Below are 71,093 nucleotides of genomic sequence, written 5' to 3'. Positions count from 1 at the left end.
ATGGAAGGGCAAGGCTGACCCAAGGATGTGGAAGCCTGGGGCTCCGGAATAGAGCCAGGGGTTAGCTAGCAAACCACTCAGACTCTGGGCTCAACTTTAAGATGTTTATTCAGCACCACAAGATTTGTTTTAATGTAGTAGGAACTGAAACTGGCCTATTTTCAAAAAATGTTAACTTTTTCCCGGTCTTTACTAGACTGGGCTTTCATGAGCTTGTTTTGTTTTTGAATGGTGCGCAGATTATACTTGTGTTATCTGTGTATTGCTCCTCCTTGTCCATCTCTTCCTCCCCTCCCTCCTCTTCCTCTCACTCCTCCTCTTCCTCCTCAGCGGCCTCTCCTAGTTATATGGTTGAGAGGTCAGATTTCATGATGGAATGGCAAGTCTACATAGACATCACGTACCAGAGGTATAGACATCATGTCCCAGAGGTGTGCTGTGGAGCTACCTGGTGCAGGCACTGCCCCTTCGATCTTACCAGTATCTGATGGAGGAACCGTCCCATGATCAGATGTGCCCTCTCTGCTCAGGCCACTTGTCTCCTGATGTGGGCAGTTGTCAGGGGCACTTACAGGGATGTTGCTCTTTTTCAGTGTACTAGAAGGCCCTGCGGAAAGGTTGCCTGCAGGTGTCTGTGTGTTGGGAATCCCCTGTTGGGAATTCATGCCATCTTTCTTGGCCTTATGTTTCAGAGGGGAACGTCTGGGAGGTAAAATCCTCATCCATTTTTGGATGTGGCCCTGCTCTTGTGAATGGAGATTGTGCCTAGCTCACCACAGCCACATTAGTCGATTTGTTCCTGACAGCATTCCCCAGGAGCTCTGGCTTGTCCCTCTGGAAGTTGAAGTAGCCATAGATGTAAAACAAAATGGATTAGGCTAGCCAATTTGAAACACAGCTGTACTGACCACATGACATCCTACTGGTCTTTTTTGTGATGCAGAGAATGACAGAAGTGGCTGGTGAAAGGTGTGCTGTGCTGTGGCAGGACCCCAGTAAAGAGAAATGACTCATGTGTAAGGTGGTGATACTGTTGGACCCTAGAGTCCACTCGGGTAGTAGGGGGTCCTCACGAGAGACCACTTGAGGACCACAGTGTTGATGCAAAAGCACAAGGTTTATTGCTGATGCGCGTCAGGGGGCCTCAGCACTCACTCGGGAGGGAGGGAGGCACACCACGAGTCACTGTTACAGACTTTTTAAAGGCTAAAACCGCAAAGGTTAGGAGGGGCTGCATGCCCTATGTTAGGATTGGCTCTGGTGGTCGCTAGGGGTGCTTGTCTAATTATTATTGGCTACTGCAGGGGTCTTTGGCCTCGGGAGCTGTTCTTGGCAAAGAGGGATGTTGGGGAGATTTCAGAGAATTTCCAGATGGTAATTGTTTACCTTAGTTGAAATTGTTTATCTTGGTTGGCCACCTTGATCTCAGAAACTGAAGCTGAGCTGGCCTGCAATTTTTTGGGGGTCATTTTCCCAAGCTTGCCTGGGTCATGTTCCCAGGCTGGCTGAGAGAGGAGGCCTTACAATACATGTATGTGACATAAACTGGCTTCTCCTCTGCCTACCTGACTGCCTGTCTTCAGACATCTAAAGGGACAAACTGGAGTGCATTGTCAAAGTCTTTTGCCCTTTAGTAAACAACACTGTCTGCTGAATGAGGAGTTTGAAGCACATTGTTAATGGGGTGTGTAGATAGGAAGAGGTTCTCTTCACAAAAAGTGGGAAACAAGGAAAAGCTTTGTAAGTTACCATGATTTTCCAGTCTTCTCCAGAGCAGAGCTGGCAAAAAAGGTCTTCCAGCTTCTCAAAACTCTTCTGGGGGCTCCTTCTCCAGCTGCTGCTGCTGCTAGGAAGGGATGCCTCAACCCTGAGGACCTGAGGAGCCTTGGATCCTGAGCCTTGCTCATCCCTCTCTACTTCTTCTTCTTCTTCTTTTTCTTCTTCTTCTTCTTCTTCTTCTTCTTCTTCTTCTTTTCTTCTTCTTCTTCTCTTCTTCTTCTTCTCCTTCTCCTTCTCCTTCTCCTTCTTCTTCTTCTTCTTCTTCTTCTTCTTCTTCTTCTTCTTCTTCTTCATCTTCTTCCTCCTCCTCCTCCTCATCCTCCTTTATCTTCTTAATATTATTTTCTTTAATCAGTTGGTTTTTCAAGACAGGATTTCTCTGTATGGCCTTGGCTGTCCTGGACTCCCTCAAATTCACAGAGATCTGCTTGTCTCTGCCTCCCACAAGTGCTGGGATTACAGGCCTGCACCACAGCACCTGGCTTCCAAAATCTACTTATCATCTCTTTTCTCATGACCATGTGACAAAGCGGAAGCAGGACAAAGAGCCAGGCCTGTTCTCTTGGGGCTCTGGTCTTTTTATCCCCTCTCTAGAGTCCCCAGAATTAAACTATCTTCAGTTGACAGAACTTCAGCCCTGCCAAGCACACAGGAGGCAAATAGTCTGTTACTGTGGACAATCTGAAGCAGCCACATAGCCCAGGCCTGGGATTAAAACCAAAAGATATTTACATAGCATAACTGGGTTATTTAAGACACCAACAATCTTGCTACATCTTTGTCTTAGGCCAAGCAGGTTTGTAAGAAGTACTACATCTTATACACCAATTCCAGTGGAGAGATGGGACAAAGTCAACAAATGTTATCATACAGTGGGTCACAGTCAGCAAGAAGCTGTTCAAAGTTACACAGGGGAATCACAGGGGAAACACAGGGCACCTCCAGAGCATTATAGACTGAGCACATAGTGGCCTTGGTTCTGGTAATCACAGCTCCATGTGATGGAAGACTTGAGGTTGCAGGATGTGGAGCCTTAGCTACTCCAAGACTGGGTCCCCGGGCCATTACCAGCTCTACTATGCATAATTCTGGTTTTAGAGAATGAGCTACATTCCTTCCTTTCCTATACATCAGTGCTTCTGGGGGGCATCAGGCTCCCAAGTCCTGGACTCAGACTATTATAAGCTCTGCCGAACACGATGCTAATTTTGAGAAGAAGGATATAGTGCCCTGTCCATAGGTCAGGGCCTTAGGGAAAGCCTTGGTTGATCAGGCCAGACCTCAGAAGTTCCCTCCTTTTTAATTATTATTTATTTTTAAAGTCCAGATGAGTTTTCCGGTGTCTGAATCTCCAAGAGACTCTTATGTCCTCCAACCTACAAATACCTTCTAGCATTGTGAAAGGAATTATCAATACACATATTCTAATCATAATATTGAATGGAGGTCCAGAGCTGTGGCTAACAGCCAAAGGTCTAGTTGAGTCTTTTTTTTTTTTTGCAGACATTATAACAGGATGGGGTTCAATGAGGGGATCTCAGGATATCAACCCCGAACAGGTGGGCACGTCCATGACAATTCAACCAGCCCCTGAGGTTGTCCATCCAGAGGCACAGAGTTCTTTAGAACCACGGACCATGTTAGCGCCATGGAACATAGCACCCAACGATGGATTGTGCTTTGAGAGCAGAGCATTGACTCTTTATTGCAACCAGGGGACTATCTATCTGCTTGGGCAACCTATGGGTTGTTAGAAACCAGAAAATTCAGGTGATGAATGAAGTGGTATTTTAAACACTGTATATCAGTCTCCATGATCCCCAAAGCCATAAGCCTTATAGGTAATTAAGATGCAAGGGATACATAGGGACCTCTCAATGACAAACAAATAGGGATAGTTGATGATATGCCAGAATCATTCAAGAGAGCAGTGCAAGGCAGCACTTGAAAATCACCCAGAAGATCAGTTACATCAGTCTGATACTTTCAGTTATTATGTAATGAGAGTCAGATATTTTAAAACCTTTATTTGATATACTTTACAGCCTGTTTTTAATTGCTAAACATGGACCTTATATAGTTTAACAACATAATATTGTCTTTAATTTTTATTCCTCATATGCCTTCTATAGCTTATGCATCCTCTGTGTATTTTAAATAACTTACTTGGGATTTTATAAGTTATGAGAAAGCCTCTTGGGGTTTTCTTTTCATATATATATATATCAATGTTTATATACAAACCCTTACTTATCAAAATATTTTTATTTTAGCCACATCACATTTTTATTTATAATACCATGAGATTTAATAGTACTATAGAGAAAGCCCCATCCCTCCTTTATTAAAAATTTCCTGAGAAGGCCAGCTTGGAACAACTAAGTACTCCTTAGGGAATTGAGATCCAACAGCGGCTACCTACTTTTAGCAGCTCATTAACACTAACAACTGTAACTATTTTGTTGTAGTTGTTGTTGTTGTTTTTTAAATTGGTCATCGGTAAACTGTTAGGGTTTGGAAGTACTGTGTAACTGTTATGGATCCTGTAAAACTGTATCAAAATTAAACTAAACAAAACATCAAAGTCATAAAATAAACATCTCTTTGGGTCCAGGAAGTTGACATCATAGGTAGTTGATAGGGTGGGTGGGTTGAAGGGAGGGAGGGGGAGAGAAGAGAGAGAGAGAGAGAGAGAGAGAGAGAGAGAGAGAGAGAGAGAGAGAGAGAGAAGAAAGAGGAGCAGGAAAAGGAGGAAAAGGAGGAGGAGGAGAAAGAGGAGGAGGAGGATAAATAAAATAAAATAGTCTTAGTTAAATCCTAAAGAGAATTTCCACTTGCTTAGCTAGACATGACTGAAGCCATCCAAACCTAATAGGTATAAGTGAGGACACAGTTAAATAGCATGCTGCATCAGTAGAAAGAAAGGCTTCTTGGGGATCAAGCTGCAAAGGCGCTCTCTCTCTCTTTCTCCCTCTCTCTCTCTCTCTCTCTCTCTCTCTCTCTCTCTCTCTCTCTCCCTCCCCGGGTGTCTTTGGTGTTGTTACCTTGGGCATCTTTGCTTCTGCTTGCAGTACTTGAGGTGACAGAAGAGCTGGACTTGTCCCAGGGAGAAAGGCCTAAGATATGTAGAAGTAAGGGAGCAGGGCCAGAAGGAGGAGCAAGAAGACCTCTGAGTCTGCGCATGAATAAACTCTCCCTACTGTCAGCTGGGCCTGGTGGTGGGGAAGACTGTGGACCAGAGATGCCACCTCTGACTTCCTGCTCTGGGGACCGCTGAGGCGAGGATCATCGCTGATCTTGACCTGAAGCATGGATGTCACTGATGGAGGTCAGCAGGGGACTTGTGAGGAGTCAATAGGACTTCCATCAGAATCCCCAAGACAAGAGTGGACCCCTGTTCCTCTTGTCAGTCTTGAGAAACACACTAGGGGTGCTCAGATGGGCTCTGTCTTCACTCTTGTCTCCTCCCCAGGAAGCTGAACCTGCCTGGTGAGGGAAGGGTATATATACCAAGGCAGTAAAGGGAGCCATGTGAGGTTACCAGAGAAGGTGTCCATGATCAGCCATCCATCCAGGTGAGCAAGCACAGTAAGACTCTGGTGCCCCATATTTGACCACCTCCCCTTGGTGGGGAGACCTCATGGCACTCAAAGAAAGGATAAGCAGACTACCAAGATGAGACTTGATAGCCTATGACCATATAGTGGGGGAGGGGGGTCCAGTTGGGTCTCAGACCTAGTGAATGAGAATAGAGTAAAAGCAGGAGGATGGAATGGGAGGATACAAGTGATAGGATAACAACTGCTTGTAATCTGAATAAATAAAATTAAAATTTTAAAAAGTAATTAACCATTGATGGGACTGAACCAACTCTACAAGTCAGGGACCACATAGATCCTGTTATGTTGGGGGATGGTCGGAAGTGTTTTGATGCTAATTACTGCTTGCTGTCTCTGTGACCCACCTTTTGCTTAATCAAAAGCCATCCTACCTGGGCAGGGCAGAGGAGATAGGTAGGGCTAGGAGAGAGAGAGGAATCCTGGGAAGAAAAAGGCAGGACTGCCAAGAGGAGGAAGGAAAGAGACCTGAGGAGAGGAGAGGAAGGCAGCCATGGGTTAGATGGAGGAGAAGCACATGGCCGGAGTGGATGGAGAATTCGGCCCAGATGAAGAACTTTAGCAAGAATTTGGTGTTATGGATGAGAGGTAGCTTGATAGAATTTATTGGAAGCAGATGGTGTGGGAGTGAGGCAGGGAGGTCCCCACCAAGGGAGGTAGTTTAGAGGATTGATATCTGCCCTGCCCCAGGTTAACTAAGGTGATTTTAAAATATAACACGTGTCTGTGTGTTGGTTGATTTCTAGCAGGGCCTACAGGCAATACAGATAAGTTAAAAAAACAATACTGTTATAGCCATATTCCGTTTCCTGTGGAGCTCTAAGGAGAAGCTGCTGTGGGTGGCTTCTCTTAGGCATCTTGAGTTAGGGTGAGTGAGGTATCTCTGGGTGGTGATGACCAGTACCTAGGATTTCAATCATATCAGCAGTTGTGGCCATCTTTGTAGAGTAAAAGGGATTCAAAGTTTGGACCTTCCCCCAAGGACTGTGGCTATCTGAAGCTAAAAACAATGAGGTAGCACAGTTCGGATATGTCCCTGTGTCTACTCCGCAGGCAGGAAAAGAGTCTTTGTTACTTAAAGTACCTCAGGATGAAAGGTGGAGCAGGGGAGTCTTTGGCCAGATTCATGCTGGTGGAAAGAAAAGACGTTAAGAAGAAGAGTTAAGATGAATGCACATCAGGTGTACTTCAGGAAACCCTATTTTACATAGGCATAGCTAGGTCATGTGCACATCACACAGGATCAGTCCCCACTGGGGTCAACGAGTAGCAGCACCAGCTCACTTATCCTGAGAGGGTTTAGGATCTCATGGAGAGGAAGAAATTGACCTGAGCTGGAGACATCTGTAAGGCTTGTGAGTTCCCAGTCTGGACACATCCAGGTGAGAAGTCCAGGGACTATTTAAGGAAACTCCAGGCCAGCACACAGGCAGGAACTCACAAAGCCTTCCCAGGACTGCTATTACACAAACAGCCTTGGGCAGGGCTCTCAGTATGAGCCCCAGGCCCTCTTTCCTGGATGAAGTTGAGCAATATGACCCAGCTCATCTGAAGAAAGGTCATGTGTGTCAAGATTCAAACTGAGAACTGACAGAATTTCATTCTCCAAACACAGGATTCCAGGACCCTCCCTGCCCTCCTGCAGCCAGACTGGTGCTTTCTCCCTCAGCTGGTCAGATATGCCTTATCATGCCTGGTCTCCCCTTTAGGCCTATTTCTTAACCTTTGTCCAGGTGACCCTGAAATCCAATTTTAGTTCTTCTGGTCTCTCATTCCCCCCCTCTGACAGGTCCCTTGAATACCCAATCACAGGTCTTCCTGAAACTTATTATTCACTGAGTTGGCCTGATGTAGGGACAGGTATTCCTCTGACTTGGCCTGTTGTCTGGCCAGGTACTGTGCTCTCATGATCATTATCTGGATGGCACCCACTTTTTGCTTGGTATGAGGTGGGCACAAAGCACGACTGCTTTAAATGGAACTAACAGCGTTTTTTCCTTGTGGCCATTTGTCCCTCCTGCCTGAGAGTTGCCCTTGACTCAGCATTTCAGCCTATAAAGTGGGACAATGGGCAAAGTCATTCTCTTCTGTCACTATTTTTGCTGGTGACATTTGGGGCACTGTTAATGGGGCCTAGAAAGGCTGAAAAGGTAGTCAAAGGCTAGGTAATGGGGCACTTATCAAAAGCACCTGTTTAGCTGATCCAGCTGAAGAGACAGGGAGTAGTCACATCTGTGAGACTGGTTTACATCAACTTCCAGCAGGTCCAGCTCTCAGCAGCTGTGGATGGAGTCTGTAAACCAGGTAAAAACCTGCTGAGACAAACACAGACTAGGGTCAAAAGTTAAAGTTGTGTGTATAAGACAGCTGGAGTAGGCTTACGCCTTTGAGACCCAGTAAAAGCATGGACATTCTTTTCTAAGTCCAGAAGACTTGGTATACAGATTGGACAGACTTGTTTCTAGCATGATGAGAGGCACCCTGATGTCTATATTCAGAATACCACCAAAGGGAAATTAAAATCTTGGGATTGGGACTGATTAGTAAGTAGTCAGTGCTCCATCTTGTCAGAACTTTTATCCCTGATCTCTCCAAGGCCTTTATCAGGAAGTGGCATTGCATTTTGTCACATGGTTTTTAGAATCTAATGAGATGATCATGTTTTGTGTTTCCTCCCGCTTGTTTATATGACAAATTTCGTTGATGGATTTTTATATGTTGAACCACCTCTGCATTCCCTGGATGGAGCCTACTTGGTCATGGCAAATGATACCTTTGATGTGTTCTTGGATTCGGTTTGGGAGTATTTCTATCATTAATGTTCATAAGGGAAATTGACCTGAAATACTTTTTCATTGATGGGTCTTTGTGTGTTTTAGGTACCAGAATGACTGTGGCCCCATAGAGTGATTTTGGCAATGTTCTTTCTGTTTCTATTTTGTGCAATAGTTTTAAGAGTATTGGTATTAGCTCTTCTTTGAATGTCTGGTAGAATTCCAAGCTCATCTGGCCCTGAGGCTATTTTCCTCCCCTGGTTGGGAGACATTCAATGATTGCTTCTTTTCCTTATGGGTTATAGAGGCATTTAACTTGTTTTCCTGATCTTGATTTAGATTTGGTAAATGGAATCTACCAAAAAATTGTCCATTTCATTTAGATTTCCCAATTTTGTAGACTATGGTTTTTTTGAAGTAAGATCTAATATTTCTTTGGTTTTTCCCCCCCAGTGTGTGTTGTTATGTTCTGTTTTTCCTTTCTGATTTCATTGATTTGGATATTTTCTCTCTGCCTTTTAGTTAGTTTGGCTAAGTGTGTGTCTTTTGTCTATCTTGTTGACTTTCTTAAAGGACTGCCCCTTGATTCCGTTCATTCTTCGTCTTGTTCTCTGTTTCTCATTTGTTGACTTCAGCTTGAGTTTGATTCTTTGCAGCCACCTACTCCTCTTGGGTGTGTCAGCCTCTTTTGTTGTGGAAGCTTCCAGAGAAGCTGTTAATTGACTAGTATGGAATCTCCCCAATTTCTCTTTGAAGGCGCTTAGTGCTATGAACTTTCCTCTTAGTACTGCTTTCATTGTGTCCCATAAGCTTGGGTATGTTGTGCTTTCATTTTCTTTGAATTTTAGACAGTCTCTAAATTCTTTCTCATTTCTTCCCTGGCCCAGTTGTCACTGAGTAGGGAGTTGGTCATTTTCCATGTTAGTATAGGGTTTTGTTTCTGTTGTTGAGATCCATTTTAACCTATGATGATCTGAGAAAGCACAATGGGTAATTTCAATTTTTTTATATAAGTTACAGTTTGCTTTGTGGCCAATGTTCTAGAAGGTTCAGTGTGGCACAAAGAAGAGAGACAATTCTTTTTTACTTTGGTGAAAAGATCGGTAGATAAGCATTGGTCCCATTGGATTCAATCCATCTGTTGCTTTCATTATTTCTCTATTTTGTTTCTGCCTCAGTGATCTGTCCATTGGTTAGAATGGGGCACTGAATTCTCCCACAACTGAGATGTCTGCATTGTTCAATGATTTTAGCTTTAATAGGAAGTTTGTTCTGGTTTTGTTCTCATTTTTGGTTTTTGTTGTTGTTGTTTTCCTTTTTTTTAAAAATAAATCTGGGTGCCCTTACATATTGTTCAAAGATGTTCTGAATTGGAATGCCCTCTTGGTAGGCTTTTCCTTTGGTGAGAATGGTGTATTCTTCCCCATCTCTTTTCATTAATATTGGTTGAAATTCTATTGCTTCATGCTGTACTACTTTATTAAAGAGCTGGCTCTGGAGTTGGATTAGACAACCCGTCTCCCAACCCAAGCATGCTTGTTTTAAAATTTCCTCCAACATACCTGTCCTGGGTCAGGAGACCATCTGACACTAGGACAAAGATAGAAAACAAAGCTAAGCAGCCCCAGAAAAGATACTTTGTGACTTCAAAGGGCTAAAATATAAGCTGTATGTTAGTATCTTAAAGAAAATTATTTTTAAAGATGTATTTATTATTTAGACACCATGTGTGCCTGCAAGCCAGAAGAGGGCACCAGATCTCACTATATATGGTTGTGAACCACATGGTTGTTGCTGGATATTGAACTCAGGGTCTCTGAGGCAGGATTTGTAGTCTTATTGAATATCCTTAAAAAAAAATCCCTAAAGACACCTGAAGCAACCTGATGTTAGCATTTTCTGAGTTCCTGTAGATGTTGGGTTTTTATGCTTTTCTGTTTAATGCCATCTAGGATACGGATAACTATATTATTCTACAACTGAATGGCTGTAATGACAAATACTGAATAACCTTTTCAGGGTATCTGCCTACTGCTGCAGGCACACACAAACGGGTTAAAATATAAAATAAAACTCTCAGTCTAAACTATCCTGTTTGTAAGGACCAAACAAACTCCCTTTTGAAAAAGAAACTCTATTTTGCAAAGAAACTTCATTTTGTGTTCAACCTAGCCAAGGGCTGAACCCAGATTCCAGACTAAGCACAAACTAGCCTGAACAGAAAAAATGTTCCCTAGCAACAGAATCAGCTCACCTTGGAAAAGTCCAAATATACACTCTGCAGGTCAAGCTGAGCAGCACGGGGTCTGGCACATAGCAACAACCAATTAGGAGAGGCCAGGTCAAAGTTCCTAATGCCCCAGGACTGCTTCAGCCAATCTTTTCTGTAGGCCAACTTGCCCTACACCTATTACCCAACCATGAAACTCTATGTCTTGTAACTCTCTGCTTGCAGCTTTTCTGCCCAGATGTCATCCCCAATCATATACTGTAGAACCCATTTCTTTGTCTAAAACCTATAACAAACCCCTCTCAACTGAGACTCCAGGCCACTTCCCTGCACCTGGTGAATCAGTGCATTGGAGGTGTGTCCTGGGTTCCAACCTGCAATATAAACACAACCTTGCCACTGCATTTGGACTGGGCTCTTGGGTGGTCTGTTCAGAGAGTCTCTCAAAATTTGCGCATAGCATTGTTAATAACTCCAAATATGCCTACTTAAGATAACCAGAGCTGAACACTTAATATTCCTTCCAAAAAGGAGATAGGTAAGACGATTGACCCTTCCTGGGAATATCCAGTCCAAATGCAGCTTACCTAGGAAAGCACTCACAGCCCCACCCACAAGAGTTGCTGCAGCACACACAAACAGGCTCCCTCTTCTCCACTGCGCTCAGTAGTTTTGTCAACACTTTACACTTCGCCCAGCTCTCAATGTGTCCATCAGCTGGCAAGACAGGAGGCAGACCTGTCACTGCTCAAAGCTCCTACCTTGGCTTGCAAGCTCTGCCCACTATGCCTACATCATCAGCCTCAGCTGCACCTTAGCATCAAGCCTTGCCTACCACTACTACCTAAGTCATCACAGCCCCACTTACAATACCTCCAGCACAAGCTACCCCAGCAGAGACAGCTTCTGTCCCGCCACCCACACACACACATCTGCAGCTCCTCAAAGAACCCATGGACTTGGCAGGCATAATGGGATCCTCAAGGGGCCCTTGGTCAGTAAACTCCTCTTCTTTTCACCTAATGAAACAGTTGCCTAGGGTAAGAATCTTTGGAAGAGCATATGTACCTGTATATAGCCTGAAGGAAGCCCTCATTATAACTCTCTGTGTTATAATGTCTTCTGAAGCTGAGTGGAATACTTCCATAGTGTGCCTGCTTCTAAGTTGAGCACAGAACCCCCCAATGGAATTGCTGCTTTGGAGTTATCCACAGTCCTGTGGTGACCTCACTAAACTCCTTGGTTCGACAAGCCAAACTAAATGGAATTCTTCTTTGTTATGTGTCTTTTATGTTTGGGGTGGACAATCCCTTCTGCCCAGCTCCTCAGTGAAAGTCACCTGGCACATGAGACCAAAAAGAAACTGACAGAGTAAAGGAGATGAGTTGCAGTGCAGTATCTGCCAGGGGAATCTAGGCACGAGCATCTTCCTCTTTGAGGCCTGCAATGGCGCATCCCCCAGCTATGGTGATAGTTTTATGGCCACTGGTACAGCTAATAAAGCCTGCACGTTCGGCTCAGCAGTTGGCTCATGGGAATCTTGCCTGACTAAGGAAGAATTATAATGAGAAGTGGACATGCGGAAGGTGTCCACCTAAGACACAGCAGCAAAAGCGAATAGAGGGAGGCTGGTCCAGAAGCTCTGAACAGGGTCCTGTGAAAGGCTCTTTTATTTGCCTGCTTCAGCTGTTGTCTCAGAGGACTATTGCCTCTGTCTGCTAGCCTAGGTCTGCTCCTGCAAGCTCCTTACCTCTGTACACTCTAACCCAGGCCTAGGATGTTTTCAGCCTCTGAGATTTACTGCCAAATAAACTCAACCCTCCTTGTTCTTACTGAGCTCCAACTCCAAGAATGAGCCCAGATTTGAATTCATTACTTCATGCTCCCTGTGTCTAAGGTCCCCAGTCTCTTGAGTGGAGGAGTCTGAACATGTGCCTAACTGAAAGCTGTCTTGTGATTCTGTTGCGTATCTATCCCTATGTATGTCTGTCTCTTCTGTGTTACGGTGAGTGCCTGCTGTCTGAGGTGTGTGTTAGTGTGTTAGTGTGTGTGTGTGTGTGTGTGTGTGTGTGTGTGTGTGTGTGTAAAAACTGTCCCTTCAGCTCAGCATGTGCTGTCACCTTGCCTCTGAGAGCCTGCCTTGCTCTCCAGGCAATTCTTTTGCATGGGAAATGGCAGAGAAGGAGATCTTCCCTGTCAGCTGGCCCTCAGGCAACCTCTAAGCAGCAGGAACCTAAAAACACAGCTCTCACACTCTCAAGTCCTAAGACACAGACATGGAAGGCAGAGCAGGGAAAATACCTCAAGTCAGCATAGGCTGGTTTCTTAGAGCCTCAAAAGAATACAATGTAGCTTCAATTTCCCTGACTACCTGTCTGTCTCGGGTCTGGCTTGGAGCCCTGCCTGTTTCTGAAACCCAAAACTGGCCCCATGCCTGAGAACCTGGTGAGAGTGTGGTATGAACCTGGTCTCCCAAGTCCAGAGGATCCTTGGAGGTGGAGTGCGGCTTCTGCTGTCCTCTAGGGTCCCATACATGCAGTGAGCTCTAAGACACTGTAGGGAGTAACCCATCCTCCAAAAATCAACCCTTTTGGTTTGCATCCACAGGTAGTGGCTGGGGTAAAGGCTGATTCTGGCTAGTGGGACCCTGTTTGTTGCAGTGATCACACAGGGGAAGAACTGAAACATTGTGGGCCCCTCTCTCTGATGCTTGGCCTCCCTGCCCCCTACCCCTACTCTCATGCTGCCTTTGGGACCTCTGAGATTGGCCCCAGGCAAGGCTTTCATGCCAACTCTCATGAGGCCCTTGGAGAAACACTAACCAGTGTCAACACTGCCTTATCTTAAAAGGTCTCTATCCTGAAAAGGGCCTTTGCCAGCTATAAACTGCCCACTGTTACTCAGAAAGGGAAGCAACATAGTCTGCCTGTTGGGCATGGCACAAAAAGGCTCCTCCTTCAAGTCCCTGGATGCTGAAATATTTGCATCACAAAATGGTTCTGAGCCCTTACTCCAAGTCCCTGGGTGGAAAAAAAAACCACCTGCCTACATCCCACACCCTACCCCTGTTGGGCATGGAACAAAATGACTTCCCCATCAAGTCCCCAGATGCTGGAATACTTGTGTCACAAAATAGCTCTGAGCCCCAACCGAAGTACCCGGAATGCTTGATAAACTACCAGGCTCCTTCCCTTCTGGAACCTCATGCAATGGCTCCTGATGTCCCACCTCATGGTTTCAGATATCTCCATGGATGTAGATGGGGATGCGGAGGTTTGAGGGGGCTTATGACCACAGTCACCATGAGCTTTGCTTTAGGACCCAGCACAAGATGCACACTTGCTTGACCCTTTAGGCCTGTGCGCTCCATCCCAGGAATGCAGAGGTGGTTCAACATATAAAAATCCATCAACGAAATTAGTCATATAAACAAACGGAAGGAAAAACAAAACATGATCATCTGCTTGGATGATCTGCTATCCCCTTGGATAGCATTTTAGATGCTAAAAATCATGTGACAAAATGCAACACCACTTCCTGATAAAGGCCTTGGAGAGATCAGGGATAAAAGTTCTGACAAGATGGAGCACTGACTACTTATTAATTACTCCCAAGCCCAAGATTTTAATTTCCCTTTGGTGGTATTCTGAATATAGACTTGAGGGTACCTCTCATCATGCTAGAAACAAGTCTGTCACAAGTCTCACTCTGGTGGAAAGGGAAGACATTAAGAGGACCAGACCTCACAAGCCTCACAGATGTCTCCAGCTCAGGTCATCTTCCTTCCCTCCATGAGATCCTAAACCCTCTCAGGAGAAGTGAGCTGGTGCTGTCATCTGTCGACACCGGGAGCGGGGGGGCCGATCTTGCATGACATGCACATGACCCAGCTATGCCTATCTAAAATAGGGTTTCCTGAAGTACACCTGATGTGCATTCATCTTACCTGGTCCTCTTAACATCTTCCCTTTCCACCAGAATGAGACTGGCCAAAGACTCTCCCTCCCCACCTTTCCTCCTGAGCTACTTTAAGTAAAAAAAATCACTTCCTGCCTTGCGGGGTGGACACCACCACATAGCCGAACTGTGCCACCTCATTTTTCTTAGCTTCAGATAGCCACAGTCCTTGGGGGAAGGTCCAAACTTTGAATCCCTTTTACCCTACAAAAATGGCCCCAACTGCTGATATGATTCAAATCCTAGGTACTAGTCATCACCACCCAGAGATACCTCACTCACCCTAACTCAAGATGCCTAAGAGAGGCCATCCACAGCAGCTTCCCCTTAGAGCTCCACAGGAAACAGAATATGGGTATAACAGTATTGTTTTTTAACTTATCTGTCTTGCCTGTAGGCAGTGCTACCAATCAATCCAGACACACATACATGTTATATTTTAAAATAGCCTTAATTAACCTGGGGCAGAGCAGATATCAATCCTCTAAACTACCTCCCATGGTGGGGCAGGCATGGAATCCCTGCCTCACTCCCATGCCATCTGCTTCCAATAATTCCTATTAAGCTACCTGGCATCCATAACACCAAATTCTTGCTAATGTTCTTCATCTGGGCCGAATTCTCCATCCACTCTGGCCATGTGCTTCTCCTCCATCTAACCCATGGCTGCCTTCCTCGCCTCTCCTCAGGTCTCTTTCCTTCCTCCTCTTGGCAGTCCTGCTTTTTTCTTCCCAGGGTTCCTCTCTCTCCTAGCCCAAGCTGTCTCCTGTGATCTGACCAGGTGGGATGGCTTTTTATTAAGCAAAAGCTGGGCCATAGGGACAGGAAGCAGTAATTACCATCAAAATACTTCAGACCATCCCCCAACATAACAGGCTCTATGTGGTCCCTGACTTGTAAAGTTGGTTCAGTCCCATCAAAGGTTAATTTCTTTTTTTATTTTAAATTTATTAATTTATTCAGATTACAACTCAACTGCTATCCTGTCACTTGTATCCTCCCAGTCCACCTTCCTGGTATTAATAAATAACAATGTGATGCGGCTAAAATAAAAATATTTTGATAAATAACGGTTTGTATATAAAGATTGAGATGGATATGTATTTGGAAAAAAAATCCAAGAGGGTTTCTCATAACATATAAAATCAAAATAAGTTCTATAAAATACGCAGAGAATGCATAAGCTATATAAGGCATATGAAGAATAAAAATTAAAGGCAATATTACCCTGTTAAAGTATATAAGGTCCGTGTTTAGCAATTAAAAACAGGCTGTATAGTATATCAAATAAAGGTTTTAAAATATCTGACTCTCATTACATAATAACTGAAAGTATCAGACTGATGTAACTGATCTTCTGGGTGATTTTCATGTGCTGCCTTGCACTGCTCTCTTGAATGATTCTGGCATATCATCAACTATCCCTATTTGTTTGTCACTGGGCGGTCCCTATGTGTCCCTTGCATCTTAATGACCTATAAGGCTTATGGCTTTGCGGTTCATGGAGACTGATATACAGTGTTTAAAATACCGCTTCATTCATCACTTGAATTTTCCAGTTTCTAGCAACCCTCAGGTTGCCCAAGCAGATAGATAGTCCCCAGGTTGCAATAGAGAGCCAATGCTGTGCTATCAAAGCACATTCCCCCTTTGGGTGCTGTGTTCCATGGCTCTAACATGGTCCGTGGTTCTAGAGGACTCTGTGCCTCTGAATGGACAACCTGAGAGTCTGGTTGAATTGTCCTGGGTGAGCCCACCTGGTCGGGGTTGATATCCTGAGATTCCCCTCATAGAACCCCATCCTATTATAATGTCAAAAAAAAAAAAAAGAAAAAAAAAGACTCAACTAGACCTTTGGCTGTTAGCCACAGCTCTGGACCTCGTGATCATCTATGGGACTTTTAGAGAGGAAAAACAACTGTAACATGTTTGGAATCAGTGCTTATATTAGCCCTCCACATATATTATTTACTCGGAAAGTCCCTCTGCTCCATAAAGTAGGGAATGTTTCCAGATTATTTGTATCAGCTATTTCTCTCCAATTGTATAGATTTCCCATCGAAACTAGCCAAAGATACACTGTAGAAGTTACGGGATTTAATCTGCTTTACAACCCTCCACCTCCATTCAATATTATGATTAACATACGTGTATTGAAATTTCTTTTCACAATGCTAGAAGGCATTTGTTGGTTGGAGGACATAAGAGTCTCTTGGAGATTCAGACACCAGTAAATTCTTCTGGACTTTAAAAATAAATAATAATTAAAAAGGAGGGAACTTCTGAGGCCTGGCCTGATCAACCGAGGCTTTCCCTGAGGCCCTGACCTATGGACAAGGCACTATATCCTTCTTCTCAAAATTAGGATCCTGTTCGGCAGAGCCAGTAATAGCCTGGGGCCAGGCCTTGGGAGCTTTCCCCCCAGAAGCACTGATGTACAGGGAAGGAAGGAATGCAGTTCAATCTCTAAAACCAGAATTATGCTTAATAGAGCTGGTAATGGCCTGGGGCCTGGGCTGGCTCTTTCTCCTGCTGCTTCCTGCTCCTGCTGCTACTCTTGCTGGTTTGTCACTTATTCATGAGAAAAGAGGTGATAAGGAAATTTTGGAAGCCAGGTGCTGTGGTACAGACCTATAATCCCAGAACTCAGGGAGGAAGAGACAAGCAGATCTCTGTGAATTTCAAGAAGTCCAGGACAGACAAGGTTACAGAGAGAAAACCTGTCTCGAAAAACCAACTGAACAAACAAAATAATAATAAGAAGTTGAAGGAGGAGGAGGAAGAAAAGAGGAAGAGTAGAGGAAGAAGAAGAAGAAGAAGAAGAAGAAGAAGAAGAAGAAGAAGAAGAAGAAGAAGAAGAAGAAGAAGAGGGATGAGCAAGGCTCAGGATCCAGGGCTCCTCAGGTCCTCAGGATTGAGGCATCCTTTCCTAGCAGCAGCAGCAGCTGGAGAAGGAGCACACGCAAGATTTTTTAGAAGGAAACCTGGAAGACCTTTCTTTGCCATCTCTGCCCTGGAGAAAACTGGTAACTTATAAAGCTTTTCTTTGTCTCCCACTTTTTGTGAAGAGAACCTCTTCCTATCTACACACCCCATTAACAATGTGCTTCAAACTCCTCATTCAGCAGACAGTGTTGTTTACTAAACGGTTCAAGACTTTGACAATGGACTCCAGGTTGTCCCTTTAGATGTCTGAAGACAGGCAGTCAGGTAGGCAGAGGAGAATCCAGTTTATGTCACATACATGTGTCACCACCTTACACATAAGTCATTTCTCTTTACTGGGGTCCTGCCACAGCACAGCACCCCTTTCGCCAGCCACTTCTGTCATTTTCTGCATCACAATAAAAGACCAGGAGAATGTCATGTGGTCAGTATAGTTGTGTTTCAGATTGGCTAGCCTAATCCATTTTGTTTTAGATCTATGGCCACTTGAACTTCCAGAGGGACAAGCCAGAGCTCCTGGGGAATACTGTCAGGAGCAAATCCACTAATGTGGCTGTGGTGAGCAAGGCACAATCTCCATTCACAGGTGCAGAGCCACATCCAAAAATGGATGAGGCTTTTACCTCCCAGACATTCCCCTTGGATACATAAGGCCAAGAAAGATGGCATGAAATCCTAATAGGGGGTTCCAAGCAAACAGAAACTTGCAGGCAACATTTGCACAGGGCCTCCTAGTACACTGAAAAAGAGCAACATCCCTGTAAGTGCCTCTGACAACTGCTTACCTCAGGAGAAAAGTGGCCTGAGCAGAGAGGGCACATCTGATCATGGGACAGAATCTCCATCGGCTACTGGTAAGATGGAAGGGGCAGTGCCTGCAGCAGGTAGCTCCTCAGCACACCTCAGGTACGTGATGTCTATGTACAACACTTGCCATTCCATCATGAAAGCTGACCTCTCAACCAGCTCCCTAAGAGAGTCAGCTGACGAGGAAGAGGGGGATAAGAGGAAGAGGGGGAAGGGGAAGAAGAGATGGACAAGGAGGAGAAATACACAGATAACACAAGTATAATCTGCGCACATTTCAAAAACAAAACAAGCTCATGAAATCTTGGTCCACTAAAGACTGGGGAAAAGTCACCATTTTTCTGAAAAAAGGTCAGTTTCAGTTCTTACTACATTAAAACAAATCTTGTGGTGCTGAATAAACATCTTAAAGTTGAGCCCAGAGTCTGAGTGGTATGCTAGCTAACACTTGGCACTATTCCGGAGACCCAGGCTTCCACACCCTTGGGTCAGCCTTGGCCTTCCATGGACAGCACCAGCAGTTTTGTGCCCTCAGCAATCTGGGTGCAGAAGGCTATAAGTACTGACCCGGTGGTGTCTCCTCACACTGCTCAGGTATCTGGAAGCTGGAGATTCCATTCTCCTGGGTCCCTGCCCTCTGCACATGTTGCCAGGAAGTTTCTGAGCAGCAGCTTAGAGAGGGTCACAGCCAAGCATCACTTAGCCCTGTATAAGCACATCTCAAACTACTGCCTGTCTGCTAAGAGATGGGCACTACTGTACCCTGGCCTGGTAGATGCAGGCCTTTCCTCTTATCACTTCGGGGTAGGAAATTGCCTGACACATTAGGAAAACGGATGCTAAAAATTTTGCAAAGGAACCTGCAAATGCGTGCTACAAAATGTCCTCCACTTAACACTTTTTTTTTGGCTTTTTGAGACAGGGATTCTCTGTGTAGCCATGGCTGTCCTGGACTCCCGTTCTAGACCAGGCCGGCCTGGAACTCACAAAGATCTGCTTTCCTTTGTCTCCCAGGTACTGGGAATGCAGCCATGAGCCACCTCACCTGTCCACCTAATACTTGTTTGTCAACCTCAAGGAATCAGAGCGATATTTAGGAATTTTAAGATAAGAAGTAGCTGGGTGGGAGCCAGACTTCCTAGCTGGGGAAACCTCTACAGAGAGCTCTTGCACTGCAGAAGGATTGGGGGCTTTCGCTGTTCATCACACATTTGCCAGGGTATAAGTGTCGACTCAGTGCCTGGCCCTGGACTTGGCACCTGGTCTCCTGGATGCTGTTCATACACTACATGTGTTTGAGCTGAAATAATGACATGAAGAAGCACATATGATGTGGGTGGGGCTGGGGACACAGACACTGAGTGCTGTTTATCTGTGCAGTCCACACTGCAGCAGGAGATCCTTAGCACAGAGGGCATTTCCTCACAGTTCTCTATTTTCCTAACCATCAAGGTGCTTGAGGCCATGACAGCAAGGTTCGTGGTGGGGGCACTGTCCCAAAGGACTCTGGTCCTGTATGTGCCTTTGAGTGCAAGGATTCTCACTGTGGCACACTCCCACACCTGGCAATACTGTACCCTGACATGGTGGCTGAGCCTGGGGCACGGCCCACCACTCCCTATGGTAGAATCTGCAGTGATGGCCACCTGGCCTGGCCTCCTCTCTGCTCTCTTACGAGTTTCCAAAGTCCACCTAAAATGCATCTTATCTCCCCTGCCAGGAACCCCAGTTTTCCATGGCCGGAGTGGCAGCTCCCACTCAGGGTTCCCTAGGCACCAGCAAAGAGCCATGCATGCTTTATGCAGTCCTCTCTCTGGGGGACAGGGCCATCCTCACATATTCATTAATGACCATGACAGCTTACCTGGTTGCCAATACCTACCCCCTCTGTCAAACACGACTGGCTCCCTCTTGCCTCCGGTGGTACCCCATGCTCCAAAGGATCATCTTCCTGAGAGAGGAGAGAGAAGTCAAGATGAATCAGCTCTTGAAATGTCAGGCAAGGGCGACTCAAGATCCAAAGGGTACCTGCCTTGGTGGCACATGCATGTAGACCAAGCATTCAGGAGGAAAAGGCTGGTGGATTGCTGTGAGTTCGAGGTCAACCTGATCCATAAAGTGAGTCAAGGACAGCCAAGGCTATACAGATAGACTGTGTCTCAAAAAACGAGAATATAAAAAATTCCCTGTTAAGGCCAGTCTGGAGGCCCTTCTCTACCTTTCACAACACACATTCTGGTTGTTGGGAATCTAAGCACCATTTTGTGATGTTCCTGGAAGGGAAATGGGCTCCCCAGGCTTACTGAGGGGAGGTGAGTACTTTAGGAGAGGTGATCCCCTAATGAGGCAGCTGATACCCGTGGTCAACATAGAACCAAGTGGGGCCCACTACAAGGGTTTGGGCTGAAATAATGACATAAGGAAGCACACATGATGTGCCTGTTGGGGGCACAGACACTAAGTGCTGTTTATCTGTGCAACCCACACTGCAGCAGGAGATACTTAGCACAGAGGGCATTTCCTTGCAGTTCTCCATTTCCCTAAACATTGAGATACATGGTGCCATGTCAGGAAGGTCAGGGGGCACAGCATGAGGGAGGTCCTCTTTACCATCCCCTTCATGAGGGCATAACAGTCTCTATGGGTCTGGGAACAGCAGGGAGTGGGCCATGTTCTGCAAGCCAATGGTGGCTCAATGTTGCCTTGCCTCTAGAGTCTGCACTGTGAGAGGGAGCTGACAGGGCCTTTACTTAGCTGCCTTCTCAGCACCATTCCACCCCGGCTCCTCTGAGCCCACAGTGGTCACACCGTCCTCCCCAATTGAGGAGAAGTCCATTTTGGAATATTTCCTCCTTCTCTCTCCTAGGTATGGGCTTCTATTATGGTTTTGGGGTCTGAAACTTGGTTCTGGTGCCTCAGCTGCAGCCTGGTGAGTACAGATTGAGCTTCCAGCTCCACACAACCTGGTAGGCTGCTGAGAGTTCTGGGCACAGCAAACACGGCCTGATGATGAGATGCTGAGGACCCAAGGACAGAGTCCTGCCTTCCTCGCTCTTCTGGACAGCTAAGAGGAGGCAGAATGCAGTTAGTCACACCATAACAATTAGATGGGGCGAGGCTGTACATTTCTGGCCATGTGTGTCTCAGTCAGGGCTCCTGGGGGCCTACCTTCTAGGAATTGGGTCAGAACAAAGGCCTAGAGTGCAAGCAGAATTTTAGCAGACCCATTGTATCTAGCTGGAATGTGGAGTGACAGCAGCTAAGCTGTGACGCTGCCTTTGGTCAGTGATCATTATCTCAGAGTCTTTGTGTTGTTGTGTTGAAGGATTCTCAGAGCCTTTGCATAAACCCAGTGCTCTGACCTGTCTGACAACCCAGGAAGTCTCATATGCCTGAGGTGATGCTCTTTCTAGAGAGCCCCTAGATCAGATAGGAACTTTGGGTGTGTGGAAATTGACCTGCAAAAGATGCCTTTTCTTATTTCGAGACAGGGTTTCTCTGTTTTAGACCTGGTTGTCCTGGAACTCACTCTGTAGACCAGGCAGGCCTTGACCTCACAGAGTTCCACCTGCTTTGGCATTCCCGGAGTGAGTGCTGGAATTAAAGGCAGTGGTACCTTTTTCACGTAACAATAAAAAGAGTTTTTAGGGCCAGGTGTCACAGGTGCAAGCATGTGATCTCAGAACTAAGGGAGGCCGAAGCAGGCAGATCTAGGTGAATTCAAGGCCAGCCAGGTCTAAAATGTGAGTCTAGGACAGACAACGGTAAACACAGGAAACTTATCTTCAGAAAAAAGAAAGGCAGAAGGAAGAGAGAAAGAAAGAGAGAGAGAGAGAGAGAGAGAGAGAGAGAGAGAGAGAGAGAGAGAGAAGAGAAAGAAAGAAACCTTATCTATAAAAGAATATAAAGATTGCATTACCTAGGTAAAATCTGATAATCACAAAGTAATTCATTCAATGAGATCCCAGCAACCATGCTTAGTAATCCTTCCTGTGTGTTTTCTGTAACTAACTGACTTTGAAGCAGACATTTGTTATACTGAAGTAGTCAGGAAGCCAGCATGAGCTTTTTTGTGCTCATAGGCATCAGACACAGCTATCTGCCCATTTTACCTGACAGAAGGGTAGCTATTCCTTTTGGTGAAGGGGAACTAGATGTCTTTGGACCTAACAGTCCAGAATGTGCTGACCAAAAGGGACAGCATGGTCTCTTCTGTAAGTGCTTCTCAGCTGAAGTTAGGGTTGGTACTGGAGGCAGTGACCTCAGAGTGAGTCAGCAGGCAGGGAAATCAGAGGACTGACTGTCTCTATGCTGATGTCAACTCACACAGTTGTGACACCTGAATAGGGCAAGGGGACACTCCCTCCTCTGTGTTTCCTCATGCAAGACCACTTCTGTTTGCTCGACCTTGTGGGCGCCTTTCTCTAGAAGCCTCCATCCTATCCAGTGAGTGCCACTTCCCCTCCCTGACCCCAGACTCTCAAACTGCACAGGCACAAGAGCACCAAACCCCAGGTTTGCATGGCCTGTCCTTAAGCAAAACCCCACTGCTGGGCATGTTGTTGAGAAGTAGCAGAGCATCAATGTCAGTGGAGTTTCAGGGCACACAGGGCACTGACCTCACAGCCTAATAGCAAGAAGGGGAGGGCCCAGGAGGAGCAGCACAGAGCTTGCCACCTGCCTGCCTCCACACTCAGGAGGAAGGAGGAAGAGTGGGCAGCAGGAGGTGGGTCTGGCCCAGCACTGCTTGAGACCCTCCAGGAGGGAGATCACAGCCACAGGAGGGCAAAGGGCACAAACTCTGCACCAGAGTTTCCTGATTTCCTTCTCTTAAAGTGGATTCCAAGGCTTTCCTTCTTAGGGTCCCATTCTGGGCTCAGCCTTGTGGTCACCAGGCAGCACAGGCCTCAAGCTCACAGTGTCCTGGCCATGCATCCAGGTTCAATCCTAAAGACACCCAACCCAGGTGAGGGGATGCACAGCAGCTCAGAGTACCTTTGGTCATGCCTGAGCCAGCTGCTTCTGTAAAACTGTTGGGGGAATTTTACAAACATTCACTCAGCTGCTTTTGTCCAGCCCCTAACACATATTTTCGTTTTTTTCTTTTCACTTTTCTCTTTCTCTTTCTTTTCTATTTTTCCAGGGACAGGGTTTCTCTGTGTATCCTTGACTGTGCTGGACTCGCTCGGAATACAAGCCTGGCCTTGAACTCAGTTTTCACCCTGCCTCTGCTTCCCAAGGGGTGGGATTAAAGGCTTGGTCTTCTGCAGACATGAAGTCTATGAGATCAGTGCAGCAGGCTGCTCTAACCATTAGGGACTCTATTGGATCAGGCTCGCCCTGAGAACCTCTAAAGAGGGCGGGGCCGCGGCTCCATAACAGCAGGCCCAGAAGGAAGTCAAAAAAGAGTGTCAGGGGATGGGCCAGGGCTGAATGGAGAAGGAGTCTTTGAGAAAACTTGGAAGTGAGGATAGGGTGCCCTGCAGCAGGAGGACTGGTGTTGGTGTGTGGGTGGGGCTGTGACTGCTGAGATCAATAGTGGTGGGCGGGGCTTGTATGCTAGGGTGGAAGGGTGGGTGGATCTGGACCTAGTAAGAGCTAGAGAAGGACACTTTGTGCTCTGTGGAATCCCTTGGGAACAGGTCCTGGGAGGGGTGTGGGAGGGGCGGTGTTCTGGAGTGCTTAGAGCTGAGGCAGGGAGGTAGACAGACTGAGGCAGAGGTGTGAGGGCCAACCTGGGTGTGCAGGGTCCACCTGATTACTAGGGAAGCAGGAAGTGGTAGGGTGTTGGGGGCGTGGCTATGGATCCTGCAGCATGGAGGTAAGGGGCTGCCAGGATGGGAGGCTAGGTGATCTCTTACAAATAGGGCTGGGCTCTGGATGTTGACCTGAGAAGGGGCAGGGTCACCCTAAGAGCAGGATGGGGCTGTGTAGGTGTAAACTAGTGTGGGGTTGTGAGAGCTGACTGAAGAGTGGTGTGCTAAGCTGTCTTGCTGATGCAGGGTTTGGGTGAGGTCGAGCTTTTAGCTTAGTCCTGGATTGTGTCAGTGTAACTTTTGGTCCCTACTTAATGTTACCCAGAACCACTGAAGGAGAAGGGGGCCCAGGGCTGTTTCTGCTGTGACAGTTGTCGTGGGCTGGGCTGTGTGAGTGGTGAGATAAGTGAGCAGGGAATGCAGAGCACCAGGCCAAGGCTATGATGTGACTGGTCACTTTCTGAGGAGGGGGCAGAAGGCTCAATCCTCACTTGACCTTCATTTGGCAGAGAACACCTGTAGCAGTGGGGCACTGTGACCTGCTGAGATAGAGTAGTGGGTGGGGGCTATGGTTGCAAAGGTCAGGGAAGGGCAGTGGGTTTCAACCTTCCTAATGCTGTGACTCTTTAACACAGCCCCTCATGTGTTTCCTTGCTATTTCACAACTGCAATTTTGTCACTTTTAGGAATGGAACCAAATTACAATATAAATAGCTGGTTTGGGGGTCTCGACCCACGGGTGGAGAACCCTGTCTGTGGGAAGAAGTATTATACATTCTCAGGAAGAAGCTGTGAGTGCTGAGCTAAGGGACTTTAGATGTGTGTCTGGGAGGCCAGGACAGAAGCTGTCTCTGCTGGGGTAGCTTGTGCTGGAGTTGTTGTGAGTGGGGCTGTGATGACTTAGGTAATAGTAGAAGGCTGGGCTTGATGCTAAGGTGCTGATGTAGGCATAGTGGGCAGAGCTTCCAAGCCAAGGTAGGAGCCTTGAGCAGTGACAGGTCTGCCTTCGGTCTTGCCAGTTGATGGACACATTGAGGGCTGGGTGAAGTGTAAATTGTTGGCAAAACTACTGAATGCAGTGGAGAAGAGGGAGCCTGTTTGTGTGTGCTGCAGCAACTCTTGTGGTGAGGCTGTGAGGGCTTTCCTAAGTGGGCTGGATTTGGAATGGATATTCCCAGGAAGGGCCAATTGTCTTACCTATCTCCTTTTTGGAAAGAATATTAAGTGTTCACGAGTCCAGCTCTGGTTACCTTAAGTAGGCATATTTGTGTTTATTAACAGATCTGGGTCCTGGGGTCCTCCTCAAACTAAGGCACCAGCCAAGGAGAAATAGGCAGTAAACTTCGAACCCCTACCAAGACCTAGCCGACAAACATGATATTCTCCACCGTTGAGTGGAGAGTGAGATCTGACTTTAACACGGACTCTGTTGCCCCTTTTCTGACCACGTCCCCTGGATGGGGAGGCCTGGCGGCACTCAGAGGAAGGATAGCAAGTTACCAAGAAGAAACTTGATAATCTTAGAGCATATATAGGGGGAGGAGGTCTCCCTCAATCACAGACATAGGGGAGGGGAGAAGGAGGGAAGTGGGAGGGAGGGAAGAATGGGAGGAAACAGGGGAAGGGCTAACAATCAAGATGTAATATGAACAAATTAATTAAAAAAATGGTCAAAAAAAAAACAATGTTATGCCCAAATTTTGAGAGACTCTCTGAGCAAACAACCCAAGAGCTGAGTCCAAATGCAGTGGCAAGGATGTCTTTATATTGTAGGGTCGAACCCAGGACACACCTCCAATGTGCTGATGCAGCAGATGAAGGGAAGTGGCCTGGAGTCTCAATTGAGAGGGTTTATTAAATATAGGTTATAGAGAAGGAAATGGGATCTACAGTATATGATTGGATGACATCTGGGCAGAAAAGCTGCAAGCAGAGAGTTACAAGACTTAGAGTTTCATGGTTGGGTAATAGGTGTAGAGCCAGTAGACCTATAGAGAAGATTGGCTGAGGCAGTCTTGGGGGCATTAGGAACTTTGACCTGGCCTCTCCTAATTGGTTGTTGCTATGTGCCAGACCACCTGCTGCTCAGCTTGACCTGCAAAGAGTGTATTTGTACTTTCTCAAGTTGAGCTGATTGTGTTGCCAGCGAATAATTTTTTTCTGTTTAGGCTAGTTTGTTCTTAGTTTGGAATCTGGGTTCAGCCCTTATGTAGGTTGAATACAAAATGGAGTTTCCTTTGCAAAATGGAGTCTCTTTTTCAAAATGCAGTTTGTTAGGTCCTTACAAACAAGATAGTTTAGACTGAGGGTTTTATTTTATATTTTAACTCATTTGTGTGTGTCTGCAGATGTAGGCAGTTACCCTGAAAAGCTTATTCAGTATTTGTCATATAACCCATTCCATTGTAGAATAATAGAATTATCCCTATTCTAGATGGCATTAAACAGAAAAGTATGAAAACCCAGCATCTACAGGAACTCAGAAAATGCTAACATCAGTTTGTTTCAGTGTTCTTTAGGGATTTTTAATGATATTCAATACGACTACAAACCATGGCTCAGAGACCCTGAGTTCAATTTCCAGCAACTAACCATGTGGTTCACAACCATCTATAGTGAGATCTGGTGCCCTCTTTTGGCTTGTAGGCACACATGCTGTCTTAATAAAAAATACATCTTTAAAATACTTATTTCTTTAAGATCCTATCATATAGCTTATATTTTAGCCCTTTGAGGTCACATAGTGTCTTTTCTTGGGCTGTTTAACTTTGTTTTCTATCTTTGTCATAGTGTCAGATGGTCTCCTGACCTAGGACAGGTATGTTGGAGGAAAATTTAAAACAAGCATGCTGGGGTTGGGAGACAGGGTGTCTAATCCAACTCCAGAGCCGGGTCTTTAATAGAGTGGTGCAGCATGAAGCAATAGAATTTCAACCAATTTTAGTGAAAAGAGAAGGGGAAGAATATGCCATTCTCACCAAATGAAAAGCATACCAACAGGGCATTCCAATTCAGAACATTTTTGACCAATATAAAAGGGCACCAAGGGTTATTTAAAAAAATATTTTAAAAATCCAAAACAAACTTGTTATTAAAGGCAAAAGCACAGAACGATGTAGACACCTCAATTGTGGGAGAATTCAGTGCCCCATTCTATCCAATGGACAGATCACTGAGGCAGAAACATAATAGAGAAACAATGAAACCAACAGATGGAATGAATCCAATGGACCCAATGGTTATCTACAGAACTTTTCACCCAACACAAAAGAGTACTCTCTCTTCTTTGTGCCGCATGGAACCTTCTCAAAAATTGGCAGTATATAGTCGGTCACAAAGCAAACTGTATACAAAAAATTGAAATTACCCATTCTGCTTTCCCAGATCACCATGGATTAAGATGGATCTCAACAACAGAAATAACAAAAACCCTACACAATCATAGAAAATGAGCAACTCCCTACTCAGTGACAACTGGGCCAGGGAAGAAATAAAAAAAAAGAAATTAAAGGCTGTCTAAAATTCAATGAAAATGGAGGCACAACATACCCAAGCTTATGGGACACAATGAAAGCAGTACTAAGAAGAAAGTTCATAGCACTAAGCGCCTTCATATAGAAATTGGGGACATTCCGTACTAGCCAATTAAGAGCTCCTCTGGAAGTTTCCACAACAAAAGAGTCTGACACACCCAAGAGGAGTAGATGGCTGCAAATAATCAAACTTAAGCTGAAGTCAACAAATTAGAAACAGAGGACAAGGCGAAGAGTGAACAGAAGCAAGAAGCAGTTCTTTAAGAGGAAGAATGAATGGAATCAAGGGGCAGTCCTTTAAGAAAGTCAACAAGATAGACAAAAGACACATATTTAGTAAAACTAACTAAAAGGCAGAGAGAAAATATCCAAATCAACGAAATCAGAAAGGAAAAACAGAACATAACAACAGACACTGGGGGGGGGGGGGGAAGAAGAAACATTAGGTCTTACTTCAAAAACCCATAGTCTGCAAAATTGGAAAATCTAAATGAAATGGACAATTTCCTTGGTAGGTTCCATTTACCAAATCTAAATCAAGATCAGGAAAACAAGTCATATATCTCTATAACCCCTAAGGAAAAGAAGCAGTCATTGAATGGCTCCCAAACAGGGGGGGGGGGGGAAGCCTCAGGGCCAAATGATTTTAGCTCAGAATTCTACCAGACTTTCAAAGAAGAGCTAATACCAATACCCTTCAAACTTTTGCACAAAATAGAAACAGAAGGAATATTGCCAAACTCACTCTATGGGGCCACAGTCATTCTGTTACCTAAAACAGAGAAAGAAGCATCAAAGAAAAAAATTTCAGGCTAATTTCCCTTATGAACACCGATGAAAAAAATACTCACAAACTGAATCCAAGAACTCATCAAAGATATCACTGGCCATGACCAAGTAGGCTCCATCCCTGGAACACAGAAGTGATTCAAATATAAAAGCCCATCAACGTAATCCGTCATATAAACCAATGGAAGGAAAAACGAAACATGATCATCTCATTAGATGCTGAAAATCATGTGGCAAAACTCAACACCACTTCATGATAAAGGCCTTGGAGAGATCAGTGGTAAAAGTTCTGATAAGCTGGAGCCCTAGATTGTAATTTCCCTTTGATGGTATTCTGAATATAGACATCAGGGTGCCTCTCAACTTGCTAGAAACAAGTCTGTCCAATCTGTATACCAAATCTTCTGGAGTGAGAAAAGAATGTCCACACTTTTACTGGGTCTTAAAGGCATAAGCCTACCCCAGCTGTCTTATACACACAACTTTAACTTTTGTCCCTAGTCTGTATTTGTCTCAGCAGGTTTTTACCTGGCTAACAGACTCCATCCAAAGCTGCTGAGAGCTGGACCTGCTGGAAGTTGATGTAAACCAGTGTCGCAGATGTGACTACTCCCTGTCTCTTCAGCTGGATCAGCTAAACAGATGCTTTTGGTAAGTGCCCCATTACCTAGCCTTTGACTAGCTTTTCAGCCTTTCTAGGATTCAATAACAGCACCCCAATGTTACCAGGAAAAAAAGTGACAGAAGAGAATGACATTGCCCATTGTCCCACTTTATAGGCTGAAATGCTAAGTCAAGGGCATCTCTCTGGCAGGAGGGACAAATGGCCACAAGGAAAAAAAGCTCTTAGTTCTGTTTAACCCAGTCGTGCTTTGTGCCCACCCCATACCAAGCAAAAAGTGGATGCCATCCGGATAATAGTCATGAGAGCACAGTACCTGGTCTTACAACAGGCCAAGTCAGAGGAATACCTGTCCCTACAGCAGGCCAACTCAGTGAGTAAGTTTCAGGAAGACCCGTTATTGGGCCTTCAGGGTACCTGTCAGGGGGGGTGGAGAATGAGAGACCAGAAGAAGAAAAATGAAATTTCAGGATCACCGGGACAAAGGTTAACAAATAGGCCTAAAGGGGAGACCAGGCATAATAAGGCATATCTGACCAGCTGAGGTAGAAAGAAGCAGTCAGGCTACAGGAGGGCAGGGAGGGTCCTGGAATCCTGTGTTTGGAGAATGAAATTCTGTCAGTTCTCAGTTTGAATCTTGACACACCTGATCTTTCCTCAGATGAGCTGGGTCAAGTTACTCAACCTAAGTCAGGAAAGAGGGCCTGGGGCTCAGACTGAGAGCCCTGCCCAAGGCTGTTTGTGTAATAGCAGTCCTGGGAAGGCTTTGTAAGTCCCTGCCTGTGTGCTGGCCTGGAGTTTCCTTAAATAGTCCCTGGACTTCTCACCTGGATATGTCCAGACTGGGAACTCACAAGCCTCACAGATGTCTCCAACTCAGGTCAAGTTCCTCCCCTCCATGAGATCCCTAACCCTCTCAGGAGAAGTGAGCTGCTGCTGCTACTCGTTGACCCCAGTGGGGACTGATCCTGTGTGATGTGCACATGACCTAGCTATGCCTAGGTAAAATAGAGAACACCTGATGTGCGTTCATCTTACTTCTTCTTAACATCTTTCCTTTACACCAGAATGAATCTGGCCAAAGACTCCCCAGCCCCACCTTTCATCCTGAGGTACTTTAAGTAAGAAAGACCCTTCCTGCCTGCAGGATGGACACAGGGACATAGCCGAACTGTGCCACCTCATTGTTCTTAGCTTCAAATAGCTACAGTCCCTTGGGGAAGGTCCAAACTTCCAATCCTTTTTACCCTACAAAGATGGCCCGAACTGCTGATATATTTCAGTCCTAGGTACTAGTCATCACCACTCAGAGAAACCTCATTCACTCTCACTCGAGATACCTAAGAGAAGCCATTAACAGCAGCTTCTCCTTAGAGCTCCACAGGAAACAGAATATGGCTATAACAGTATTATTTTTTAAACTTATCTGTAAGAACTGTAGGCCCTGCTAGCAATCAACGTAGACATAGACACGTGTTATATTTTAAAATAGCCTTAGTTAACCTGGGACAGGGCAGATATCAATCCTCTAAACTACCTCCCATGGTGGGGCAGGCATGGGATCCCTGCCTCAATCCCATGCCATCTGCTTCCTATAACTTCTGTCAAGCTACCTCGCATCCATAATGCCAAATTCTTGCTAATGTTCTTCATATGGGCCAAATTATCCATCCAGGTCGGCCATGTGCTTCTCCTCCATCTAACCCATGGCTCCCTTCCTCTCCTCTCCTCAGGTCTCTTTCCTTCTTCCTCTTGGCAGTCCTGCCTTTTTCTTCCCAAGATTCCTCTCTCTCCTAGCCCCACCTATCTCCTCTGCACTGTCCATGTGGGATGGCTTTCTATTAAGCAAAAGGTGGGTCACAGAGACACCAAGCAGTAATTAGCATCAAAATACTTGAGACCATGCCCCAACATAACAGTCTCTATTTGGACCCTGGCTTATGGAGTTGGTTCAGTCCCATCAAAGGTTAATTTCTATTTTTAATTTTAATTTTATTACTTTATTCAGATTAAACTCAATTGCTATCCTATCACCTCTTTTTAAATTATTTTTATTAATTTATTCATATTACATCTCAATTTCTAGCCTTTCCTTTGTATCTTTCTTTTAGTCCCTCCCTCCTGCTTCCCCCCTTCTCCCTTCCCCTATGTCTGTGATTGAGGGAGACCACCTCCCCCTATATATGCTCTTAGAATATCGAGTCTCTTTTTGGTAACTTGCTATCCTTCCTCTGAGTGCTGCCAGGCCTCCCCATCCAGGGGACCTGGTCAGAAAAGGGGCACCAGAGTTCCCGTGAGACTCAGATCTCACTCTCCACTTTATGGTGGAGAATATCCTGTTCATTGGCTAGGTCTGGGTAGGGGTTCGAAGTTTACTGCCTATATTCTCCTTTGCTGGTGCCTTAGTTTGAGGAGGACCCCAGGACTCAGATCTGCCTGTCATAAAGTTCTTCTTGTAGGTTTCCAGGACCCTGTGGATCTTTCTATTTCCCCATTCTTCCATGCTACTCTCACCTAAAGTCTCAGTAGGATGTCCTCTCCTCTGACCCACTTTCCTGGTAAGTCAAGTTTTTCATGGGACACATCCCTTGGATTAGAGTCTCGATACTGTTTGTCTCTTTTTGTTTCTGGGTGAACTCACACATTATGCTAATTTCTAGTTCAATCCATTTGTCCACAGATTTTGGGAACTCCTTGTTTTTTAATAGCTGAGTAGTGTTCCATAGTGTAAATGTACCACAGTTTCTTAGTCCATTCTTCTACTGAGGGACACTTGGGCTGTTTCCATGATCTGGCTACTATGAATAAAGCAGCTATGAACGTGGTTGAGCATATGTCCCTGTTGTGTGGTAGGGCATTTTCTTTGTATATTCCCAAGGGTGGGAGAGCTGGGTCTTGAGGAAGCCCTATTCCCATTTTCCTGAGAAAGCACCAGATAGCTTTCCAAAGTGGTTGCACTAGTTTGCATCCTATCACTTCTATCCTCCCATTCCACCCTCCTGCTTTCACTGTATTCACCTCCCCTAGGTCTGAGACCAAGCTGGACATAGGCTAACAAGTCTCATCTTGGTAGCCTGCTTATTCTTTCTTTCAGTGCCATCAGGCCTCCCCACCAAGGGGAGGTGCTCAAATATGGGGCACCAGAGTCTTACTGTGCTTGCTCACTTGGATGGATGGCTGATCATGGACACCTTCTCTGCTAACCTCACATGGCTCCCTCTACTGCCTTGGTATATATACCCTTCCCTCACCAGGCAGGTTCAGCTTCCTGGGGAGGAGACTAGAGTGAAGACAGAGCCCAACTGAGCATCCCTAGCATGTTTCTCAAGACTGGCAAGAGGAACAGGGGTCCACTCTTGTCTTGGGGGTTCTGAAGGATGTCCTATTGACTCCTCACAAGTCCCCTTCAGATATCCATCAGTGACATCCATGCTTCAGGTCAAGGTTAGCGATGATCCCCGCCTCAGCGGTCCCCAGAGCAGGAAGTCAGAGGTGGCATCTCTGGTCCACAGTCTTCCCCACCACCAGGCCCAGCTGACAGTAGGGAGAGTTTATTCATGCACTGACTCAGAGGTCTCCTTGCTCCTCCTTCTGGCCCTGCTCCCTTACTTCTACATATCTTAGGCCTTTCTCCCTGGGACAAGTCTGGCTCTTCTGTCACCTCAAGTATTGCAAGCAGAAGCAAAGATGCCCAAGGTAACAATACCAAGGAACCCCGGGACTGAGGGAGTGTGGAAGTCCTCCTGTGCTGTGTAGACCAAGAACATGGGCCCCGCTCAGTGGCAGTCTGCACTACCGCTATCTAGGGCATCTATCTAGAAAGTTATTCTCAGGTCCAACCTGTGCTGTCAGTTGGCCCTGATAGCCTGGCCATCCCACCACCCCTGCCCTAGTTAACCCATAAGGGTGGATGAGGATCTCATTCCTGTATGTCAGCACAGAGGCATCTTCTAAGCACTCAGAACTACAGTCATTGCTTATAACCCTCCCCACATACCCTCACCCTGAGCTCCCAGAAGGCAGACGAGGAAGCTTGGTGAGGGGATCACTCATACAAGTCAGCCTTAGTTTCCTTCACCACTGTTAAACCTATACACAGTAGATTGATTATCCCAGTCTGTCTGCCTGTCTGCCTGTCTGCCTGTCTGCCTGTCTGCCTGTCTGCCTGTCTGCCTGTCTGCCTGTCTGCCTGTCTGCATGCAATTCCTGTTCATCTGTGGTACAGTCTCAGGGAAGCACTCAGAGCTCAGAAAACGACTGACATGTACTGGTCCCCTCCTCTTTCTGAAGTCCCCAATGTCACAATGCACTGAATACCTGGACAGAAGTGGGATCGGCCGGTTCTTCCAAGTACACATTGATGGAAATACCATTTGGGTGCCATATAGATGGGGTGGGGATTCTGCAGTCCTCTCTCAGGTCCTATATACATGCCGAATGCAAAGCCACTGTCAGGGATAACTGGACCTCTAAAAATAGCTCCTGTGTGTTTGTCCACAGTGCCATGACAGCTTACTTGGTTCCCAATACCTACCTCCTCTGTCAAACATGCATGGCTCCCTCTTGCCTCCAGTGGTGGTACCCCATGCTCCAGAGGCTCATCTTCCTGAAAGAGGAGACAGAAGTCAAGATGAATTAGCTCTAGAAATGCTTGGCAGGTGCGACTGAAGAACCAAAAGGGTACCTGCCTTGGTGGTGCATGCCTTTAGAACCAGCATTCAGGAGGAAAAGGCTGGTGGATCATTTCAGTTCTAGGTCATTCTGGTCCCCAAAGTGAGTCAAGGACAGCCAAGGCTATACAGATAGACTGTGTCTTGAAAAACGAGAAAATAAAAAAGTCAAAACTGCAGGCCCCTGCATTTTATTGCAGAGTCTGAAGACTAGTGTATCCACTCCCAGGAGCTCACCCTCAAAACCATTGCAGGAATTTAGAATGCGATGTCTATCTGTCACTCTTCCAGGAGTTTAACTACTGTTTTGAAAGCTACAAGGCCGTGTATGCAAACAGCATAGTATGGCAACAATTCTTAAGGCACCTCAGAAAATGGCTCTGAGTGGCCCCTCCCACCCAGTTCAAGAATACTTGAAACTCAGCTTTAGCAACACACTTACCCTGAAGGGCCTGAAATCAGAAACACCTGATTGACACTCTCCATTCCAGAAACCTGACAAAAGGGCTTCAACCACTGGGAACCAAGAGAAGCTCGGTCCCCAGATAGAGTGTCCCTTGCTTAAAGGTACAGCCACTTCACAAAATAGCCTCGAGCCCTAGGGACCTGGAGCCCTAAGTTTCCAGAAGTAGAGTCCCTTACATAAAGGTACAGACTCTTCACAAAATAGCCTCCAGCCATAGTGACCCAGAGGCCCTCAGTCCCTGGAAGTAGTGTCCCTTACTAATGGCCCAGGAACCTGACAGAATGGCCTCAAGCTCTAGGGAACCAGAGCCCCTCAGTCCCTGGAAGTAGTGTCCCTTTCATAAAGGTCCAAGAGTTCCACAAAATGGCCTCGAATCCTAGGGACCTTGAGCCCCTCAGTCCCCAGATGTAGAGTCCCTTTCATAAAGGTCCAAGAATTCCACAAAATGGCCTCGAGCACTAGGGATCTGGAGCCCCTCAGTCCCCAGATGTAGTGTCCCTTACTTAAAGGTCCAGGAACATGAGGGGTGTGGTGGCACACACCTTTAATCCAAGCACTCAGGAGACAGAGGCTCACTGTATTTTCGAGGCCAGCCTGGTGTACAAAGTGAGTCAAGGACAGCTAAGGCTACACAGAGAAACCCTGTCTCAAAAAACCAAAAATAAAAAATAAAAATAAATAAATAAATAAATAAATAAATAAATAAAAGGAAATGTCTAGGAACGTGACAAAATTTCCTGAACCAAGAAACTGATTCTGAACCATACAACAGAGGTAGGGTACTTCCCATTCCTGGAAACTCAAACAACTGACTGTGCCTCCTGCCCTCTAAACCCTGAATCCAAAAAGCACAGTGTGCCCTTCACCATTCCTGACATGTCAGAAATTGGCTCGGATACCCTAGTGTTCTTGGGAATCTGACACATGCTGTTGATAATTCTCTAGGCATATTGAAATATTGCTCTGGGCCCCAGGTCCTGTATCCATATATCTCCATGGATGTAGATGGAGACGCAGAGGTTGGAGGGGGCTTATGACCACAGTCACGGTGAACTTTGCTTTAGGACCCAGAACAAAATGCACACTTGTTTGACCCTTTAGGCCTGTGTGCTTGGACTCTGAAGCCTTGACTTGCACATTGTCCAAGAAAGTCACGTGTCTTCTCCTCTCTGGAAACTCTGAGGTAGACTCCATGGGCTGATTTCCACCAGGAAGGACTAGAGAGAGGGCAAGGGGCTGGTTCCCTTAAGAAGTCCCCCAGTATATGTTTATCCCGGTATCTTCATCCATGGTTGGGTGGGGGTGCTAGGGTTATTTTCTGAGGTGCCTGGAGCTTGGAGCATGCCTCCCTGCTAAGGGCAGTCTGGAGACCCTCCCTCACCCTTCACAACACACATTCTGGTTGTTGGGAAACTAAGCACCATTTTGTGATGTTCCTGGAAGGGACATGGGCTCCCCATGCTCACTGAGGGGAGGTGAGTACTTTAGGATAGGTGGTCCCCTATTGAGGTAGCTGATACCCCTGGTCAAGCAAGTGGGACCCACAATGATAAACAGGAACCACATGGATAAACACATCCTATATGCTCCTTGACTAGGGTCTTTGCAAAGGTGCCACATTGAGGCATTCCCCATGGGAAAGAGGACTGCTTAAATGACAGGAGAAAACTAGGTACTGAGAGGGGGCTGTGGAAGGTTGGCTGTGCTTAGGGTGACCCCAGGAGTATAGTTCAGTGGCTGTGGTGTGTGCTGCCCCAGAGCAGGTCTTCTTGTGAGAATGAGCCCCTTCCCCTCCCTCTTGTCCTTCATGGTGGAAATCAGCCCATGGGGTCTACTTCAGAGTTTTCTAGAGAGGAGAGGTCATGTGACTTTCTTGGTCAATGTGCAAGTCAGGGAGGGCCTCTGGCTGAAGCGCACAGGCCTAAAGGGTCAAGCAAGTGTGCATCTTGTTCTGGGTCCTAAAGCAAAGTTCACAGTGACTGTGGTCATAAGCCCCCTCCAACCTCTGCGTCTCCATCTACATCCATGGGGATATCTGAAACCAGGACCTGGGGCATCAGGAGCCATTTTATGGGGTTCCTGAGTGGAAAAGAGCCTGGTGGTTTATCCAGCATTCCGAGGACTTGGGTTAGGGCTCAGAGCCATTTTCTGACACAAGTATTTCAGCATCTGGGTCTTGATGGGGAAGACATTTTATTCCATGCCCCAAAGGGAGAGGGTGAGGGAAATAGGGAGGTGGGTTTTTTGTTGTTGTTGTTGTTGTTGTTTTTGTTTTTACATCCATGGACTTGGGGTAAGGGCTCAGAACCATTTTTTCATGTGAGTATTCCAGCATCCAGGGACTTGAATGAGGAGCCTTTTTGTGCCATGCCCAACAGGGAGACTATGTTGCTGCCCTTCTGAGTAACAGTGGGCAGTTTATAGCTGGCAAAGGCCCTTTTCAGGATAGAGACCGGTTAAGATAATGCAGTGTTGACACTGGTTAGTGTGTCTCCAAGGGCCTCATGAGAGTTGGCATGAAAGCCTTTCCTGGGGCCAATCTCAGAGGTCCCAAAGGCAGCATGGGAGTGGGGGTGGGGGTGGGAGGCCAAGCACCGGAGAGAGGAGTCCACAATGTTTCAGCTCTTCCCCTGTGTGATCACTGCAACAAACAGGGTCCCATTAGCCAGAATCAGCCTTTACCCCAGCCACTACCTGTGGACGCAAAGCTAAAGGGCTAATTTTTAGAGGTGGGGGTACTCCCTACAGTGTGTTAGCGCTCATTGTGTGCAGGGGACCCAAGAGGACAACAGAACCTGCACTCCATGGGCCAGGAACCTCTGGACTCGGGGGACCAGGTTCATACCACACTCTCACCAGGTTCTCAGGCATGGGGCCAGTTTTGGGTTTCAGAAGCAGGCAGGGTTCCAAGCCAGACCCCAGACAGACAGGTAGACAGGGAAATTGAACCTACATTGTATTCTTTTGAATCTCTAAGAAACCAGCCTAGGCTGACTTCAGGTATTATCCCTGCTCTGCCTTCCATGTCTGTGTCTAAAGGACTTGAAAGTGTGAGAGCTGTGTTTTTAGGATCCTGCTGCTTAGAGGTTGCCTGAGGGCCAGCTGACAGGGAAGATCTCCTTCTCTGCCATTTCCCATGCAAAAGAATTGCCTGGAGGGCAAGGCAGGCTCTCAGAGGCAAGGTGACAGCACAGGCTGAGCTGAGCACACAGTATTCACGCAAACACACACACACACACAAACACACACACACACACACACACACACACACACACACACACACACACACACACACACACACCTCAGACAACAGGCACTCACCGTAACACAGAAGAGACACACATAGGGAGAGATACACACAACAGAATCACAAGACAGCTGTCAGGCAGGCACATGTTCAGACTCATCCAATCAAGAGACCTGGGACCTTAGACACAGGGAGCATGAAGTAATGGATTCAAATTTGGGCTCATTCTTGGAGTTGGAGCTCAGTAAGAACAAGGAAGGGCGAGTTTATTTAGCATTAAGTCTCAGAGGCTGAAAACATCCTAGGCCTGGGTTAGAGTGTGCAGAGGTAAGGAGCTTCCAGGACCAGGCCTAGGCTAGCAGACAGAGGCAATAGCCCTCTGAGACAACAGCTGAAAAGGCAAAAAAAAAGAGCCTTTCACAGGACCCCAATTCAGAGCTTCTGGACCAGGCTCCCTCTATTCTCTTTTGCTGCTGTGTCTTAGATGGACACCTTCCGCATGTCCACTTCCCATTGCAATTCTTCCTTATTCAGGCAAGATTCCCATGAGCCAACTGCTAAGCCGAACGTGCACGCTTTATTAGCTATAGCAGTGGCCATAAAAATATCACCATAGCTAGGGGATGCGCCATTGGAGGCCTCACAGAAGAAGATGCTTGTGCCTAGATTCCCTTGGCAGATACTGCACTGTAACCCATCTCTTTTACTCTGTCAGTTTCTTTTAGGTCTCATGTGCCAGGTGACTCTCACCGAGGAGCTGGGCAGAAGGGATTGTCCACCCCAAACACAAAAGACACATAACAAAGAAGAATTCCATTTAGTTTGGCTTGTTGAAACAAGGAGTTTAGTGAGGTCACCACAGGACTATGGATAACTCCAAAGCAGCGATTCCATTGGGGGTTTCTGTGCTCAACTTAGAAGCAGGCACACTATGGAAGCATTCCACTCAGCTTCATAAGATGTTATAACACAGAGAGTCACCCATACGTGGGTCACGGTCACAAATGTATACCTCTGAGGGCTTCCTTCGGGCTATATACAGGCACATATGCTCTTACAAAGATTCTTACCCTAGGCAACTGTTTCATTACGTGAAAAGAGGAGGGGTTTACTGACCAAGGGCCCCATGAGGATCCCATGACGCCTGCCATGTCCATGGGTTCTTTGAGGCCTCAAAGCTCCCCTTTCCCCTTTTGAGGAAACGTTAGTAGGCCCAATCTCCGCTAGGACTTGTGCAGTGCTTAAAGATGTACTAGATAAACATCATGTCCAACCTTGAGCAAACAGCCCCAGCAGGCTGAGGGAGGCTAGCTTTCCATGGTGAGCCTCCTGGAGTAGACTAAAGTCAGCTCTAAGTTCCGCTCAGGGTTTATAGTCCCAATCCATTTGTCCTTTCAGAGATGTTCTTTTCTTTTCCTTCTTTCTTTCTTTCTTTCTTTCTTTCTTTCTTCCTTCCTTTTTTTTTTTTAACAATCTTGTGGGGGGTTGTTTTTGTTTCTTTGAGACAAGATTTCTCTGTGTAGGCATGCCTGTCCTGGAACTCAATCTGTAAACCAGACCGGCCTCAAAGGCACATAGATCTGCCTGCCTCTGCTGCCTGCCTCTAGGATTAATGGCATGTGACATCACCAGCAGCTCAGATACTCCTTAAAACTGAAAGGAGTCTATAGCAGCTGCAGTGGCTACATCAACCCAAATGAATAAAGGCACTTCAAAAACGGTGACTTTCAGAATCTCTTCCCCACCAGTCACTTCCCACTCAAGGACTCTGTCCCTGTACGTGCGTGGTCACCAGAGTTAATAGGCTCCTGCAGTAGTGTGGACGTTGAGTATCCTCCAGTGGCCCATTGTGGAAGGGGTTTGCATTATTAAGGCATACCTCTGACAGACTGTGGTCGCTCAGGGCAGAATGTCTCCCTCTTCTCTCCCCTGTTCTGTGCTTTAAGCACTTGGCCCTGTCACACTCGCTTGCCAGGATGTGTTATTGTCTCCTGAGCAGAAAAAAGCTTGGGAAGAAACTGAGATTACTGTCCTTGCAAACTGCCTCAGGTGTTTCACTGTGGTAATATGAAGCTGGCTAAGGCAGCCTGTAAAGGCCCCCAAGAAAGTGTCAGCCTCGGTCTTAACGACATGTGTAAGACATGTGACGTTTCTCTATGTGGGAAGGACACAGACTGCTGTACTGAAAAACCCCACAATTCAGAGGCATCCAAAGCCCTACACCCGATTTATTTACATGCAGGAGCTTACTGATGAAGTCCACAACACAGAGGAGGGCAGAGCACACATGTAAAGAGCCTGAGGATAAAGGAGGAAGCGTGCACCCAGGTATGGGACATGAGTAAAACTGGTAAACCGCCTTGACAGAATCTTATTCAACTCTCCTTCCACTAAGCATGGGAGGCTTCGTCCTCTCTGCAGTACCACTTTGAAACAGGGTGCTGGTCTTCAGAGAGGTCAGACTGTGCTACATACTGGGAGGCAGGGCACCACTCCTGTTCTATCTGGTTGTGGTTTCCCAGTGTAAATCTGTATCTCCCTCTGAGGACTGGTGCTGGAGGCAAATGAACACAATACAGCCTCTGCTTTCCCTCATCTGAGGTAGAGTGCGGCTTCCTTCCACCGCACCTTCCACACCTAGACTCAGTCAATAAACATATGTGCAGTGGTGCCTTTTACTATGTTCAAAGTAGCACCCAACATGTCAGTGATGGTGCAAAGCTCTAAGCAGGAGGACTTTGGCTGGGTGAACAGAAGCATTGTTATTGGGTAAAGAGAGGCCAATAGGCTGTTTTCTGCTTAGGGCAGCCTCCTTTAAAGTAACAGCAACCTCCCTTAACCTGACCCAAAGGACAAAATTCTTGGGCAAGGGCAGTAGTTCAGCATCAATTCAAATGTCCTGTACCAGTTCAAAGAACCCACGCTACCGACCATCCTAAAAATAAATGTGCTTCCTTACCTACCATTTTGGTTCTGCTCTCTTCTACCCGAGAGAGAGAGAGAGAGAGAGAGAGAGAGAGAGAGAGAGAGAGAGAGAGAGACAGAGACAGAGACAGAGACAGAGACAGAGACAGAGACAGAGACAGAGACAGAGAAGGAGGGAGAGCCTTTGCAGCTTAATCTCCCACAAGTCTTTCTGTTTACTGATGGAGCAGGCTAGTTTACTGTGCTCTTACTTATACCTATTAGGTAGGGATGGCTTCAGGTATGTCGAGCTAAGCAAGTGAAAATTCTCCTTAGGATTTAACTAAAACTATTTTATTTTATTTATCCTCCTGCTCCTCTTTCTCCTCTTCTTGCTCCTCCTTCTTCTTCTCCCTCTCTCTCTCTCTCTCTCTCTCTCTCTCTCTCTCTCTCTCTCTTTCTCCTCCTTGTTCTCTCTCTCTCTCTCTCTCTCTCTCTCTCTCTCTCTCTCTCTATCTTTCTCTCTCTCTCTTTCTCCTCCGTGTTCTCTCTCTCTCTCTCTCTCTCTCTCTCTCTCTCTCTCTCTCTCTCTCTCTGTCTCTGTCTCTCCCTCCCTCCCTCCCTCCCTGTGTGGGTGTGTGGGGGGTTGCTGTCAGGCCGGGTCCATATGATAATAATCAGTGAACAACTTGTGCGACTTGCTGTCTCCTGTGGAGGGCTGAGTTGTGCATCTGAGGCTTTCCCTGAGGCCCTAATATATGTGGAGAAGAGGCTTAGCTCCTTCTTTAAACCAAGAATATGCTTAGAGGAGCCAGTAATGGTTTGGAGCCTGGGCCTTGAGGACTTTTCCCTGAGGCCCCAATGTAACCAGGAATATGATTGGCAGAGCTGCTAACGGCCTGGGGCAAGCCTGGCTACATATTCTGAGAACCCCACTTTTCCCAACATTTGGGGCTATGGTTATTAGACCCAAGGCCACTGCTGTGTGCTTGGCTGTGTCTTGCTCTTGAGATGACCTGTCCTTGTGTGGCATTGCTTGATTAGCTTCTTGCTGATTTTATCCCATTTTATCCCTGTAAATAATCTATAAGATGCTGTACCTTTTTTTTTTTCTTTCTTCAGGACATGGTTTCACTTTGTAGCCCAGGATGTACTGAAACTTGCTCTATAGAACAGGCTGGCCTTGAGCTCAGAGATCCACCTGCCTCTGCCTAGAAACATTGGGATTAAAAGTGTGCACCGCCATGTCCAGTGATGCTGTGCTTGTTAAGACCCTTGTTTGGCATAAGAGATTGCTTTTACAAGACCTCCTGCCCACAGGTTTATCTTCCCTATTTCCAGTTTTTCTATCTTTCTCGTCTCCTGGCACCTCCCTCTCAGGATATTGTTACTGAAGAGTGACCAGCAGGTTTAGTCATATGGCCACCTGAAGGGGTGCACCTGAGTACAGGAGAGAGACTAGGCATTCCTGTGATACCTCTATCCATATCTGTATACTGATTACATATATATACATGAGAAGTCGCGCCCAGCAGAGAGAAATCAGCAGTAAATGTGGAACAGCCAAATTCTGACGACGACGTTTGTCAATTTAGACACTTTGCTTGTGCACTCTGGTTCTTATAATGAATTATTAAAGCACTTCAAAAGCTTCTTTATTTTCGTTCTAAAAGCCTGCCCTTGCTTCCCTGACAAAGTTTCTGTGAATTTAAAGGCATGAGAACATGCAGGTAAAACTCAAAGACAGAACACCACCTATTAGGGCCAACTAAGCTTCTAGACCACCTACAGCCAGCAGGGGCAGAGCCTAGTGCATGGGAGGAGCAAGCAATGGAGGGATAATTTGAGCTAGGAAATTTGCTTTAAAATTGCTTAGATCCACAGGATGAAGTTAATTTAACTGTAATATCACACCTCAAATTTCTGGTTACTCCATAGTCCAAAGCAGACTGGAGGAGAAAACATTTTTAAAAAACTTTTAAAAGGTTTAGGAACAAAAAGTGACATCAGTGCTTAAGTTACTTCATGATGCCAGAAGGAACAAGGAAAATGGATTTTTTTGTGTGTGTTGGTGTTATGTTTTTGGTTTTGTTTTTGATGAAAATAGTTATAAAATCTCCAAAAATGGCTCCTACTGGTTCCTCTGAGCCAGTGCTCCTACCACAGCAGGGGTTTTACAGACCAATGGGCCAAAGACAAGAAAAGACACATGAGAACAGTAAGAAAATTAGGAAGATCAGCTGCAGTGGCTGGGTGGCTCTGAAGGTCCCTGCACTAGCTCCAGGAGGTGACAGAACCTACAGCAGGGGAGGAAGCTTGCCTGTGTGGGGTTAGGGTTAGGGTTAGGGTTAGCTTATTCACTCACTCACTCACTCACTCACTCACTCACTCACTCACTCATTTGCTTTACATCCCTACAGCAGCCCACTCCCTCCTCTCCTCTGGGTCCCACCCTCCTACCCTCTTTTCTCTCTCAGCCCCCTCCCCTTCTCAGAAAATGAGAGCCCCCACCCAACAACTCACCTCAGCACATCAAGGGTTTTTTAAAGGTGGCCTAGATGCTGGTGGCTGAGAGCACAAATGGCGGGGTGACTGGCAGCCTGGCAGCCTGGCCTTAGGCCCCAGACCCTCCTCCACCCCAAGCCTCTCAGGAGAGCCACTTGCTAGTACAGGTGAGCCAAAGCCATGGCCTGGCATGTGGCACAGATCAGGCAGGACAAATGTGCGTGAGAGGCCACAGGCAGGCGTTGACACACACAGCTTCATAGTGACAATGCTAAAATATTTCTGCCCTCCAAGTCCTTTTTCTATTTTCTCCTCTGCTCTAATTAATTTCTACACATCAGGTTTTACCACCTCAAACCTCCAATTGGAAACACTCTCTTGGATGCATGGAGGTCTAATGAGCTCCCATCAATCCAAGCAGAGCACGTGCTGCTCTCAAAATGACCTGTGGCATTTAAGCCAAAGGGCTGACTCTAGAATGTGGGATTTGACCCTCTCATTTCAGGTTCATAGGTGTTTTTTCTTTCTCCATATGTCCTTTAACCCCCTCTCCTGGGTCATTTCATCAGAATAGCCTTCTGGCTCTGTAACAGGGACAAGGAGAACAGAGCAGCCTAAGGGATAAATACAAAAAATCCAGGCTAAAACTGAGCTGGTAACATGTCCTTGAAGAGAGTTACAATGTATCCTTCCTCTCTTCTCCACCCACCCTATCAACTACCTATGAGATCAACTTCCCGGACACAAAGAGATGCTGATATTTTATTTAGTTTAATTTTGATACAATTTTACAGGATACATAACAGTAATGTAGTACTTTCACAAACAACAGTTTATGGCTGACAAATTTCAACAACAGCAACTACAACAAAATAAAGTTGCTAGGGGTAAAGAGCTGCTAAAGGTAGGTAGCCTCTGTTGGGTCTCAATTCCCTAAGGAGTACTTAGTTGTTCTGAGCAGGCCTTCTCAGGATTTTTTTTTATAAAAGAGAGATGGGGCTTTCTCTATAGTACTATCAAATCTTATGGTATTAATAAATAAAAATGTGATGCGGCTAAAATAAAAATATTTTGATAAATAAGAGTTTGTGTATTTAAAGATTGAAATACATATATATTTGCAAAAATAAAAAAAAAACACCCAAGAGGCTTTCTCATAAACCACAAAATCCCAAGTGAGTTATTTAAAGTACACAGAAGATGCATAAGCTATAGAACGCATATGAAGAATAAAAATTAAAGGCAGTATTATGCTGTTAAAGTTTAAAAGGTCCATGATTAGCAATTAAAAACTGGCTGTAAAGTATATCAAATAAAGGTTTTAAAATATCTGACTCTCATTACATAATAACTGAAAGTATCAGATTGATGTAAGCGATCTTCTGGGTGATTTTCACATACTGCCTTGCATTGGTCTCTTGAATAATTCTGGCATATCATCAACTAGCCCTATTTGTTTGTCATTGGGCGGTCCCTATGTGTCCCTTGCATCTTAATGACCTATAAGGCTTAAGGCTTTGGGATCCATGGAGACTGATATACAGTGTTTAAAATACCACTTCCTTCATCACTTGAATTTTCTGGTTTCTAACAACCCACAGGTTTCCCAAGCAGATAGATAGTCCCCAGGTTGCAATGAAGATCCAATGCTCTGCTTTCAAAGCACAATCCCCCATTGGGTGTTATGTTCCATGGCTCTAACATGGTCCCTGGATCTAAAGGACTCTGTGCCTCTGGATAGACAACAGGAGGGGCTGGTTGAATTGTCCTGGGCGTGGCCGCCAGGTCTGGGTTGATATCCTGAGATCCCCTCATTGAACCCCATCCTATTACAACTAGACCTTTGGCTGTTAGCCAAAGCTCTGGACCTCGTGATCATCTATGGGACTTTTAGAGAGGAAAAACAACTGTAACATATTTGGAATCAGTGCTTATGTTAGCCCTCCACATATATTATTTACTCGGAAAGTCCCTCTGCTCCAAAAAGAAGGGACTGTTTCCAGATTATTTGTATCAGCTGTTTCTCTCTAATTGTATAGATTTCCCATCCAAACTAGCCAAAGATACACTGTACGAGTGACAGGATTTAAGCTGCTTTACAACCCTCCACCTCCATTCAATACTATGATTAGAATACGTGTATTGATAATTCTTTTCACAGTGCTATAAGGTATTTGTTGCTTGGAGGATAAAAGAGTCTCTTGGAGATTCAGACACCAGTAAACTCATCTGGACTTTAAAAATAAATAATAATTAAATAGGAGAGAACTTCTGAGGCCTGGCCTGATCAACCGAGGCTTTCCCTGAGGCCCTGACCAATGAACAAGGCACTATATCCTTCTCAAAATTAGCATCCTGTTTGGCAGAGCCAATAATAGCCTGGGGCCAGGCCCTGGGTGCTTTCTCCCTGGAAGCACTGATGGGAAAGGAAGGAATGTAGCTCAGTCTCTAAAACCAGAGTTATGCTTAGTAGAGCTGGTAATGGCCTCGGGCAGGGGCCTTGGCGGTGCTATGGCTCCACATCCTGTGACCTCAAGTCTTCTGATCACATGGTCCTGTGATTACCAGAACCAAGGCCACTATGTGCTCAGTCTATAATGCTCAATTCAGAACATCTTTGAACAATATACAAGGGCACCCAGATTTATTTAAAAAAAAAAAAAAAGAAATAAAAACTGAAACAAAAAACAATATCAAAACCAGGACACAGTTTTTATTAAAGGTAAAAGCACACGACGAGGCAGACACCTCAATTGTGGGAGAATTCAGTGCCCTACTCTAAGCAATGGACAGATCACTGAGGCAGAATCAAAATAGAGAAACAATGAAACCAACAGATGGAATGAATCCAATGGACCCAATGGTCATCTACAGAACTTTTCACCCAAGCACAAAAGAATAGTCTTTCTCTTAGCACCCCACGGAACCTTCTCGAAAGTTGTCAGTATATAGTCGGTCACAAAGCAAACCATATACAAAAAATTGAAATTACCCATTCTGCTTTCTCCGATCACCATGGATTAAGATGGATCTCAACAACAGAAATAACAAAGAACTCTCAACTCAGTGACAACTGGGCAAGGGAAGAAATGAAAAAGAAATTAGAGACTTTCTAAAATTCAATGAAAATGAAGGCACAACATACCCAAGCTTATGGGACACAATGAAAGCAGTACTAAGAGGAAAGGTCGTAGCACTAAGCACCTTCATACAGAAATTGTGGAGATTCCCTACTAGCCACTTAATAGCTCTTCTGGAAGCTTTCACAACAAAAGAGGCTGACACACCCAAGAAGAGTAGAAGGCTGCAAATAATCAAACTCAAGCTGAAGTCTATAAACTAGAAACAGAGGACAAGACGAAGAATGAACAGAATCAAGGGACGGTTTTTTAAAGAAAGTCAACAAGATAGACAAAAGACACACACTGAGCCAACCTAACTAAAAGGAGGAGAGAAAATATCCAAATCAAGAAAACCAAAAAGGAAAAACAGAACATAACAACAGACACTGGGGGAAAAAAACAAAGAAATATTAGGTCTTATTTCAAAAAACCATAGTCTGCAAAATTGGAAAATCTAAATGAAATGGACAGTTTTCTTGGTAGATTCCATTTACCAAATCTAAATCAAGATCAGGAAAACAAGTTGAATATCTCCATAACCCCTAAGGAAAAGAAGCAGTCATTGAATGTCTCCCAACCAGGGGGGAGGGCAGGAAAGCCTCAGGTCCAGATGATTTTAGCTCAGAATACTACCAGACTACCAAAGAAGAGCTAAAACCAATACTCGTCAAACTATTGCACAAAATAGAAACAGAAAGACCATTGCCAAACTCACTCTATATGGCCACAGTCATTCTGGTACCTAAAACACACAAAGACCCATCAAAGAAAAAGAATTTCAGGCCAATTTCCCCTATGAACATTGATGAAAAAAAAATAGTCACAAACCGAATCCAAGAACACATCAAAGATATCATTCGCCATGACCAAGTAGGCTCCATTCCGGGAATGCAGAGGTGGTTCAACATATAAAAATCCATCAACATGATCTATCACATAAACAAGCAGAAAGAAAAAATATGATCATCTCATTAGATGCTAAAAACCATGTGACAAAATGCAACACCACTTCATGATAAAGGCCTTGGAGAGATCAGGGATAAAAGTTCTCATAAGATGGAGCACTGACTACTTACTAATTACTCCCAAGCCCAAGATTTTAATTTCCCTTTGCTGGTATTCTGAATATAGACTTGAGGGTACCTCTCATCATGCTAAAAACAAGTCTGCCCAAGTCTTCTGGAGTGAGAAAAGAATGTCCACGCTTTTACTGGGTCTCAAAGGCATAAGCCTACCCCAGCTGTCTAATAGATACAACTTTAACTTTTGTCCCTAGTCTGTATTTGTCTCAGCAGGTTTTTACCTGGCTAACAGACTCCATCTAGAGCTGCTGAGAGCTGGCCCTGCTGGAAGTTGATGTAAATCAGTCTCGCAGATGTGACTACTCCCTTTCTCTTCAGCTGGATCAGCTAAACAGGTGCTTTTGGTAAGTGCCCCATTACCTAGCCTTTGACATGCTTTTCAGCCTTTCTAGGCCCCAATAACAGCGCCCCTAATGTCACCAGGAAAAAAAGTTGCATAAGAGAATGACTTTGCCCATTGTCCCACTTTATAGGCTGAAATGCTAAGTCAAGGGCAACTCTCAGGCAGGAGGGACAAATGGCCACAAGGAAAAAACGCTGTTAGTTCCATTTAAAGCAGTCGTGCTTTGTGCCCACCTCATACCAAGCAAAAAGTGGGTGCCATCCAGATAATGGTCATGAGAGCACAGTACCTGGCCAGACAACAGGCCAAGTCAGAGGAATACCTGTCCCTACAGCAGGCCAACTCAGTGAATAATAAGTTTCAGGAAGACCCGTGATTGGGCCTTCAGGGAACCTGTCAGAGAGATAGAATGAGAGACCAGAACTAAAATTGGGTTTCAGGGTCACTGGGACAAAGGTTAAGAAATAGGTCTAAAGGGGAGACCAGGCATGATAAGGCATATCTGACCAGCTGAGAAGCAAAGAACCAGTCTGGCTCCAGGAGGCCAGGGAGGGTCCTGGAATCCTGGGTTTGGACAATGAAACTCTGTCAGTTCTCAGTTTAATCTTGACCCACTGACCTTTCCTCAGATGAGCTGGGTTAAGTTGCTCAACTTAAGCCATGAAAGAGGGCCTGGGGCTCATACTGAGAGCCCTGCCCAAGGCTGTTTGTGTAATAGCAGTCCTGGGAAGGCTTTGTGAGTCCCTGCCTGTGTGCTGGCCTGGAGTTTCCTGAAATAGTCCCTGGACTTCTCACCTGGATGTGTCCAGACTGGCAACTCACGTGCCTCACAGATGTCTCCAGCTCAGGTCAAGTTCCTCCCCTCCATGATATCTTAAACCCTCTCAGGAGAAGTGAGCTGGTGTTGTCACATGTCGACTACACTGTGGGACCGATCTAGTGTGACGTGCACATGACCTAGCTATGCCTATTTAAAATAGGGTTTCCTGAAGTACACCTGATGTGCGTTCATCTTAACTCTTCTTCTTGATGTCTTTCCTTTCCAGCAGAATGAATGTGGCCAAAGACTCCCCTGCCCCACCTTTCATCCTGAGGTAATTTAAGTAAGAAAAACATTTCCTGCCTTGCGGGGTAGACACTGGGAGAGAGCTAAACTGTGCCACCTCCTTTTTCTTACCTTCAGAGCCACAGTCCTTGGGGGAAGTTCTAAACATTGAATCCCTTTTACCCTACAAAGATGGCCCCAACTGCTGATATGATTCAGTCCTAGGTACTAGTCATCACCACCCAGAGAAACCTCACTCACCCTAACTCAAGATGCCTAAGAGAGGCCACCCACAGCAGCTTCCCCTTAGAGCTCCACAGGAAACAGAATATAGGTATAACAGTATTGTTTTTTAATTTAACTATATTGCCTGTAGGCCTTGCTAGCAATCAATCAAGACACAGACACGTGTTATATTTTAAAATAGCCTTAGTTAACCTGGGGCAGGGCAGATATCAATCCTTTACCTCTCATGGAGGGGCAGGCATGGGATCCCTGCCTCAATCCCATGCCATCTGCTTCCAATAACTTCTATCAAGCTACCTCGCATCCATACCACCAAATTCCTCCTAATGTTCTTCATCTGGGCCGATTTCTCCATCCACTCAGGCCATAACACCAAATTCCTCCTAATGTTCTTCAACTGAGTCGATTTCTCCATCTATACCGGTCATGTGCTTCTCCTCCATCTAACCCATGGCTGCCTTCCTCTCCCCTCCTTAGGTCTCTTTCCTTCCTCCTCTTGGCAGTCTTGCATTATTCTTCCCAGGATTCCTCTCGCTCCTAGCCCCACATCTCTCCTCTGCCCTGCCCAGGTAGGATGGCTTTTGATTAAGCAAAACTTGGGTCACAGAGACAGAAAGCAGTAATTAGCATCAAAATATTTCCGACCATCCCCCAACATAACAGGCTCTATGTGGTCCCTGACTTGTAGAGTTGGTTCTGTCCCATCAATGGTCAATTTTTTGAATTTTAATTTTATTAATTTATTCAGATTACAACTCAATTGCTATCCTGTCACTTGTTTCCTCCCATTCCACCCTCCTGCTTTCACTCTATTCCCCTCCCCTAGGTCTGAGACCCAGTAAGACCTCTTCCCCCACTATATGGACATAGGCTATCAAGTCTCATTTTGGTAGCCTGCTTATTCTTTCTTTCAGTGACATCAGGCCTCCCCACCAAGGGGAGGTGGCAAAAAATGGGGCACCAGAGTCTTACTGTGCTTGCTCACCTTGAAGGATGGCTGATCATGGACATCTTCTCTGCTAACCTCACATGGCTCCCTCTAATGCCTTGGTATATATACCCTTCCCTCACCAGGCAGGTTCAGCTTCCTGGGGAGGAGACAAGAGTGAAGACTGAGCCCATCTGAGCACCCCTAGTGTGTTTCTCAATACTGGCAAGAGGAGCAGGGGTCCACTCTTGTCTTGGGGATTCTGAAGGATGTCCTATTGACTCCTCACAAGTCCCCTGCTGACCTCCATCAGTGACATCCATGCTTCAGGTCAAGGTCAGCAATGATCCCCACCTCAGCAGTCCCCTGAGCAGGAAGTCAGAGGTGGCATCTCTGGTCCACAGTCTTCCCCACCACCAGGCCCAGCTGACAGTAGGGAGAGCTTATTCATGTGCTGACTCAGAGGTCTCCTTGCTCCTCCTTCTGGCCCTGCTCCCTTAATTCTACATATCTTAGGCCTTTCTCCCTGGGACAAGTCCGGCTCTTCTGTCACCTCAAGTACTGCAAGCAGAAGCAAAGATGCCCAAGGTAACAACACCTAGGACCCCCGTGGCTGAGGGAGCGTGGAAGCCCTCCTGTGCTGTGTAGACCAAAGACATGGGGCCTGCTCACTACAGGCTGCACTACTGCTACCTAGAAAGAGATTCTCAGGTCCAACCTGTGCTGTTAGTTGGCCCTGATAGCCTGGCCATCCCACCACCAGCGCCCTCGTGGACCCCCAAAGGGGACGAGGGTTTCATTCCTATGTGTCAGTACTGCGGGATCTTCTAAGCACTCAGAACCATAAAATATCATTTATAATCCTCCTAGCATGCCCTGACCCTGAGGTCCCAGAAGGCAGACGAGGAAGCTTGGTGAGGGCATCACTCATACAAGTCAGCCTTAGTTTCCTTCACCACTGTTAAACCTGGACACAGTAGCTTGATTATCCCAGTCTGTCTGCCTATCTGCCTGCAATGCCTGTCTGTCTGTGGTACAGTTTCAGGAAAGCTCTCAGAGCTCAGAAATTGACTGACAGACACTTGGTCCCCTCCTCTTTCTGGGGTCCCCAAATGGCACCATGCTCAGAAATTGACTGACAGACACTTGGTCCCCTTCTCTTTCTGAGGTCCCCAATGGCACCATGCACTGAATGCCTGGAGAGGGAGAGGGGTTGGCCTGCTCCTCCAAGTACACATCGGTGGAAATACCATTTGGGTGCCTTCTAGATGGGGTGGGGCTTCTGCAGTCTTCTCTTAGGTCCTACATACATGCCTAATGCTAAGCCACTGTCAGGAATAACTGGACATCTAAAAACAGCTCCTTTGTGTTTGTCTATAGCGCCTTACTGGGCAAAGGGCTGACTCCAGCAACTGGGAACCTGTTTGGCACAGTGCTCCCTCACCACAAGGGGACAGCTGTGGGGCCCTCTCTCTGCACTGTGTCTTCTGCCATCCACTCTCAGGTCTGACCCTCACCCTGGGGATGATGGGATCCCCTTTCAGGGAAACCAGACCATCTGACCCAGATGATCTGAAGTGCTTGTTTCTGGACCAGAGCCATCACAGTCTGCTCTCAGGCTCCTGTGCTAAATCCCCAAGGAGGAGCCCCTGGGCACAGCCTTCCTGGCTGGCCTGCTAACCACGCCATGAAGCAGCACTATTTGTGGCCCACCTATCCTGAGAGAGGCCCCTTCAGCCCACCCTAAGCTCTCGCCCATATGCTTCAAAAGTTTATCGAAGCTTTCTCCTTCCAGGAATCTCACAAAATGCCTCTGCGACACCCCAACCCCAAGGTCTCTGATGGAGATGGGGATGCAGAAGCTTGGGAACTGCCTTGTCTTCTCTATGTCACATGAGATTTGTTGCCAGACCCACAGCAGGATACACTGCACTTGAGTGTCAGTGCCCATGTACATGTGTTGCAGCTTCTGAGACTCAGTCTGAACTTCAGTCTTGACTAAGTCCTGGGACCCCTTTCTTTCTGGGAACCTCTCAAATGCCTTCTATCCAAAGAGACCCCAGAGTGGGAAAGGAGGGGGCTCACTGTCCCATGTTGGTAGCTGCTTGGTGCAGCTCACCAGACCATCTGACCCAGATTATCTGAAGTTGTTGTAACCAGACCAGAGCTTCCACAGTGCACTCTCAGGACCTGTGCGTACCCTAAAAGCTACTCACTCATCTTTTTCTCTGGGAGTGCCTAAAAATGATGTCTCTGCTGGGTTCCCCATAATGGAAGGAAAGGGGGTTCATCCATACAAATGTGTGGCATTTGGAGCTAGGCTGATCACAGGGACAAAGATGTGTGACTTCCAGACCACTGGTCCTCAAAGAGAGACCTTTACTGTCCTTGCAAAGTACCCTCCTGAATTCAGAAAAATCAGATTGACTTTCCCCATTTGAGAAACCTCACAAAACGATATGAAGAGGGGACATTTCCAATGCTAGGATGCCTGACAGTTCCTCATGTGGGAAGTGGGGTCTTGACTGTGAACCTCCAGGTGCAGTTCCTTCAGAGGAGAGAACCACAGAGAAAGGAGGGGCAGGGGACAGCCAAGCAACCACAATGAAATTTCCTGAATAAATTTTACTAAATCCTCCTGCTTATTGGACACATTTTAAGAACTCAGTCATCACTGCACTAGAAAACTGAGCTAAGATGCTATCTTACAGCTGGGGGGACAGATCACAGGAAAACAGTGGTAGCTGCTCATGCCTGAAGATCTGTCTGATTACCTCCCTAGAACCTGCATAAATAGTGGGATGCAGCAGCTAGCACCTGATGCAGGAATCCTAGCACTCCTTCGGCAAGATGGCAGGAGAGGCAGGAGAATGGGCCAGTATCTCCCAGGCAGCCAGCTTGGACTGCATACTGCAGCAGCAGCAGAAGCCAGTGAGGTACCAACACCACAAGGTGGAAGGAAGAGCCAACTTGAGATATATCCTCTGGCTCCGCACCAGCACTGAGGCACACTCTCCTATAAAGAGACACAAATGTTTTTTAAACACATTATCCTCCTTCTAGAGCTTTGGCTGAGCACTTGCTGATGTAGGAGGAGGAAGGCTCAGTTTCTAGCACTGACATGCAGACTCACAAGCATGTGGAACTCTGGTTCCATGAAATGTGGCATCCTCTTCTGTCCTCTAGGGGTACCAGGGACATGTGCAGAACACTTCACATGTAGACAACACACTAATACACCCTTAGTAGTCATCCGTCTCTCCTGACAAGAGAGGTGGAAGAGGCCCTGCCTAGGAGTTTTAGGCCTCACCTTCCCATGATTCTACCCTGTGTGTGAGGAGGAACACGTGCAGAGGGCAGAGGTAAACCATGCCCTACACGTGCTGTGTCCTCTGTAACTCTAACACCAGGGCAGGCTTCCTGTCTGCACAATTTTCCTTTCCTGTTTGGGGATGATGGGGATACACCCTTTCTGACTGTATGTGTTATCCTAGTGTTCAGTCACCAAGGAGACCGCAGCCCGATTCCTCCATGCGAAGTCCAGCAGCACAGCAGCTTGGAGCAGTTTTCCCTTCTCTCAGCCCTAAGTCATTCACACTGGCCCAGGCCCTGTTCCCAGTTAATAATTCTGAGACCCGTAAGGGACTTAGGTTACTCCACCGACTTGGGGCTCCTAGCTGAAGGTGAGCCCTAGGCAACATTGCTGTACTTGTGCTGTGAAGGGAATTCTCACCTGTCCTCCTGACAGGGTTGGGGCACTTGAGCGACATCATTTCCTAGAAGAGGGTGGACCACCCTTAAGGCTGCCTGCTAACCCATCACCTCTCACAGAGCAGCTGGTGCTCAGAGAGAGCATGCAGAAGAAATTGCTTTCACCTTCCCTTCCTCTTCACTGCAGTTAACCAGAACAGGAGACTAAAACTGAGGAAGCAATGGAGATCATTTTATTCTGTTTGTCAGGGAAAGGCCAAGGCCTTCCCCATTGCCTGGGAACGTCCACTTAGAATGCCATGGTAGCTTGAGAAATATTACGACTTAGATGGAAGTCATTCTTGTTTGTTTACACAATAATACCTTCTCCTGAAGTGGATGAACAACAGCATGGGCATTGCTAAATCCACTTGCAAACTTAAGACACCCCAGGTTCACGAGTCTTGTAGTAAAGGTAGCAACATTCTATAACAACTAGACAACCTAAAGCCACCCAGACAGGACAGAGTAGAGGGAAGAACAGAAGAGAGTGGTTCACACAGCTCCTCCCACCCTGTGTCACATGATGGTGTGGTACTTAGATGACTGACTCTGCCTGTACTGGGGTTGGATGGGAACTGCCCGTGTGGGAAGTAGAACGTGTGCAGGGCAGAGCCAGAAGGGCCATCTGCCTGGCCCTCCTGGCCTAGACCCTGTCTATCTCCTCTCTCAAAGCCTCTGCATATCTAAAGGGGTAGGCTCTGGGATCCTGCTTAAAGATGCTGGCAAAAAACTTGAGTAGTTTCATCTTGGTGGTTTCGGCGTGGGCCCTTGGGCCCCACAGGAACTCATAGGAAGGAGGATCGCTGTCAGGCACCTGCCTGTATTCCAGGTACCCTTCCTGCACAAAATGCTCCGTGATGAGACGTCTGGGCTCCCCGTACATGAAATGCTCAATGCCTGCATACACCCCCATGTTGTTCAGTACGCGCCACAAGTCCTGCTCACTAGCACAGTTGTCCTCTATGAAGATGATGCACAGCACGATTAGTAGCAGGCCTGTCTTGGGTACGCCTGGAAAACCATGCTGAGTGCCATGGTAGGTGATCCCAAGGGCAAGGCCAACAGAGTAGATGTGGTCATGGGCGTTTCTTTCCACTATCTCCAGGCCAAAGAGCAGCCTCAAACAATCAGAGGCCTTAGAAAAGATGACAGGGTAGTATTCCTCGTAACCGCGGAGGACTATGTACAGAATCTGAGCCTTAGATGTCAGCTGCTTCCTAGTGTACTTGAGGAGAAGGAAGTGAACCACATCAATCATCTTTCTGTTGAGGACACCTTGTGAGGGATAGTGTGAGTCAGCCAGGTCTGTAGCTTGGCTGCCAAAAGACTCAAAAGATGATGCCCTACTGACATAGTCAGGAGAGGAGGCTCTCAGAGGCCACTGGGGAGAGCCCAGCATATCGCCAAGAGATGGATGGCCTGAGTGGGTGGCGGTGGCCTCCACCTCGCCTGCCTCAGCTCCTGGGTCCTGTGCACGCTCCAGGCCCCTTGCCCTGCTTTGGGACTGAGTGCTGTCTGGGAGGTTGCCTGTGTGTCTGCTGTCAGTTGGATCCATGTTGATTTCCTTGGGAACACAGGAATGGACTTGTTGCACCTCAGAGGGATGAAGACTCACAGGCCTGTGGGGGGAAGAGAAAGGGTGAGTTGAATCTGAAACCTGTAGCCTGGGCAGCTCTCAAAACCTGTTGCAGGGATTTTGCCTGGGGGGTGCCCTATGCCCAAAGGACTCTGGTCCTACATGTGCCTCTGAGTGCAAGGATTCTCACTGTGGCACACTCCCACACCTGGCAATACTGTACCCTGACACGATGGCTGAGCCTGGGGCACGGCCCATCATGCCCTATGGTAGAATCTGCAGTGATGGCCACCTGGCCTGGCCTCCTCTCTGCTCTCTTACAAGTTTCCAAAGTCCACCTAAAATGCATCTTATCTCCCCTGCCAGGAAACCCAGTTTTCCATGGCAGGAGTGGCAGCTCCCACTCAGGGTTCCCTAGGCACCAGCACAGAGCCATGCATGCTTTCTGCAGTCCTCTCTCTGGGGGATGGGGCCTTCTCACATATTCATTAATGCCCATGACAGCTTACCTGGTTGCCAATACCTACCTCCTCTGTCAAACACGCCTGGCTCCCTTTTGCCTCCAATGGTAGTCCATGCTCCAAAGGCTCATCTTCCTGAAAGAGGAGACAAAAGTCAAGGTGAATCAGCTCTGGAAATGCCTGTCAGGGGCAACTCAAGAGCCAAAAGGCCACGCCCCTGCATTGTCCTGCAGACTCTGAAGTCTTCCCTCCCTTTCCTATCCCACAAAGCTCTTCAGGACTCTCAGCTCCAGCTTCCAGGTTCCAAGCCACCTCTGAGCCCCACCTCAGCTCCTCAAGCACAAATCAGAGGTGGCATCTTTGGTCTAGAGTGAGTCCAGTCCTAGAGTCTGCTTTGCCGCAGGGCAGCCTTTGCATGTCTTCTGTGAGAGGTCCCATTCTGCCTCCTTGCTGCCCCTGCTTCCTTACTTGTGTCAACCTGAGGACTTATCCCCAGGGTAAATCTGTCTCCTCCTTCTCAATCCGCAGTCTGAAGCAAAGGCACAGTGGGTCAGTGTAGCCTCCTCAAGGCCTCTCAGGAATGGAGAGTGAGCAGAGGCCCACCTGTGCCCTGAATGCCTGGGATGCCAGATTATTTTTCTACCTTTTCCTCACTAGGTCCCGGGCTGCATTAATTGGGGGCCCACCAGGTGAAAACTGTCTCTTCAGCTCAGCTGGTGCTGTCACCTTGCCTCTGAGAGCCTGCCTTGCCCTCCAGGAAATTCTTTTGCATGGGAAATGGCAGAGAAGGAGATCTTCCCTGTCAGCTGGCCCTCAGGCAACCTCTAAGCTGCAGGAACCTAAAAACACAACTCTCACACTTTCAAGTCCTAAGACATAGACATGGAAGGCAGAGCAGGGATAATACCTCAAGTCAGCCTAGGCTGGTTTCTTAGAGCCTCAAAAGAATACAATGTAGGTTCAATTTCCCTGTCTACCTATCTGTCTGGGGTCCAGCTTGGAGCCCTGCCTGCTTCTGACCCCCAAAACTGGCCCCATGCCTGAGAACCAGGTGAGAGTGTGGTATGAACCTTGCTCCCAAGTCCAGAGGTGCCTGCGAGGTAGAGTGCAGCTTCTGCTGTCCTCTTGGGTACCCCCACACACACAATGAGCGCTAAGACACTGTAGGGAGTAACCCCACCTCCAAAAATCAGCCCTTTAGCTTTGTGTGAACAGGGAGTGGCTGGGTTAAAGGCTGATTCTGGCTAATGGGACCCTGTTTGTTGCAGTGATCACACAGGAGAAGAGCTGAAACATTGTGGGCCCCTCGCACTGGTGTTTGGCCTCCCGGTCCTCTACCTTCATTCTCAGGCAGCCTTTGGGACCTCTGAGATTGGCCCCAGGCAAGGCTTTCATGCCAACTCTCATGAGGCCCTTGGAGACACACTAACCAGTGTCAACACTGCATTGTCTTAAAAGGTCTCTATCCTGAAAAGGGCCTTTGCCAGCCATAAACCGCTCACCTTGACTGGGAAAGGGCGGCATCACAGTCTGCCTGTTGGGCGTGGCACAAAATGGCTCCCGCTTCAAGTCCCCGGTGATGGAATGCTTGCATCACAAAATGGTTCTGAGCTCATATCCGGAAGTCCCCGGATGCTGAAACAAACCACCTGCCTATTTCCCTCACCCTCTCCCTGTTGGGCATGGAACAAAATGACTTCCCCTTCAAGTCCCAGGATGCTGGAATACTTGTGTCACAAAATGGCTCTGAGGCCCAACACAAGTCCCTGGAACGCTGGAAAAACTACCTGGCTCTTTCCCTTCAGGAACCTCATAAAATGGCTCCTGATGACCCAGCTCTTGTATCCAGATATCTCCATGGATGTAGATGGGAATGCAGAGGTTTGAGGGGGCTTATGACCACAGTCATTGTGAGCTTTGCTTTAGGGCCCAGAACAAGATGCACACTTGCTTCACCCTTTAGACCTGTGCGCTTGGCCTCTGAGGCCCTCCCTGGCTTGCACAATGACCAAGAAAGTAACATGTCCTCTCCTCTCTGGAAAACTCTGAAGTAGACCACATGGGCTGATTTCCATCAGGAAGGACTAGAGGGAGGGAAGGGGCTCGTTCTCACAAGAAGACCTGCTCTGGGGCAGCACATACCACAGCCACCGAATTATACTCCTGGGGTCACCCTAAACACAGCCAACCTTCCACAGCCCCCTCTAGGGACCTAGTTTTATCCTGTCATTTAAGCAGTCCTCTTTCCTGTGGGGAATGCCTCAATGTGGCGCCCTTGCAAAGGCCCTAGTCAAGGAGCATATGGGGCCTGTTTGTCCATGTGGTTCCTGTTTATCATTGTGGGCCCCACTTTGTCCTAGGCTGACCACGGGTACTGAGTGGGGCCTACCTAGGAATCCCATCCTTGGACTTGAGATCAGATCGCACCAGGACCTCTGTACTCCTGTGAGCCCTGGGAGACCTTAAGGCAGAGTAGCCAGACTCACTGCAACTTTGGATCATCTTGTAGTGAGTGCTTCAGGGAGTCCTAGGTATTTCCCTGCTGAGTAAGACCAGGGATCTGCCGAGGCCCTCAAGGAGAATCCAGGAGACCCCTGATAGAAGACACTTGGAAGCTGTTTCTGCTGTCAGCCCTGGTCCTGGGGAAGTCTGTGGACCAAAGCTGTCACCTTGGACTTCCTGTTCGAGGGAACAGGTGGGGATCAGAGGTGGCCCTTGCCTGAAAGATTTGTCTAGGATTCAGCCAATGCCTGTGAGGAGTTAATACAAAACTCTCCAGAATCCCCATGGTCCCCTGCTCCCTCTGCCAGCTTTGAGATACAGAGATACAGCCCAGGTGTGTAGAGGTGTGCTCCATCCTTACTCTTGTCTCTTCTCTCAGGAAGGTGAGTCATGGTAGGAGCTGTTATCCACAGAGCACTGGGCATCTGGTTACTGTTACCCAGAGGAGGTGTCCAGTGTCTGCTAGCAATCCAGGTGGCCTAGCATGGGAAGAAGAGAATGTGTGGAGGGGCCTAACATCGCCTCCAACAAGGGACCACACAAAGCCCTCGCGCCCTCGTTCTAATGCCGGGGAAGCCCTGGAAAGGTGGTTACTGTGGCTGGCTTATTTTTCTGTCTCAGGACTGTGGATAGGTGGTCTCATGGATGTGGCAGCCTTGAGTTCAGGGCCAGGCTGGCCTACAAAGCAAGTTCCAGAACAGCCAAGGCTACACAGAAAAACCCTGTCTTAAAAAAACCAAATCTTCCTCCTCCTCCTGCTCTTTCTCCAAGAAAATCATAGACATATATAGAAAAAGTGTGTGTGTGTGTATCAAAAATTTATAGCTTTCATTTAAATCAATCATCAGTTGTTTGAGTCTTTTGTTTTTGTTTGTTTGTTTAAGACAGTATTTCTCTCTGTTTAGCCCTGGCTGTCATGGACTCGCTTTGTAGACCAGGCTGGCCTCAAACTCACAGAGATACTCCTGCCTCTGCCTCCTGAGTGCTCTCATTACCTGGCACCTAACTATCAGTTTTAAAGTTAGGCTGTTTATCTGATTATTTTCTCTATGGCATTAAGAAATCCTTTCTCTGGAACTGAAGGGGCGTCTCATTGGTTAAGCACTTCTTCCAGAGGACTGAGATACAATTCCCAGCATCCACATGGTGGCTCGCAACTGTTTGCAAATCCAGTTGAAGAGGATATTACTTCTTCTGGCCTCTTTAGATACTACACACATGGAATACACAGATATACATGCAGACAAAACACCCATACACACAAAATAAAAATGGAAAAGTCTCTAAAAAACCTTGTGCTCCGTACTTGGAATTTTTTTTTTTAAAGAACTGCTAGTGCTCTTAACTGCTGAGCCATCTCCCAAGCACTCAAATACTGTGTGCTTAAAGGTACAGCTTTCAATGTGAATAATTGACTTTATATTTCAAAGACGTAAAGCCTTAAGTGATTTTTGATGAGAGTTTAGGGCTTTAAAATTATTTTTTGTTAGTTTAAGTTAGATTTGATAAGAACTTTGAAAAAACTGTTTTTTGAAGAGATCACTGCTATATAAACCATAGCATTTTGTTTTAATGTTACAAATATAAAGTAGACTCTGATAAAATGTAAGATGATAGCTATTATTATTAAAGACTTAATGACATAGCCAGTTTTATTACACACAGGTTGTTTACCTTGATTCTGAACCTTATGATTTTTTGAGATTATATTTCCTGTACTTTTGTAAGTGGAAAGGAAATTTAACATAAAGATATTTGACAAACATATATGCTCATCATTTCAAATGTATAATGGCACTAATTTTTTTTACATTTAACATTTGAATATTAGTATTGTTGAAAATAATCCATTGTATTTAATCTCATAGGATATTTTAGTGAAGGCTAAGCATTCTTGTTATTAAAAATAAAATAGAGGTATAATCTGAATAAATTAATTAAATAAAAAATAGAAAATAAAATAAAGTTATCATAGAAGACAATTTTTTTGAAAATCTGTGTATCCAATGTTAAATCTTGTGGATTAATGGAACTTTTGTCCTATGACTCTAAAAGTACTTTTAAAAAATATCCATAAGTAGAATTTTAAGGTTTTACAAAACATTTAATAGAAGCTTTAGTACCATTTTAATAGGTTTAAAGAAATTTCAGAATATCTTGGTTTGTAACTACTTGTTAGGCCTATATATGTGCATGAATATATTTTATATACAGGTATACATAATATATAAAATGTTTGAAAACACTTGCATTTACCTTTACACATATTTTAAGCCAGACATGCATGGGGGAAAAAACAGTTTCAAGACATAACAAAATGAATTTAAAAATTTCGAAGTTGGCCACAGTGTTTTTTTGGGGGGTGGGGCGGAGGTGGATTCTAGGGGCAGAATGAGTTTGATCCCTGCTGTCTTAAAATAGAATGATGTCACTGTTACAGAATTAGTAGAACTTTTGCATCTGGAAGGAGCTAGGAGTGATGGCACCTAAGCTTTGAAGTAGCCTTTTGTCAGTTTTTGCTATCTGAGGTCTTATGGAGCTATTCCCTTAGATCTCTCAGAGCCTCTGCATAATTTAGTCTCAAGATATGCCTGAAATCTCCCATGGCTGAGGGTTGCTTAGGTGGGGGTCTTCCAAGAGGCTTTGAAATGCAGAAACTGGCTTGCTAAAGATGCCCTTTGTGTCACAATAAAAAAGAGCTGGGAAGTAGTCAGGGTCCCAGGCTAATCCCCTCGCTGCTGAGAAGCCTGCCTTCTCCCTGCAGTGGCTCCCCTTTTCTTTTCTGGTTTATGTCTGGTGTCACCCAGAACACCACCAATACATCCTACAAACAATTAAACTAATAACAATTATGAACAAACATGGAAATTCCCTGAAAAAGGCTGAAATATGTTGAGTTCAAAGCCACTAAGTGGAGATACTAGTACAAGGCCTGTGGATTGGAAAGGGGGGCATCTGTTTTGCCTACTCTGAGCCCTCAAAGAGACCAGGCCAATTAAACTGTCTTTTCTTCCTATCTTCCAGCTCCCAAGTGTGCTTGGGCTCCTGGGAGGGTAGGCTCAGAGGAACCAGAAACTTGATTTATTGTCTCAAGTCACTCTGGGCTTAACCTTTTCCAGGCTGGGACTTCAGTCATTTGCCCATGTTGTTTCCCTCCTGATACTAAGTCTATCTTCCTGAAACAGAAGTGCTCAGCTGTTGGGCTGTTAGGCTCAGAGAAGATGGCTGTACCCATGGGCTCCTGGGCACCCTCTAGGCCCTTTGTCACTGCACTGATTTGCCATTCCGGTTAAGTAAGCAGGTATTCTCTTTTTGGAAGAAATGCTTAGCTGAATGCCTTGTTACCTGGGGAAAGTGTCTCTATACTCGCAAGAATAAGACTGTCTGTAGTAAATAGCCAGAGATGAAGCTGAGAGCAGGTATGGCACAATAAAGCAGACGTAAATAAATCACAGTGAAGGAGAAGTAGGGAGCAAAGCTACCCAGGCATTGCCTGGCTGACTCAGCATGGGAAGATGGCAGGTGTTAGGGCCCTCCCTGTGAGTGACAGAGTCTCCAGTCTCAGTGCCAGGTATCTGCCCATCTTGTCTTAGCAGCACATTTCTAGGAAGGCTAAAGGAAGGAAAAATGAAAGACTGGATGTGAGTAAGTGGATGGCTGCCATTGCAGGAAAGTCTAGGTGTGTGGGGCCTAGGCCAGTCCTGTGGATGGGCACTGCTTATTAATCAGTCTGCCTGTGGTCCGTTGTGTCTTTTATGTTAATCTGGCTGTGTCTGTCTCCACACGCCTACACTCCTGCCACAGTGGTACTCTGACATACTTCGGAGCTGCGGTTTTCATGGTCCCTTCCTCTCCCACCAAAAAGGACCCATCTGTCTAATAAGAGCAGTAAGCCGGATTCATAAATCAGCGCTGCAAGTTGGATATAGAGTGTCCTCCAAGTTTCCTGTGTTAAGGGCTTGGCCTGTAGGGTGGTACTATTGGGAGGTGGGATTCGGTGGGAGGCCTTGTGGGATGGCTAGGACAGAGACTGTGGGTTCGCAGCCCACCATATGCTTTGTTGTGCTTCTTGGCTTGCATATCAGCAGCTTTCTCTCCATGCATCCATGTGAGGACGTGGTTCCCCTCAGCAGAGGTTCCTAGGGATGCGACAACCAGCTTTGGACCTCCAGAGCCCAGAGCCAAACCAAAGTTTTCCTTTTAAATATCAGCTCAGATACTTCATTCCAGTATTATGAAGCTGCCTGACACCAATAGTAAATGTCACAGCAGAATAGAACTCATAGTTTTAAGAATTTGCCTAAGAAAAATGAAATTATTCTGTTATGTGAAGGACAAAGGCTGTCTGAGTGAAAAAATCTACAAGACTTCTTCAGAGACACTCCTGTGGCCTCAACCTCATTTCTTTAAGCTCTGAGTGCAGAGAATGAAGAGGAAACAGAGTCCTGAATGAAGGCTTTGGAAACACACTTAAAATCATCATAACAATGGCTGTCTTGAGTTAGCTTTAATTGTGGACTTGACAGAGCCTAAGGTTACCTGAGAGGGAAGCCTTTGATGATGAATTGTCTAGATCAGATTGGTCAGTAGCCATGAGGATGGGAGATTGTCTGATGATTAATCCATAGGAAGGCCCAGCCCTATGTGGGTGGGTCCATCCATTTAAAGGTGTTTCTGGGCTGGACAAGAAAAGCTGGCACTTGGGAGACAGAGGCAGGCAGATTGCTGTGAGTTCAAGGCCAGCCTAGTCTACAAAGTGAGTCCAGGACAGCCAAGGCTACACAGAGAAATCCTGTCTTGAAAAACCAAAATAAATAAATAAATAAATAAATAAATAAATAAATAAATAAATAAATAAAATACAAAAAGAAAAGCTAGCCAAGCAAGAGCCTGCACATGAGCTAGCTTCTCCGTGGTTTCAATGTTACTGCCCTGTTTTTCCTTCTTGAAGGTGTTTTATGGTTGGTAAATGCAAGGTATGAAGTTTGGAGGGTCTAAAGAATGTTCTTAGGTATCCAAGATAGGTAAAAATGCTTTAGATTTCTTCCTGTTGCTATGTTATTGTTATATTAACTAACTGTTCAGAGTTTTGGCATTTATCAGCGGAGCTCTGTCAGAAAGAGCTGTACGGCTTCTGTCTTTCCTAAGATCACTCAAAGACTATTCACACTTTTAACTCAAAGTTTTTTCCTAAGCCTCTGATATACTACAATACAAAATGTTATGTCTGCTGCGTTTTTCTGCAATGTGTATTTCACTGCAGATTGCAAACAATGATGATGCTAACATGTCTAAAACTTATCTCATTTTGTAAACTTAAAAGGATTCTTGGAAGCTACAGGGAATCCACTTCTCAGGTCGAATGGAACCCATATAAGTACTGCCAATCAACAGTCTAAATTTCACCCTATCACCTATTTCAACGGGTGTGGTGTCCCCCGCTTCCCTGGTTTTGGGACCCCCTCCCTAACTACCCAATTGCTGCCTTTCTGCACCCAACACCAAATGATTGGTGAGTTCCCCCTTCCTACTTGGCTTAAATACTTCCCTTTGTCTGAGAGACTGCTGGTACCTCTCTGGTTCACTGGGGCGCAGAGGTGCCCCAACTATGGTCTTTACAACTGCCGGTGGTCCATATGTTTTACATGAGAGAAGAATAAATAAAAAGTTTAAGAAATTACAAGAAGACAAAAACTACCATCTAACACTTCAACTTAATACAACTGAGTACTATTTAGGATTCTCTAGGTTAATAAGTAGTTGGGTGACCCCCATTATTTTTTGCCTGAGAGACCCTTTCCACAAAACAAAAGCAATGATGGACCTGTAGTGCAATTTGTCCTGTGCAGCTGGCCCTTTAAAGGGTCCCTTGTTTCTAGTCTCCTGGTCCTTTAATAATTATTAGAACTGCTTGACCCTATAACCATCAGTAGGGGGTGCAATAAAAGCCACAGAGATTGAAAAAGTGGGATTGAGTAGATAAGAAAAGGCAGTTGGTGCAGAATTGGACTAGTAGAGTGAGAAGAGAAGGCATTTGAGCTAGTGGAAGCGGAGCTAAGAAGACAGCCTAGAACATTTGTTATAGTTTGGAGCTGCTAGTATTGGGAGAACTGGCACTGTTTAAGCAGACTGTTGGGGAAATGAGGTAGTACCAGTTGGAATAAACATTATTCCAGGGCGTGCTCCCCGTCCCCACCCCTCTTCTCCTCTCCTAACTAGTATTAGGGATGAAACAAGGTGAGGAAGGGCGGGAAAAAGAAAAACCCACAAAGTGGAAAAGCCAAGTTACATGGGCTATCATTGGTTTTCTCCATTTGATCCCTTCTTCATTATAGATCCATCAGTGCATTGGCGTCAACTCGGTGCCTGGCCCCAGACTTGTCACATTGTCCCTTGGATGCTGTTCATACACTACATGGAATTTGAGTGCAATAAAGACATGGGAAAGGAGAAAGAGAGCCCAGACACTAAGCACTTACCATCACCACATTTATTTGTGCAATCCAGAAAACAGCTTGACTAAAGTGAACTTCAGCAAAAACATCATTTCCTGGAGTTTTCCTTTTCCCTAAAGGCCAAGGTTCATGAGGCTTTTTGGTTCTACTGACACAGCCACAGCACAAGGGATGCCCTCTGTGCCATCCTCTTCATGAGGCAAAGCTGTCTGGGTCTGTGTCTGGAACAAAACATAGTGGCCTGTGATCTGCATGTTAGTAGTGGCTTAGAGTCATCCTGAGATGTAGAGGTCCTTGATATCATTATACTAAGATGGTTTCTTGACAGGACCATTATTGAGTTGTTTTCTTGGTACTGTTCTCTGCAGAATTCATTCACTGCTGCATTCTTTACCCAAAGGGATCAGGTGCTCTGGGATGTCTACCTGGAATATGTCCTTCCCCCCTTTTCTAGGTATGGGCTCCACTAACCACCTGGGGTTTGAAATTGGAGTCAGATACTTCTGCTGCAGGTTGGTCAGCACAGCTTGAGTTTCCAGTTCCACAGCCTCATCAGTAGATAAGGTTTCTGGGCACGGCAAAGTCTCTCCAATGTCAACAAGTCCTGGGTATAAAGACAGAAACATATAGATGTATTCTCCTCTATACAACAAGGTTATCTTTATAACATCAGGGTCACTACAGAGTCAACTGATAGGGTATAACATATCACCAAAATGATAAGAAACAGGGATTATTTTTCACTGAATACTGGGGACACGACCAATTGAACTAGGGAATCCTAGGTGAGGCAGCCACAGGCATTGAGAGAGTGGCTTATCCTCAGTGACTCTCCCATTAGGGGACAGGTTGGCATTTACCTACAGAAAGAGAGCCAACCCTAGCCAGGAAGCCCAGAGTCAATAAGATTCCCAATTAGATCACCAGGTGACTGGATTAGATGTTGACTGGCGTCTTACCTAAGGTCCTTGTCACAGGCATAGAAGCCAGGCAGGAAGCTTTACTCTAGACAACACCCACTTATCAGTGTCTATGCTGACTGTCATAAGCTATGCCTTTTGCAGATATTCATGCATGCACAGTCCAATGGTACAAACAGATACTGACTTGACATGGGCTCTAACATAAACAGGATCTGTGGCCCAGAGTCAAGAGGTAACTACTTGAGTCTGTGGAACCCAGGCCTACGTACCCTAGCCTACTGACTCTGGTAGCCCCTAGAGAAGCTGCTTGGAAACTTCCGCCCACACTCTCTAGCTAACAGCAAAACAGAGCCATCAACCTATTAAGCAGCATCCTGTCAGAACTGTCTACATCATATTTGGTACAGCCTCACTTACCAGCTATCACCCCTCTGCCATATTTTTCTCCTTCCTGTAGTAAGGTCTGAATCTGTGTCTGGGACATTCCCAACCTTTCCATCAGCACCTCCTGCCATTCGTCATCTTCCCAGTCCCTCTGAGCAATGTGGATGGCAATGGTACATTTTTGAAGGCTGCTCAATAGTGGACGCCAACGTGTCTCAAGAGTCTTGACTCCATTTAAGATTAAACCAGCATAGGGCTGCCGGAAGGAGAGGCAGGGAAACTTCATTCTCCTTACAGTCTCTGAGCCTGAAAGCAGAAGCACATCACAGCTCAGCCCTTCAGGTTCCAGCACACCGGGCCTCAGTTGCCCCAGATGTTTCCCATGTGCCCTGAAACTCCACTGAACTTGATGGGCTTCCCGTCACAGAGGCCCAATGCCAATGGCTGAGATTAGGATGACACTGGTACATGTAATCTTTGGGATGCTCACAGAATAGGACAGAGACAGCTTGAGAAACATACTGGGAGAAAAGTGTGGTCAGTGCTGATGGAGGTCACTGGGCCTTAGGGGAAGGCCATCTTGACCTAGCCAGGCTTCATATCTGAGTAGGCTGGCTTTAGCACAGACGGGAAGTCTTAGCTTTCCTACTTTTTTCCCCTGTCTATTTCACTGCCACCAATACTCTTTGCTTTCTGGCCCTACCACTACAGGTCGTACAGGTCTAGAACTGTCGAGCTCCAATTGAGCTAGAAAACACTAATCCTTGAAATCAAAGTAAACCTTCCCATACATTGCTTTTGGTCGCGGTGCTTGTCAGCAATAGAGTGAAACTAGAACACTAACTAAGCCAGTTGTGTGTCAGCCAGGACCAGCTAGCACATTCATTCTGTCCTGCCAGTCTGCTCTTGCTCAGCATCGCTGTCTCACCATTCCACGAGAGGATGGTTCTGCTCCTGAGAACAGTGTCTGCACACCTTTTACCTCACAGTGAAAGTCCCTTATGTGAAGTAACACATGCCTCTGGGCTCACTCTACCTTCTTTACAGTGCTGGCCTTAACAAAGAATGAACCTGTGCATTTCACTCACAGCTTGATTCTGCAATCATGACAGTGGGAAGGTCCTTTCTTGCCTGGGATAAGGACGACCTGATATAGAAAGTTAATTCTGCAAGTGGTTCTCATTATTAAGCCAAGCATGCACAATCTAACATGAGAAAAATGATTCCATATAGAATATGATTGCATGGAAATTTGCTGAAGTGTACCGAATCCCAGTGCATTCAGTGTTATCTGGTATAAGAGACTGGGCATAATATCAAAGGCCACAAATTGTCACTCCTCATAGTCTGGGATTTCAGTGAGTTCATAGCCTAAAAGGAAGGAGGGACCAGTGCCTGTGGAGAAGCATATATGTTTTCCATCTATCCGCATCCACACTTAGGAAAGAGAATGAGGTGATGGCGAGACAGGGCAGGCAAAGACCGGCCTTGGGCTGGCTCTGCATTGCCTGGCCTTGCACAGTCCAGTCTGGGAACCGGGAGCCTGGGGTACCCTCATTTGACAGGGGCAAGATCATGGCTCTGAATCACAGGTTACCTGTTTCCTTTGCCTGCTGTGGGTCTTGCAGTCTTACTACTTAGCACTCTGCGCAGACTTGAGTTGACACACAGTCCTTTGCCTCCCAGCGTTCCCGGGAGACCTGCAGTACCAAAGGCTCCAAAGCGTGGGTGAATAACGTTAGCTCTAAAGAAAGGAAAGCTTTTAGATAGTTAATGCCTTAACACTAACGAGCTTTCTGGGACTTTAGCTCTGTCTACTTTAAGGTACAGACGCAGAGACTATCCACTCCCCTACGCACACAATCTTGCGTAAGCACGCACATGTCGTTTGCATGCTTAAACATTAGCAGCCAATTAGATTTACAGGCACCATTTATGCAACAGTGATAGGAAAGCGCCACACTGGATGCTAGAAGACCTTGTGGGACTTACCGTTTTCTTAGAGCAATTTGCAAAATAAAGCTGCTCCAGGGTCTATTATGAGCGGCTGGGAGGAGAAAGAATTGAAAAAAGGAACCAGGGGATTAAGTCTGATGAATCTGCAAAAACACACGGAAGTCGAAGTAGGGTGCCCTGCAGCAGGCGGAGCCAGGTTGGGGCTGTGACGGAAGAGGCTTGTTGAGGAGGGGCATGGACCTGGTCCAAAGCTGAGCTGTGTGAGTCCAGAGCTTAGGCATTGGGGTGGGGCAGGGCAGGGCTGTGAATTCGGAATGGGAGTTTGTACTCTGAAGAATTCCTTGGAACAGATTGCAATTGCCAGTGCTTGGAGGCTGGGCAGGGCAGTGACCAGAATTTGGCAGAGTGTGAGTGCAGACTTCGTGGGTGGAGCTACCGGGATGCTGGGGCGGAGCTTTGGACCCCAGTTTAATTTGGCCCAGATCTGCTTAAAGAGAAAGGAAGATCTGGGCTTGCAGAAACGAGAGTGGTGAACCAGACTGTCGTTCTCAGCAAGGTGGGCGGGGCTTCAAAAGTACCAGCCAGAGCTGTAAATGGTGAGATCATGTTGACAGAGCTGATCTTTTAGATCCTGGCATTATGGGATAAAATGCTATAGGAGAAGGGCGGGTTTGTGCGTGCTGAATTAGGAGTGGTGGGTGGGGCTATATATGCTGAGGCAGTTCAGTGATTGGTGACTTATGAAGAAGGAACAGAGCGTTGGATAGTGGTGTAATAAAGGCCCAGAAACTCTGAAAGAGGATAGAGCTGGTTGAGATACAGGGCAGGCTTGTGGGTGATGGATGGGGTTGTTAGTGCTGACTTGGAGCTCTAAAGTGCTGGCGGACAGCGAATTGTGAGGAATGACGGCAGGGCTGAGCTTTGAATCCTGATACAATGGTGACAGAAGACCACTGAAGGAATAGGACACTGCTGTGCATGCTGACATAGGCGTGCGGATTGCGTATGCTGTGAGCTGCGGTGTAAAAAGCGAGGGAGAAGTCTGGGTTACTGGCTTATTGTAGCCCAGAATCCCTGAAAGAAAAGGGAAGGGCCATTTGTGGTGATGCAGGAGTGGCAGGTCAGGCAGTGCTTTCTGAGTTAGTAGTGGTGGGTGGTACTGTATGTGTTGATGTCTGGTGGTGGGAAGGACTGGGCAGGCTGCGCTTGTGTGTGTGTGTGTGGATGGAGGGGTGGTAGGTGGTGCTGTGAGTGTCGTCCTAGGCACATAGGGTTTACAGCATACTGGAAAAGGGTTGTAGGTGTTAGCTTATGGAGGGGGAGAGAAAGACTCATGTAGGAGTGGTAGGCATAGTTGTGAGCGCTGATCTAGGTAAGCTGTGTCTTGAGAGTAACGAGGATGGTTGTTGATGGTAAGATATGAAATGGGGCTAGAGCTTTGGATACTGATACCATATGACGCAGGGTCACTGGAAGTGGAGGGCAGAGCAGTGCATGCCGAAACACAGGTGATTGGTAAGTCTGTGAGTGCTGACCTAGGTGGGCCAGGCCTTGGGGGAACCAGGACAGTGATGTGTGTGGTGAAGTGTGAAAGTACAGCTTTGAATACTGTCATAATATAGTTCAGACTGTGGATGAAGGGCTGGATGCGAGTGCTGACCTCAGTGGGTGAGTCCATGGGAGCAGTGATGTAGGAAGTAGGGAGACAGCATTGAATTCTAACCTAAAAGGGGGTGATGCTGATTGAGAAACAGGACTGATGGTGTTGAGGCAGAGCTAGGGGCAGAGATAAAGGAGAAACAGGGTGGGCCTGGGAGTGCTGTAGCAGAGCTGCCAGGGCTCCAGGAAGAGCAAGGGAGGGATACTAGTGGCAGAATAGGTGGGAGAGGCCATTCAAGGCAGACCAGTGGGTTGCTTGGCAAGGCATTAGGAGTAGGGCTGCAGGAAGAGGAGCAGAGCAGGACTGGGAGAGCTGAGGGAGAAATGGGGGCAGTGCCATGTGTGGTGCTGGATAGATGGGGGTGGGACTGTGAGAGAAACATGGCAGGGCAAGGCTTGTAGAGCAGCTAGGGGTAATTGGGAGGAGGCACTCAGAGATTATGAGGCGCGTCCTTAAGTTGAGTAAGAGGCAAAATGGCAAGGAAAGGGTGCCTTAGGGACATAAGCAGACCCGGAGGGTGCTTGCCAGGGGGCAATGTAGATGATATGAATGCTGCAAAAATGTCAGGATCTTTGTCTGGGGACCCAGATGTCCTTAGGCTGAATCTTACAGAGGATGGCCGAATTCCTAAAGTCAGTCTCCATTTTTTCCAGACATTACTGTCCAGAACTATTAATGGTCACAATCTTATTAACGTTTAAATCAAGCGCGGGTTTGGCAGCCACCTCGGGGTTCCTACCTATGCAATACCTGTAAGACAGTAGTCTTTATCTGCTGCCAGAGCTCTTTCTTGGGCTTCTGGATGACATTTTCCACTCTAGCCATCCTCCACACACAGATTTCTAAGCTACACTCGCCAGTCTTTCAGGACTCAACATCAGATGTCAAGCCTGTCTATCTTCATCTGGATTCTCTAGTGTGTGTGGCTCAGGACCCCTCTATGCTATGCACTCCCTCATCTCTGACCCAATAGACTTCACTAGGTCAACTTTTTTTGACTTCTCCATGTCCATGCTGTATAACGCCTGTCCCACTTCTGTCCCAGCTGCCCCACTTCTTCAAGACAGCTTCACTATGTAATGCCTAGGAAATTAGGTACTTTTGTCTCTCAGCTCTGCTAGCATTTGGCAACGATCTCCATGCTTCCTGTATTAGGATCCTGGAACCCACCCAAGACTGTAGCTGTTCTCTCAGGCAGAATGGGGAGGAAGGGAGGGAGGGGTAAAGAGAGGAAAGAGAGAGGGGGAGGTGTTTCTGAGTTCTTTAAGACAAAGGGAGAGAATCTACGCACTGTTTCAGGGCCTTATTGACCACTGGTCCAGATTCTCTTCTGTGATAGCCTCTCCTATTGGACCCCTTCCTCCTTGGATGGGTCCTGCCTTCCTCCTGACACCTGAACACATGCTTGGAGCAGTTTCTTCTCATGAGTAAGGGCACCCTGAATGTAGACTTCCCTTCTTCCTTTACCATGCTATGCCAAAGATCTGGAACTTTCCCAGGGAAGCAAACCCTTGAAGTAAATGGCTTCTAGTGGGGAACTAGAAGGGCTCCCTTTCCCGACTCACACAGCTGCCCTGAGAATATGTTGTAGTGAGCATTTTGAGTGGGGTACTGCCTGTACTACAACTTCCTTGGGGACCAGATTGCATGATCTGTTCCCTGATATAAAAGCACAATGTTAATATTCTGCTGCAGTATCAGATAGGCCTTGGAAGAATTGCCTCACTGCCTTACAGGTTGGGTCCAATGGCATTTCCCCTGGACACCAGAATATCTGTCTATCTTGACTTTCATTTGAAATAGCAATTCTGTACCAATCTTGGAATGAACATCTTTCTGAGCCTTCCCCTCAGATCACTTTCTCTTTATAGACTATATGACTCCTGCGCTCATAGTGTCCCAAAGGGGTTTTCACGCATAGGTTGAGAACTGCTGCCCTAACCCACCACTCCTTTGTCTCAACTCCTTAAGCACTTCAAAAAGGGCTGCTACCAGCCATCCCTTATTTCTTTGATTCAGAAATACAGAATAAAGGTGCCCTCCACTAGAGAGGGT

General features: G+C 46.4%; 2 protein-coding genes across 5 annotated transcripts; both read right to left on the bottom strand.

Moving 5' to 3' along the window:
* Nucleotides 1-53,573: 53,573 nt before the first annotated feature.
* LOC311602101 (melanoma-associated antigen 11-like) lies at nt 53,574-56,806 on the bottom strand. Its single transcript, XM_084789779.1, has 3 exons — nt 56,661-56,806; nt 55,225-55,293; nt 53,574-54,740 (listed from the first exon to the last, which is right to left on the bottom strand). Exon 3 carries the CDS (start codon nt 54,674-54,676, stop codon nt 53,765-53,767), a length of 912 nt encoding a protein of 303 aa, XP_084645905.1. The 5' UTR covers nt 54,677-54,740; nt 55,225-55,293; nt 56,661-56,806; the 3' UTR covers nt 53,574-53,764.
* A 7,329-nt stretch (nt 56,807-64,135) lies between these two features.
* Nucleotides 64,136-67,561, bottom strand: EOLA2 (endothelium and lymphocyte associated ASCH domain 2). Of its 4 annotated transcripts, XM_084789126.1 has the most exons (5): nt 67,415-67,561; nt 67,020-67,166; nt 65,456-65,728; nt 64,590-64,719; nt 64,136-64,336 (listed from the first exon to the last, which is right to left on the bottom strand). In XM_084789126.1, the coding sequence occupies exons 3-5, from the start codon at nt 65,706-65,708 to the stop codon at nt 64,261-64,263; spliced, it is 459 nt and encodes a 152-aa protein (XP_084645252.1). In that variant the 5' UTR covers nt 65,709-65,728; nt 67,020-67,166; nt 67,415-67,561; the 3' UTR covers nt 64,136-64,260. The 4 variants fall into 4 exon arrangements, with proteins under 4 accessions (XP_084645252.1, XP_084645249.1, XP_084645251.1 ...); XM_084789123.1 differs by having other exon boundaries at nt 64,136-64,719; nt 67,415-67,557; XM_084789125.1 differs by lacking the exon at nt 67,020-67,166 and having other exon boundaries at nt 64,136-64,719; nt 67,415-67,551.
* Between the last annotated feature and the right edge of the window lie 3,532 nt (nt 67,562-71,093).

Source organism: Acomys minous (genome assembly GCF_964271855.1).
Source record: "Acomys minous genome assembly, chromosome: 7".
Lineage (NCBI taxonomy): Eukaryota > Metazoa > Chordata > Mammalia > Rodentia > Muridae > Acomys > Acomys minous.
This window is presented reverse-complemented; position numbering and strand designations above follow the sequence as displayed.

What these genes read in the sequence shown, in the direction of transcription:
- LOC311602101 (XM_084789779.1), bottom strand. Translation starts at nt 54,676, where the DNA reads ATGGATCCAACTGACAGCAGACACACAGGCAACCTCCCAGACAGCACT.
- EOLA2 (XM_084789123.1), bottom strand. Translation starts at nt 65,708, where the DNA reads ATGAAGTTTCCCTGCCTCTCCTTCCGGCAGCCCTATGCTGGTTTAATC. An exon ending in TGGCAGAGGGGTGATAGCTG is followed by an intron (nt 64,720 to 65,455) that starts GTAAGTGAGGCT and finishes CTTTATACCCAG; the next exon opens with GACTTGTTGACATTGGAGAG.